The following is a 72,089-nucleotide window of genomic DNA, read 5'->3' as shown; positions in this document are numbered from 1 at the left end:
TAATCGGGTTTCAGCCATTGTAGAATTGAGGTTGCTGTTCGGCCGATTCAGAGTTCCTTTAGTGCAATTTTCGCGTGTTAATTCATTGTTAGTGTTAAGTTTTGAAGGCAGCCGCCAGGGCTATGGCAGCGTCTTCTCCATCATCAGAGGTTTCACAACAGGGGGAGGCGCAATTTATTATTTTGCCTCTGTTATCTACGGAGGTTGCTGTATTCTTTTCATCAATCTGACCAGCTGCGTTTGTGTACACGACGCAGGAGACGTGACGGAGGAACTATACTGTATATAGTCTTGGCTGCTGCATTTAGTCTTGTGTGTGATTTGTATGCTGATCTTAGTTTTCCCCATTACCACCACCCTTATCGTCAATCATCGTCTCCATTGCCATCGTAGTAATTACCGTTACCGTCCTTTACCTTTAATTACCCTTCCTGAGCGGTGTATGCCCTGATCGCGGCAGGTGCAGCAGATTATGCTTTGATAATGCCAACCTATAAACTTTTCTTTATTAAATGCTGTCTCCTCCACGTCACCAATCATGCCGTTGTGAATGTGACTGCTTTAGAAGAAGACTGAAAAGACGTAAAAATAAAAGTTGATTCAAAACTATAATCGTCTCTTGGTCCGTCGCCTATTTTTCAGTGAGTGCCATAGCTTACGTGAGACGTCCCTTCTACGAGAGCCACGCAGTGGGCGCAGTTTTCGTTATCAAGGACCCTTTCTCCGTCTACTCTTTCGTTGAGTACAGCGCGAAACAGACAAGTCACGAACGATGTTGAATGCAATGCGCTGATTGGCTCCAGTTTTCCTGAACGCTTGTACGCTTTGTCGTCGTCGTGCACGCGTGGCAACGCACACGAGTTCAGACGCGATCCGCACAACTTCTCCGGCGTGCGCTCGTGAAGTTTATAAAGCTAGAGTCGCGGCTCAGAAGGGCGTGTTTATGGAACGGAAGCGCTCGTTGTGATGGCGGTAGTCGTCGACGAGCATTGATTGTCGTTCGACCGGCGAGAATTTAACGACCCGTTCGCGCCACCCCATTAAGAAGGGACGTGAGTTCCGCAGGAAACGGAAGCAGCGGGAGCGTGAAAGCGCAGCGGGGCTGGCTTCAACCCTAGCTCGCGAAGGGGGAGGAGTGCTGTGTGCGTGCACAAAGAGAAGCGATCCACCGCGGCGCACTTCACCGCAGTGCGCTGCTGAGTTGGAAGAAAGCAAAAGCTTCGCTCGCTCGATAACGCGCGGCGAGCGCTGCACGAATATAACGGCGCGATTTGTGGTCTCCCCGCACAACCTCGGCTCGGTCCTTTCGTCTTCCTGTCATGAGTGTTTCTTATTTTTCTTATTTACATTTTCTAGAGTGCTTGAAAAGCGACAAGCTGAGTGGTTTAAAACGAAACCGCGGACGTTTCTTTCTTTCTTTCTTTCTTTCTTTCTTTCTTTCTTTCTTTCTTTCTTTCTTTCTTTCTTTCTTTCTTTCTTTCTTTCTTTCTTTCTTTCTTTCTTTCTTTCTTTCTTTCTTTCTTTCTTTATTATTTATTTTTTCTTTCTTTGAGGAGATATGGAAGGTAAGGGCAGTACGCAGTAGACGGGCATGTTCAGTCCGGCAAAACATCTACTCTATGGGCATAGTGTTTGGGCCTAAAACATTTGGCATTAAGGTATTATTATTATTATTATTATTATTATTATTTGATATTGCCGTCGTTGCCGTCATCCCCTCACACGCAGTGATAGGCATGTACTCGCACAAGACGACATCAGGAATCTCGAATGGACAATACTGCGCAACACTTCGCCAGACACACATGAGCAGCTCATGCCAGCAGAATATGCAAGGAAGTAGCTTTTTGTGTAGTGTGCTGCCTCAACATGCAAGAAGAAAAACACTAGAATAACATTAACAGTCGGTTCTCGTCTACCACAGCGGGAATATCCGCCGAAACTTCCTAGAGCTTTTCCTGTCCCTTTCCAGCCTCGTTCAAGCATTCCTGTTTCCTGTATAAGTTTCCCTTTACTTTAGTCTCTGCCTTCGTCTCCGTCCTGTATACCGTCTAGTATGGCTCCTAGTCCTAAAGTTCGTTTCTTCACCTGTCGCATGGTATACGGGTGAAATACCTTGCATCAGTTTGTCCTAAATTTGAGCTGGAGTTTCATCCGCACGATCTTGTGTCTACGAGTAAACCCTCGTGCAAGCAAGTGCAAACGCGAAAACTCGAAAGGGCTAACTCTTTAACGAAAAATAGAAGTACCACATATTTTACGAGAATGGAAGAACAAATCAAGATTCCCAATTTTTTCTCTGCCAGCGCTAGCTGTATGCGTCTCTCCCCTTTAACTCTCGCCAGCCCGTACACAAAGAGCAAACAGGCGCCGTGAAGTTCACGCCTGGACGAGCTAGTCCAAAGGAACACATAACTCGCGCGCTGTGGGGAACGCTGAGAGGAGGGAAGGGATACAAGGTGCACGGGAGGTGGGCGGGTCGCGTTTAGAAGGCAGGTGTGACGTCACAACTCGCCTTCCCTGGCTCGGGCTTTTAATTGATCGCCGAGTGGGCAATGCCCCCCTCCCATCGGCGGCGTCGTGTTTGGAGCAGCCGGCAGACCGTGTCGCGTTCCACCTTTTCGCAGCAGCTGGCGTACTGGCCCATGTTGCAGTCTTTTGTGGGAAGTAGCTCGACGCCAAACGCCTTTCTGGCTCGCCGGTGGGCTTTTAGCTTGCGAGACGCAAACTGGCGCTGTGCACGCGCTGGTTCGCTAGTGTTAGAACTCTTGCGAGACGAACAAATTCTAATGTTATAAACGTAGTGTACACATCAGCTGGAGTAATGTCCTAGTACTCCGGATTTACTAGCATGGGTGTGAGTAAAATCAGTGTAAAAATAAATTTTAACTCTAATGAAATATTTAACACGGTGAGCGCGCGGCACATATCACAAAAAACGCAGACGCATCTACACATCAGGAGGTCAGCACGGCGAGTACAGCTCACTCTACTCTGCCATTGTCATCTCTCATAGTTACTCTATCTCTATCTGTGTCTTTTCTCATTGCCCTTTCCTTCTCCTCTGATGTGGAGTAGCAGCCCAGAGACTTACCGCATTAAAGATTCCTCTCTTTCTCTAGTTAACACTGCAATTGCAGGCCTGCTACCCGGCGTTCTCTAACGTGCACTGATATCGCTCAGTATACGGGCCTCTTGCACGTGTTTGAACCGCGGTCGCGGAGGATGCGTTTTCATAAAGATGAAGTGACAAACATTAACGCAAACAATAACAAGAAACAGAGGGAAAGAAAGGAGTCTTATAGTGCGAATAAAACGTGAAAAAGCCAATTACTCATCTTCTGTCGTTGTTTTTTTCTGTATCAGCAGCAGCGAGACGATGCACCCTAAACAGTGAGGCGTGAGCGAGATAAACCTCATGAGCACGCATATAAGCAAATAGTAGAGCCCAGTTGTTCAGCGTGCCTCCGTTACCCATTGCTGCGTCGTGCCTCGGCCATCCACCACAAGCACTCGCAGCGGGGTCCTTCACTGCCGGCAGACACGCAAGGAAATGCCGGCGAGGTGCGAAGCGCCCTACATCGGCACAAAGCAGCGAGACAAACCGTCTCCGAGGCAGTCTACGGGGTGGGAGCGGTTCCTTGGGAAAACGGACGCGTCGCGGCCGACGCACCCCCGCGGCGAAGATTTCATCAAACCAGTCCTCGCGGACCCACAAGGGGGAAATCGTTTGAATCGTCGCGACTCGCACCTCAATACATTCAGAGCGTGCGATGCAGAGGCATGGCGCCGAAGTTGCCGCTAACGGTTCTGCGTGAAGAGCGAAATAGATTGGCGAGTGGCATTAACCGCAGATATCTATAGCGTTCGAATTTCCGTCAGCCTGTGTAAATTTTGCTACGTTGACACGGAACTGAATGTAAGCCTAAAACCAAATGTTTCTCTTCTAACATGGCACATCTGTTCGTGCGTTCAGGACGGAGAGATTGGTGACCCTTTTTGCGCCATACACCGTAAAAAAAAAAATAATATTGAAACACGCCTCTTGGACTTTGGGATTCTCTGGCAGATCACTTCGATGTTTTTAGATTAAGTGAAAAAAATTTAATATCTATAAAAAGAATTGATCATTTCTTTACTCAAAGCAGTAACATGTAGAATGTATGAAAATTGTACGCATATAAACCATGACGGCAGTTGATCGAAAGGAATTGTATGCTCCTACCTAAACGCTGGTTTTCCACTCACCATTTTTTAAGCAGACTTTGCGGTAGCCTTTAGCTCACAGTGCAGTGACCACGGACTTCTTCGCATTTCTCAATCCCAAGGACCTACGCGAGCCTCTTTGTCAGGCCTGCGGCACCACCGCCCAATTTCTTTCCTGTTATACAAACAGATTACCGACGACAGGACTACAATGCGCCTAAACCGCGTCGCCTGCTATCTCCATCTTGGGACAATGCATGGAGCACGTCAGTCAAGCACGACAATCGTCGTGTCAACCCGCATAGCACCCGTTGCGGGGTGCGGGCGCATATCGAAAGATAAGTGAAAACTGCTCCAAATAGTGGAGCACTTATCCCTGACGGAATCAATGCGGCGCCGCCGAGGTATTTTGGGGCGCGTCGAGAAATCGCGGGGCTTGCATTGTGTGGTCGCCACAACGCCAGATCCAAGACAAGACAAGTCTGGGCTACTGTGGTCGTCATAGAATTCATTTTTCTGTCTTCTGCATTATAGCGACCGAAGTATGGAAAGCCTCAATCCTCAAGCTTCAAAGCCTCAATATTTACACATTCTTCATAGCTTATGAAATATTTTATTTCTTTTTTTGCAAATGTGAAATGACAGAGCGAAGACAGCCATAGAGGGTGTCTTTGTCGCACCGCCGTATATGTATGTGCATTATGAGAATCCTGTTCCATTGCATGGGTTCCTCTGGGACGTATCTCAGCTTCACCACTGCACAAAATTTATAACTACATTAACGCGTTTTGATCAGCTTGACAGCCCGTCAGTCCGTACAAAACTAACACAGCTTTTAACCCTGTGTGCTGAATCACATGCGAAACGCGATAGTTAGTTTAAAATTGAAACGTGCGCCTGGTTTGTTTTCTCCAAACGTTATGGGACAGGTAATGAGATATGATTGCACATATGCACAATTACACGGCTGTCCAAATCAAAACTGGGCCGGGCGGGTCAGAGTTCCTATGGACCTCTTGCATGTTTGTAAATAAACGAGGTAGCGCTGCAGTCGCTAGCGAGCTCGTGGTAGGCAAAAGTTCGGGGAGTGGCGTCGCGGATAGGTGTTGAGTGCGGGTTTTCAAGGCTTGTAGGCGCGTTTCCAGTTTCTGCGAATCATAGCAATGGTCGATACTTCCAACTTAGTAATTTGTCGAAGTACACGAGCTCGCGTTGTCCACGTGCGGCCTATAAAGAGAAATAGTTTGCCACTGTGTATTGTATATATGGTTAGTAGTAAACATGTAGAAAGCATTCCTGCCGTTTATTTATTCGCTAGGCATTGAATAAAACAAGTTTTGACACTCTGCACTAGCCGGAATGATTTTACTTCGGGACAGTAGTGAGGGGAAGTGCTGGCGTTGTTTCGTCGGAGCAGACATGCGCTCATCGTCTGCTGACATACGTACGTGTCGCGCTGTGCGAAAAGTGGGGACAACGTCGTGTCCCTCATCTCCTGTCTGCTTAGCGCTGTTTTTAGCCGCATGACCACGCACCAGCCAGGCCGACTTGTCCTCTTGTTAAGCTGGTCGATTTGGTGAAAATTTTTGATTTCTAGAATTATTTTCTTTCCTAGCCCTGAATTCTAGTTTCGTGACGAAAAATTATAGCAAAATATTGAGTACAAAGTGTGGTCGTCAAAAATTGTGAGGTAATTTCTTTGATTTCAGTGCCGCATTTCTTTGACCAAAGCGAAAGCGAAGATGCCATAAACGAGGGAATAAACTTTAAGGTTCATTTCCTGACCTCTCACATTTTCTGCGACTGGATCACTCACCTTCGTAATTCGCATGAAAATCAAATGATTCCATTTGTCGCAAACTATTCCTGAGACGTTGAGGAGCGTAATAACTCTCTAGATTATTTTCCCTACACGTGCAGTATTGTGTTAGTTACTTTTTGTAAGAAACGTTTTCATGTAACTATGCATGCATAAGTACTGATCATATAGAAAAAGAACTAATCGCGTCATCATAAAGAACAGGGCTTTATGTACATGCTTGCATAAAAAACCTGCGCACTATCTACTCAATTATTTGAGACCTTTGGGGGACTTGACGACGGTGTTAATTATAATTGCCCAGAACTGCACCAGGTATAGCTATAAATAATAGGAATGACAAACTAGCGTAGGAATTTCATATTTGCACCAAGTTTAGTTACATATCGCATGCATGAATAACGAAAACACTTTTCATGCCGCGTCCCCTCTCAATCTCGCCGCGTGTCTGTTAGTAGCACGCCTGCGGCTGCTTCTTTCAAAAAAAGCTTCGCGATCATGTATTACCTCATGAAACATGACACATGCATGATACAATGAAAAAGCATATGGCGTTTAGCACACTTAAGGTACGCTATTCCAAGCACACCAACGCGACCGCGCAAGATTGACACAACTTACCAGATTTCTTTCTACTCGAATGAAATAATTACGTCGTCATATCAAGAAACAGTTTCAGGTAAATATTAAATGTCATAAAACGCGCCATTAAAACATGGTGTGCTATTAACAAAAAAACGCATTCCTTGGGGGCGGTGAACCTGTCGGCGCCCCGTGCACCCCGGCTCAAGATGATAAGTACGTGTGCAGCTGCATATGTCTTTTTTTTTCCTTGAGCAATTATCAGCCTACTATCCTGAAGTTCAGGTGAATGAACGCAGTAACTTGCATGCTATTAAGTGCATTGAGTGGCAGTGCCTATCGACTCCCAGACTTCGCGCTTTACTACCGTGGCCCAATGCCTGTTAGCCAGTTTCCGAATGCGGCATTTATGCGCGAGAAACCTATCGAGGCTAATTTAATATTTTTTATGCTACTACGCGGATCCAGCAGTGACGCAGCTGGTCAATATATGCTGCTTCTGCAGTGCACAGCCTTGAAGCAGCCGCCGGTAACTGCGGCAGCTGCGGTAGGCACGGGCAAGTGGAACCTGTTTTGCCTACCATGCGAAAGTCGCTGCCAACATCAGCGCCACCGCATCTTCGTGACGTCGCGGGGTGAAGAAGGTCAATAGAAATATCTCCTTTCTTTTTTTTTTGTCTGCATGCTTTCACGGCCCTGGGAAGTAAATCTGAGCGCAGCTTGAAAAAAAACAAACAATAACTGCACCGAAGGAAAACACTGTAACCATGCGCCCTCTCCGCACGTCTCTGTTCTTGTCACCTTCTGACCTTCCTGCGCGATAATGCGGTCGACATTCGCATCACTTTTATAATAAGCCGCATGGAAGGGACAACCGCTGGCTTCAAGTGCCAAGCAACACGACCTTTTTGACGCAAACACGGTCGGCGTCTCCGTGGCGTCGCTAAACCAGCAGCAACAACGTGTTTTTTTACAGCTCCTCTTATATATTTTTTCTTGTTTTCTACCCTGCATACCGGGACAATAGTCCTTGGTGACCGCTATTTTGTTTTTTCCACTGTCCGGCGCTCATTCTTCATCTTCTGTTTTATGTTTATGGAATTTTCAATGCTACGGGAAAGCTCCAGCGGCATTGTGAAGGACCTGGGGTGCTATTGCTGCTATAGGCAGAGATTCGCACGCACGACACAAGGCCGGCGCGCCAGCAGCGATGCCGTGCCGATACGTCACACATATGGGAAGACAGCTTACCGCAGCGCAATCTCGAGTTTTTTGAACGAGGCCGGTCACTGCCATCTTGAATGCCTCGATGCGAGTGAGCACCCTAGTATAAGCGAAGATTATATTTCCCCAAAGCATGAGCGTTCGTTTGGCGCCTTGCTGAACTTTGCGCAATGCTGAAGACATGCAGCAGTTTCAGCCGCCTAATAGCCTCTGGAGACTACTTGTGAACAGTTAACTACAGTTGAACCTCGTTATAGCGAAGTTGAAGGTGTTCGGCGGCTACTTCGTTATAGCCGTAGCTTCGTTAAACCCGTGCTGACCGAGCTTCCAAGGTGAATCGACCACTTGTGAGCAGTAAACTAAATATCAACAAAGGTTCAGCGAAGTCTGCAGCAAATACAAAGTTAGGATTACAATCTAGCTTGAATAAACCATTTATCATGCAGGGTACTTGGCTGCCGAGAGGGCCCGTGTTTCACGTAACAGTGAGCAAAATTTTTAAAGGGGCTATGTAGCGTGCGAGGATATATTAAATGTAGTAACTCTGGCTACACTATTGTCCACGTAGAGGTGTACTTGTATTTCAAAATTGGAAATCGGTTTGCCAAGGTGAACTGATGCACATTTGTCCGATGGATGCATGGCAAGGTTCAATATTAGAAATTAGAGTTTGTTTCTGTACGAACCAGCAGTGCACCGTCATTCACGCTACGCCTGTTTAATTCTGCACCTTTTGTCTTCTCTCTTTCTCTCTTCTCTGTCGCTCTCGCTTTTTTCTCCTTTTTTCGGTGGATGGGAGGCGGGAACTCTGAAGGCCACGCGCAAAACAAAATGCTCTCTAAACAGAAAGGAGTAACGAAAAGGAGTAAGCTGTACTCTAGCGCACCTCCTTTTAATAAAAAAGGGGTGCTCTAGATTCCTGTTTGCTCCCATTTAGGCGTATTAATGTTTAAAGTGTGTGTGTGCGGCATATGTGTGCCATGCCATGAATATCCCGCCAGCATGCACGACAAATCACAATATCGGGTGCCTGATGGGTATCGCATATATTTCTTAACGCGGGCTAAAAAATAAAATGCCCATTATATTTCATAAAATAAAACGTCCTCATGTACCAATGTTTCTGGCCACGGTAATGAACACCGGGTGATCGAAGTTAATCCGGAGCCCTTCTATCACGGAGGTCCTCACAGCCCACAGCTTCGCTTCGGCAAGCACATATTCATTGAGCTCCTCGGCCGTATGTAGGCATTTCTAGTTGCGACTTTTTTCTGCCGCGCTGCCTGGGGCTTGTCTTTTTAGTCAGACTCCGTTGCTTGCGGATAAGTGAAGGTACCCGTATTCGTGTCTTTGAAGCCGACTGGTGTAAATACCCGTCTACTTTTTTTTTTAATAAGAGAAATATTTTGCCTGGACCCAACTTTATTTTTAATTTATTCAAACCCGTTGTACCCCTGGTGGTGAGGGCTGGGCAACTTTCTTTTTGGGTATTTTTTTTTGTGCGCGTTCTAGCCCTTGTTTTCTTTGCGCGGTGTGGATACCACCTCGTGCCGACCCCATCGCGACACCACTCAAGGCATGGGCGCCAAAAAAAAAGAAAGCTGAAAAAAAAAGAACAATTCGTAGTCCTAGTTGCCTTGTGTAGCGTGTAGCCGCATGCGAGCCACGCGACTTCCACATTAGCGCCGGACTTAGATTTGTTTGCACGCTCCCCTCGTGTTACCACAAACCCCGAATGCACCACACGCACAAAAAAAGTTCATGCAAAGAGACAAACACACGAACGCACGCAAACGAGCTCGCCACGCGTACAATAGAAGAAAACCAAACGGAGAACGAAAGCCCAAGAGGGCACACATATTACTTCTCCCCCGATGTGCACGTTCTGGACAAACACTTCTCGGGCATCTCGTGCGGAGAGCGGAATGGGGAAAGAGATGCAAGCGAGGGGGAAAAGGGGGTGCATGGGGGGGGGGGGGGGGAGACGCGCATTCTGTGCACGCTTTGGCAAGTAACCGGAGCTCCGTTTACCTCTCCCCTTCTTACCTGTGCACCACAACCCACTTTCATGAGAGAGGGCAGAACAAGGAAAACAGGGCGATGTAGGGAGGGAAGGAGCTGGGGCTACAGGAGGAGAAAGGGTCGCGCGGCGCACCTGAGTTCCTTTGCTCCCTTCTCTGCTCCCTCGAGACAGTTTAGTCCTGACTGCCTCGCTCTGTTCTTTTCTTTTTCTTTTTATTTTTATCTGTAGCTCCCGTTCTCGACGCGCGCGGCTCCGGCGACGACCGGGAGGCGTGCAGTACGTGCGGAGGCGTATTCACGGGTGCGTGCGGGTCGCCGTCGAAAGGTTCAACGCGCATCTTTCGGAAAGGCCAACCCGGAAAAGAAGGGACGCATCGGAGACGGCTGCCGCACGTTCGTCGGGAAGGCCAGAGTACGCACGCGGCGACGACGACTGCGCTTGAAGCGGAGGGGAGCCCGTTCCGAGCGGAAATCATGCCAAGTGTGGACGGGATCTCGCGACGCATGCCGTCGGTGGAAGACTTCCCGTTGCAACTGTGGCGCAGGCGAGCCAGGTGAGTGTTGACTGAACCGCTCCACTTAGGCGCCTTATTTTTTTTTTCTTGATGAGGAAAAAGTGTCCTGCGCTATATATCTGGGCACGCGTTTTGTACTCATTCTTTCCGCAGCTCGTTATTTTGCCCTTCAACCTTCATACGTGTACACTCGGGGTTGTGACGTCATCACTGAAAGCTGAGCAACCGAGGCCCAATGTCGGCCCCTGTGTCGAAGGCGAGGCTAACCAAATGCGAGGAAACAAAGCAATTAAGTACGAAAAGAATTGATGCAGAGTACGGGCTTGAAAGCGTTAACAATTTAAATAGGCGTAGATATAGAGGCGGAGTTTACAAGAGAGAGAAGATGCGCGAGTGATTGGAGGTGTTTAGAGTGCTTTGATGGGTCAGCGCCGCAAGAGGTGTTCGTATAGCGGCGACGCCTGGTGTTCAATAAAACATTGATTCTTGATTCGTGTGTGCTAAATTGCGCGGCGGTACACACGCTTTGCATATTTTCGGAGAAAGGAGTTGAGCAAACTTGGTTGAGTTCATCAGGAACTGTATAGCATTTGGCGGGCGATGGCTTGCGTGTGTTTTTTTTTTTGCTGTTTTTGAGCATGTTAATCACCATCCGCTTACCAGTACGGTGGTTGGTATAATAGTCGTTTACTGACAATCGCCCTTATTACTTCCTGCAACATACAAGATGTGATCGAATTGTCCTTCACAGAGTAGTGGGTGGTGCATGGTGAAAGATTATGCACCTTGTGGCCAATCGAAAGGGCAGAGCTTCCTGCAGTGTAACACTGATTCAATTTATGCAGCGGGCAAACCGTACCATAGAGCCGCCGCCAATGGGTTGCAAGTCATACTGAGTCATACTAAATGCTTTGTATGTCTTTGACGTTCTCTTCTACCTGACTGTCCTTTGCGAGCGCTTAATTAGGGGCTCTACATCCCGTTGCTCTGAGCTTTTTATAGAATCATTTCTATAATAACATTTATTCTTTGCAGAATATCGCTTTTACACACACTGTCGAACGTATTATACCATTTTCGCTTCTTAAGCATGGAAAACACTGAAACAAAAAAGCATAGCACATAATAGGACGTCTCACAGATGGCGGCAGCCTCACTCGGATGCGTGTATCGACCAGATCTTTTGGCTGCTAAGGAGTTGCTTCCATCATTCGGTTCTGTTCCAGGAAGGCAACGCTCTCGATCGACGTCTCTCGCTGCTTAAATAGAGTTACTGGAAAGTTTCCAGTGACTCTAGTTGCTTTTGGTGCGTGGCGCCGCGTTTAGCCACTACCCTTCTTCGTGCTGGGCAGCGCGTTTAGCATCCCTATATAGCTGCTTTCACTGCTTGACTCGCCGCAGCGCTCGCCCTGTCTTCATCGGCCTTAGCGACGCGTTCGGCCGCCTTGGCCGCCTTCTCACCTTTGTGTGCTGCTACATGAAGCTGCCGTATAGGAAACGGGTGGAAAATGACCAAGACGACGATTCAGTCGCCAAGAAGGGCTGCCAGTTACATTTGAACACGTAGCGCAAGACGCGGCAATTGTGCATGACGGAATAGCCTGAGGGCTTGGGAAACGAAGCTATATACTGTGTTTGCGCTGGCGTAGATTCGAGTTTTCCTTGGTTCTAATGGAAACCTTTTTTTTTTCTGCTGTATCCGGTCGAACATTTTCGGCATCTTTAAAGTTTGGCCTGATGTTGGGCTCCACGGTCTCTGACGATGATAGCTCGCCTGAGTTTTGCCGATCGATAATTGAAGGTGAAAGCATTTCGTGCAAAAAAGAAAGTTTCAGGAGCATAAGTATTTCGACAGTGGGACCGTATGTGAGCGCAACAGCAAATGCAACAATGAGCTCAAGAATGCGTTCGCAACACGAGGATCTTGCACAGTGTGCGTGCGTGCACAATGTAATGCACGTGCAGTCTATAGACTATCCATAGACTTCTGTCTATTAAGTCTGTAGACACAAAACCCTAGAGAACAGTCTATAGGTAACACAAATCCTATGACAGTCTGTAGACAATCTGTAGATTTATATGGCCATGTACTTTTAGTAGACTTTTGTCTACAGGCAGTCTGTAGACTATGAGTAGACAAAAAGAAATATCTGTAGGAAGGCAATAGTCTATAAGAAGTCTATAGAATGTCTATAGACCATTTTTGTAAGGGATATACGAGCACTCTGACCAGTGACACGAAGGTGACAGTTCATGCATAGCCCGGTTACGTGTGAAAATATTTCTCCGCCAGTCTGTAGTTCTACCACTGTACTTCTCTGCTCGTGTTGCCATGAATTCTGAGCTTTATTAACGCGATAGCTTTAAGCCTCCCGTTCAGCGGAAAAGGCGGCGTCAACATTGTGGCCAGAAACCCACGTCACGCTTGTGGAAAGAAAAGTCACGTGTAGATTTCTGGAATGAAAATAATTGAAAAGAAGACTTGCAACGTGAATTAAAATTCGGCGGATGTCTCATAAGACTTAATTCTATAGATTGGTTTTGCGTAAGGAAAAAAAATTGTTTAAATTTCTGTCGGCTCGGCATTCGAACCCCCGATCCTTGGGCAGCCAGGCGGGCACGCTACCCACCAGACCGCGCAGGCACGTTTGTACGGCTAAGGTAAACGAGCAGAATTTTATATATATGTGGCGTGGTGTTTCACATAAAGTTGTATTTTATGTGTGTATGCAAATCTGTATGAGTATGATTAGAGAAATTCTAATTACAGAAATATTAATTAAGCGAGGAGGAAAGTGCATGTTAACATTTCATATTCTTTTTCCTTGAAGTTTCATATCCTCTTTGCTTGAAGTTCGGTCGCCGCCTGCATGCGGCGGCCACCTAAAAGCCTCGCGATCTGATGTACTTCGCTGCCCAAACAGAAGTCGCCAGCAGTATGAAGTTTTCTCAGTGCGTAACCTGCGTCCGGGTGGAACGCTCCTTTGTGGGCATGTTGTTGTGTGTGCAGTGAGTACTGACCAACGTGCGTTTACATAGAAGCAACATTATGCGCGTAAACTGCAGTGTGGAAGAGTTCAAAGACGAGAATGTGGAAACTGTGATGTGATAAATGCTTGAATGTGAACAAGAACACTGACTGTGTGTGAGGAAAAACCGCTGAAGGGAGTCACAGCTATCTCTTCATAACCTTAAAGGCGGAGCTTGAGTGTCCCTCTATTTTCTATTTATTTATTTAGTACATTCTATGGTGTCAGTGAGACATAGCAGGTGTGCATGCTTGTACAAACAGTTCCAGCTTGCCTGACATAAAAAGAGTAGTAGCATGTGCTTCTGTGATAGACATGTTCGACAGAAAAGGGGAAAAAAAGAAAACAGAAATGAACAAGCTAGCATTTCAGCACTAAAAAATGATTAATTCACCAACATGTAATCTTGTCTCACATCATGAAATTAATAGTTTCTCAATTTCTTTCACGCTAATCAAAACGGATTCATAAAGAGCCTTTCTTGTGATAATCAATCAGCTTTATTTATTAATGGCCTAAGCGCTAAACTTAATCTCAACATTATAGTGGAAACCCTATTTTTAGACTTCGGGAAAGCCTTTGACAATGTTCCACACAAACGTTTTTTTTTTTTTAACTCTCACATCCTGATCTTAATTCTCTTGCTCTTGCCTGGATTCGTAACTTTCTGACTAACCGGCAACAGTTTGTTTTTGCTAATAAATGTTCATCTTTCCGCTCCTCTGTCATTTCTGGGGTACCCCAAGGCATGGTACTCGGGCCCATTCTTTTTCTTATTTATATAAACGCCAACTGGCATACGCTCTAACACACGCTTGTTCACTGATGATTGTGTTTACTGTCCTGTACTCACTAACATAGGTCACCAGCTCCTTCAATCCGACATAGATTGCATATTATCATGGTGTGATAAATGGCTAATGTCGCTTAAAGTGAAAAAAAACTTCTCTCCTTTGCTTCCACGGGCGTCACTCTGACCCATTTTCAAAGTACTTTATTGCTAACTCAGAAATCACCACTGTAACATCTTACAAATACTTATGTCTTCATTTAACGCATGATCTTAGGTAGTCATACCATGTCACACAAATCTCAAAGGAAGCTGATCGCGTCCTAGGGGCATTTTCGGCGAACGTTACGTCTAGCACCACCATCGTTGAAATCACTAGCCTATCTAACATTTGCACGGCCTAAACTTGAGTATACATGCGCTATCTGGGACCCTAAACAAAATAATCTTTTTAATACGCTAGAAGCAAATGAAAACCGCGCCGCTAGGTTCATCTTCTCTGCTTATTTTTATCATGAAAGTGTCACCAAACTAAAACGCAATGCTCATCTCTCAAGCTTAGCTAGCCGACGTCACATCGCAAGATTATGTCTATATCACGAGTTCTATTATCATGTTCCCCATGAGTCTGTTATCATCCCTATCCTACCGCACCTCAAGCCGCACGAAACATGAAAAGATTACCTATCCTCCGCCTGCCCGCACATCTGCTCATCTGTCCTCATTTTTTGTACGCACCGCGAAAGACTGGAATGACTTACCCGGTCACGTCGTGCCTCATATACTGATCCATCACTATTCAAGTAATCAACTGAAGCAATACTATGCCCTGTTACTCACTCTCTCATTTAATACCTCTTCAATGGGGCCTTTGAGGTAGTAATAAATACCTAAATAAATACCCAACAAATCTGGACAAAAGCATTTTTGAACGAGAAAGAGTTTATGAACAAGTACTTTTCATATATTTTAATATTCCACTATAACAATGAATATATCCGCAGATCTCCTGTCGGCTGGCTGGCATTTTTTTTTGCTATTAACATTTTTTCTATCTTTAAAAGCGTTCCCCATTGGTTTTCTATGTGGCTGTCTTAACTGTTCGATGCAATCGATGGAAAAACTTTAAAAGAAAGATTTTGCTACACATCGAAAGAATGGACCATCACCTTCAATATTTACATACCAGTACCTTAAAATTTTCCAATACCCAAAATTTTTATCCAAGAATGTTGGAAATGATAATAATAACAACAAAAATGCGCTTGAGTAGGCAACCTCGCAAGGTAATTGATACAAACACAAAAGAAAGAAGAGAAAGTCATTGCAGAAAATGCCAGAACAGCTAAGAGATTTCCTAAGCGCAATCTATACATTACCAAATGCACGCTTAACCGTGACAGCGTTTATGGACGCGCTCATCGCTCTCTAAAATATAGGGATGAACGTTTGACGACCATCCTTTTCACGCCGTCGAAAAATAAATTTTTCCGTTTTTTAAATTTTTTATAAAACAGTTTTGTCGGTGCTGTCATAAGAGACTTAAAATTTGGCATTCCCTTCGCTCCAGTACAGTTGCACACATGATGGTTTTCGTCCCGACTGCTTGCACTCCAATTGCTAAGTTGATCGCAGTGTAGAGGAAGCTACGAGTACGAGGCGACTGCTTCCATACGTGTCAGGTTAGCTCGCGAGCGCCTGAGAACTGCACCGTCGCCTCCAGCTCATAGCTTCTACTCCACTGCGAGAAACATGTGAGATGAAGCATATAGTTGCGCCCTTGTATACGCAAACTGCTGGATGGATGGATGTATGGAAGGTAGGAGCGTCCCCTTTGAAACGGGGCAGTGGTAGTTGCCACAATGCTCAGTTTTTCCCTTTATTTTTGTTTAACTCTGCTGTAAGTTCGTAAAATTCGCCATTTTCTTTAAAATCTGTCTTCCTACACTTTAAAACTTATGTCACCTCTTTGCTTTTGAGCCACCAATCCTCCAATCGCTTTTTGCTAATTTCCACCGCAGATTTATTTACATGACTATTGTTATCTCTAAACCATAAGGCCCCAGGAAGTGCTAACCGGCTCAGGAGGCGCCCTCATGCTGAGACTATTTTCGCACGGCCGGTCTTTCTAGACACACGCATCGTCAATTGCGCAGCCTTTTGCTTTCAATCGCCCCTCTCCAAAGCAGCGGACGAGAGAACCAGGAAGCCGAGACGGCCTGCTGTAACTGCTGCATCACTCAACCGACGACCTCCCGCCGAGCCCGATTATCCCGCGCCTCAGATCTCCCTGCAGCCGTTCCACGTGCTTTGCGCTCAGCTCGCAACCGCGGCACGTGCCAGTGCGGTGTCGCAGCAGGCGCCTGAAAAGAACGCGGCCGTTGAGGGCAGCACGAGCGGTTTCCAGCGGAGTCCTTTTTCTTCACCGCGCGTGCGTCAGGCGTCTCGGGTTACGCGTCCCTCATTGCGGCCCAGCCAAGACACGTGTGGCGGTTGCGGTTTCCGGTGCTGCTTTATTGCGCGGTGGGTGGGTGGCTGAGTCGCTTTTTGCATGAGGGCGCTGGAGACGCGGTTGCGTGATTGAATCCCGGCCGCGGCGTACGCTTTTCGATGGTGTACTAGTGAGTCGTTTTATTAAAAACAATAATAAACAAGGAAGGAAAAGATTTTTTTCTAGCCCCGGCATCTGCCACTGATACTGAAGCACCTGAGCGATACCGAAGCACCTGAGCTGGGGCACCCGCCGCGGTGGCTCAGTGGTTAGGGCGCTCGGCTACTGATCCGGAGTTCCCGGGTTCGAACCCGATTGCGGCGACTGCGTTTTTATGGAGGAAAAACGCTAAGGCGCCCGTGTGCTGTTCGATGTCGGTGCACGTTAAAGATTCCCAGGCGGTCGAAATTATTCCGGAGCCCTCTACTACGGCACCTCTTTCTTCCTTTCTTCTTTCGCGCCCTCCTTTACCCCTTCCCTTACGGAGCGGCTCAGGTGTCCAACGATATATGAGACAGATACTGTGCCATTTCCTATCCGCAAAAACCAATTATTATTATTACTGAGCTGGGGCAGTGGAAGTAAATGATAGCAAGCAATATGGAGGAATGAAATGAAAGAGGTGAGGGGACAGGAAGAGAGGATAGGGGGAGAGGTGATGTACACAAAAACTATTCACACACTAATAAATATATACAGGCGAAATGCAGAAATGCGCCCATGTATACAGTACGATGCCGGTGCTCGTTCTAGACTACTGGGTGGTCTAAATTAGTCCGAACCTCTCCACTGCGGAGACCTTTAATTAAAAAAATTGTTCTTGGTGGCTCAGTGGATTGGGCGCTCGACTACTGATACGGAGTTCCCAGGTTCGAACCCGACCGCGGCGGCTGCGTTTTTATGGAGGAAAAACGCCAAGGCCCGTGTGCTGTGCGATGTCAGTGCACGTTAAAGATCCCCAGGTGGTCGAAATTATTCCGGAGCCCTCCACTACGGCACCTCTCTCTTCCTTTCTTATTCACTCCCTCCTTTATTCCTTCCCTTACGGCGCGGTTCAGGTGTCCAACGATATATGAGACAGATACTGCGCCATTTTCCTTTCCCGCAAAAACCAATTATTATTATTATTCTACATATCTCAGTTGAAATTAGAAATTATTTTTTTAGGAAAGGAGATGGTACAGTAACTGTCTCAAATATCTCGGTGCACACCCGAACCGGGCCGCAAGGGAAGGGATAAAGGAGGGGGTGAAAGAAGAAAGGAAGAAAGAGGTGCACTGACATCGCACAGCACACGGGCGCCTTTCTGCGTTTCGCCTCCATCGAAACGCGGCCGCCGCGATCGGATTCGAACCTGGATACACCGGCTCTGTAGGCCTTGAGCAGTGAAATCACATACAAGGACCCATTTTTTTCTGACTAACTTAATTTACTCCCAGAAGTAAACCTTACACTACCGACAGATGTACTGCGAACTGTTTCATACCTCGTTCTCGCACTATGGTCGCCAAATGCTTCGAGCTCCGATTCCTCAAATGTTTAACAGTATACGCGTGCAACCTTTGCGTTGGTTAAATGACAAGATGAGCTTCAGAGATACCATTTCCCTTTCAATTTACCTTTTTATGCTGTTAAATGATGCGCTTACATAATAATTTTATCTAATATTGTAGTTTTATACTGACGAAGTGCTACATTTTGTTTTTATTGTGTTTATATTGTCTTAATTTTGAAATGCACGATCCGGAGTTCCCGGGTTCAAACCCGCCGCGGTGGCTGCGTTTCGATGGAGGCGAAACGCTTAGGCGCCCGTGTGCTGTGCGATGTCAGTGCACATTAAAGATAACAATAATAATAATAATAATAATTGGTTTTTGGGGAAATGAAGTGGCGCAGTATCTGTCTCATGTATCGGCGGACACCTGATTAATGCGTGGAACTGTGAAGAGGCCCGAGCGATACGTTATTGTGAGCGAAGACGCTTGTGTGGCCGATGTGCATTGCGCGCACCCCTGAGCGAACCTTGGTGTGCCTGTGTGCATTCCTCGCACAGACGGGTTTGACGTCCCGTCTGTTCTCCGCCAGGTAGTTACACGCAGTGACCGAACGCTCCATGAGTTCTACTTTGAACGATTAACAACTGGACGCCCCACTCCAGTTGCACTCAACACAGTGTTGTGCACGTGTGTTTTTATTGCTCCATCATGGACTAATCACGCGCACAATCACGGGCACATTTCTTATTGTGTAAATAGTTTGTGTATATTCTTCTCCCCCTATCCTTTCTTCCTGTCCCCTCACCTCTTTCATTTCATTTCTCCATTCTGCCTGCTATTTTTTATTTTCGCTGCCCCAGTTCAGGTGCTTCAGTATCGAAGGCAGATGCCGGGGATAGCAAAAATCTTTACCTTTTTGTTATTTTAATAAAAAACCACTTACTACTACTACACCTGAAGCGCGCCGTAAAGGAAGGGATAAATGAGGGAGTGGAAGAAGAAAAGAAGAAAGAGGTGCCGTAGTGGGCTCCGGAATAATTTCGACCAACTGGGGATCTTTAACGTGCACTGACATCGCACAGCACACGGGCGCCTTAGCGTTTTTCCTCCATAAAAACGCAGCCGCCGCGGTCGGATTCGAACCCAGGAATTCCTGATCAGTAGCCGAGCGTCCTAACCACTGAGCCACCGCGGCGGGTGCCAGGTGGTCGAAATTATTCCGGAGCCCTCCACTATGGCACCTCTTTCTTCCTTTAACCCTTCCTTACGGCGCGGTTCAGGTGTCCGCCGACATGTGAGACAGATATTGCGCCATTTCCTTTCCCAAAAAAACAATTTTCATTTCACAGATTTTTATCTTTTTGATTGCATCACACCGTTGTAACTGCTTGCGCCTTGTACAGCAGGCACCCTCGTCGAGCCTTCACTTGGCTCTTTGAGTGCCTCTCGACATCAGGATGTTCAAATGAAGATCGATTGATTGATTGACACTATCCATTCATGTGGTAAATTTCGTGATTCTTATACATGGCCTCCATGGTTGGGCAACGCAGATAGTTTCATCGAGATTTAGCAAACTCTGACGACATCTCAAAAGTCATGCTTTTAGCATGCGCCCTTCTTATCTACTGGTACTACCGCTTAAAGGAACTGCACCTCGTGTGTTCACACAAGTGTGCATAAACCGGCCGTGCTACTGGGATATAGCGCTATAATATATGCTCTGTCGTCACCTTTAGGAAAAGCTCAGTATCGTGTCCGTATGACACGATGGCCGTATAGCTATTATAATGACTCCATGCTGCGTCCATCTGCAGCGGAAGTGTTTCATATTTTAACAGCTATACCACTAACTCCATGAGTTGCAGTTCGTTGTTACGTTTCGTTGTCCTCTCTCGCATGCCACAAGTAGGGAACCTTCGTACGATTACTCGACTCGTATTCATTCGATACAAAGCCTGCGCGTTGCTCGTGTTCGATTCGGTTTTGAAAATGTGCTATCTGCATACCCCTTCGCATTCTGCATTATATTGCGAATGATTAGGTTAAGAGATTTTAATAATCAGCCGAGTGCTATGTCAACAGGTCACTTTTGCACGTTTACTGATTGAGCAAAGCGCGAAAAAATCTCTCACTTTTTTTTGGCACTGGCGCACCGGTGCCTTTTCTGCGGAAAGGCATGAACGGGCTTAAACGCGTTTCTATGAATAATAATTGACGGTGTTCCGTTCTCTTACTGCAAGCGTAAAAATGCAAGGTCTTTTGTGTAGAGCCTAGTATTCTACACGACATCCATGAAAAAGCGTTGGTTCCTCTAATTACCTTCAGGTCATTTTAAAGCTACACCATTATAGTCCTTTCACGAGCAAAACTGGCGTGTGTGTGTTAGTGTTCGCAGATGGTACAGAAAATCCCAGGGTGGCAAGAAAAATAAGGTGACGTCATCAAGCGGCCGTACGTCGCACACAGCAAGCCGAGCACCGCCACATCAGGCTATACCATACATGTAGTTTTTATATACTCACCACTGGCCGACCTACATGTGGCGCCAGTTCCCCGACATTCGTACCAAAATTGTGACGCAACCGTTTGTCGTACAGCATTCCGGATTTTGTCGTACGATATCTCGTTGCATATCGCTTCCAGGTGCGAGTTGTTGGAAGTTGAAGGCTAGCTTGTGACAGGGATTCGAACCGATGACATATGCACCTCTAATGTACGCCTTTCTAGACTTTCGCATGAAAATTGCGATGCAACCGTTCGCCGTAGTACAGCTATCCGGGCGGTGCCATTACGCGCACGTGTGCGCGGGTATAAATTGAAAATCGGTTTTCGGGGAAAAGAAATGGAGCAGTATCTGTCTCACATCTTGGCGGACACCTGAACCGCGCCGTAAGGGGAGGGATAAAGGAGGGACTGAGAGAAAGGAGAAAGAAGTGGAGGGCTCTGGAATAATTTCGGCCAAACCCTGGTCAATCCCCCACAGTGGGTATGTGCCAAGGTATTTGAGGCAACAACAACAATTTCCACCACCTGGGGATATTTAACGTGCACTGACATCGCACAGCACACGGGCGCCTTTGCGTTTGAAAATGAGCAATAATAATTGCTTTTTTGGGGAAAGGAAATGGCGCAGTATCTGTCTCATATATCGTTGGACACCTGAACCGCGCCGTAAGGGAAGGGATAAAGGAGGGAGTGAAAGAAGAAAGGAAGAAAGAGGTGCCGCAGTGGAGGGCTCCGGAATAATTTCGACCACCTGGGGTTCTTTAACGTGCACTGACATCGTACAGAAATAGTAATAATAATAATAATAATTGGTTTTGGGGAAAGCAAATGGCGCAGTATCTGTCTCATATGTCGTTGGACACCTGAACCACGCCGTAAGGGAAGGGATAAAGGAGGGAGTGAAAGAAGAAAGGAAGAAAGAGGTGCCGCAGTGGAGGGCTCCGGAATAATTTCGACCACCTGAGGATCTTTAACGTGCACTGACATCGCACAGCACACGGCACCATAGCGTTTTGCCTCCATAAAAACGCAGCCGCCGCGGTCGGGTTCGAACCCGGGAACCCCAACAACCAATTTTCAATTTTCAATTCCATGAAAGCAGGGATGAAGGGTGTCAAAGGAGGAGCGCAGAAAGAGGCCCCTTTATGGAAAGCTCCAGATTGATTTCGTAGGTTATTTACAAGGAAAGGAAAGAAAAAGAAATTCGGAAAACTTTCCCAGACTCGGTGCATGGACAGACAAACTTGCGGATCACGGTAACGGATCACGAGATCACATTTGGAGTTTATTTCAACGAGCATATGCGTTGGAATAATCAGATTTATTGCAAATTAAATTATCTCTAGCTGTAACAATAATCAATAGATTGTAACGAATTCATGCTACTAAAGCAAAGCTTATCCTGCATCATGCTCTGTTTGAATCGCATGCCAGATATTGCCGCTTGGTGCGGGGCAGCTGCGCATACACTATAACATCCAGAAACTTCTGACTTCTCAAAAACAGACGCTGATAGCAATAGCAAATGGGTGTTGTTCATATGCTCAGACCCTACACAAATATTGTATTCAAGGCACAGGGTGATGTCTACAGGGTTCTGCACGAGTTTCGTTTTTACAACAATATAAATCAGCTTCGCGGCCGGGTTGCTCATTTAACTAGCATGTCGATAACAAGGTACCATGAATACTTTTACGTGCCGCGACCAAGAACTACTTACGGATTTCAGTTGTGCAAAGTCTAGTGCTGCTGCTGCTGGTGGTGGTGGTGGTGGTGGTGGTGGTGGAAACATTTATTGCCAAATACAAAGCGGGGCAAACCCCCTAACATGCCACGAGGCAACCCTTAGGGGGCTGCCATTACAGGGCAAAGGACAGGCCTTGGAGGGTTATCCTCTTCAGGGCGTCGGTAATTCAGGGCGTCGGTGCTGGTCAGCAGCAGCGGAGCTGGCCAGGAGAGTCTCCCAGAAGACTCCGCCGTGGTTGGGGATGGAGTGTGTGGGAAGGTAGGACATTTGAGGAGTACGTGAAGGAAGTCTCCCGGTTTCCCGCAGTGCTTACAAGAAGAGAGGAATTGATCGGGGTAGCAGGCATGAAGGAGAATAGAGTAGAGAGCAGTTCGGGTCTGGAGTCGGCGCCACTGGGAGGCTTGGGTTAAGGTTAGGGAGGGAGCCGGCGGTGCGTAAACGCGCCGGGTATCTCGGTAGCAGGTAAGGATATCTTTGAACGTAAGCAGACGCTCCTGGGATGGTGGAGGAGGTCCAACTCCGGCCCGGAAAGTGAGACCTCGGGCGAGGGAGGGGACCTCCTCGTTACCCGGGAGGCCTGCGTGTGCGGGGGTCCAGGTAAGGTTTACAGTGTGTGTGGGGTTCCAGAAGCGTAGAAGCCGAGCCGCTGTGCGGGATATCAGGCCTTTGGCGAAATTGGATAGGGCGGATTTTGGGCAGGAGAGAATTTTGGTGGCAGAGGTGGAGATTAGAGCCAGTGCAATGGCCGCTTCCTCTGCAATTTCCGATGAGTCTGTGGTGACGGAGCCTGGTGCGATTAGTGGGGCCTGATTATTAGCGACGGCGAGAACCATGCAGGAGCCCGACGAGTACGCTGCCGCGTCCACGTAGGCTACCTCGGAACTGTTGCCGTAGAGCTTGAGCAGGGCTTTGGCGCGGGCTGCCCTGCGTTCTCCTTCGTGTTGGGGTGCATGTTCTTGGGGATTGGCAGGATGATGAGATGGGAGTGTAGGTCTGGAGGTAGGGGAATAGGGGAACCCCTCGGTAGGATGGGTGATCGGGGCGATGCCTAGCTGGCAGAGCAGAGTGCGGCCTGCCGCGGTACTCGACAGGCGAGTCAGCTGTGCTGTTAGGGTGGCTTCTGCCAGCTCCTCAAACGTGTTGTGGGTACCGAGGTTGAGGAGCCGGGCAGTAGAGGTGCTGGAGGGTAGGCGGAGGGCGACCTTCGTGCAGCTCCTGAGGAGCGCGTTGATGCGGTCCCGCTAGGGGAATGAGTATGCCGTGCGGCTCATGATGTAGTCTTGGGTGAGGCAGAGAGTGTTCCGCTCTCTCAGACCCGCCCGCCGGTTCGCCACGCGCCGAATGAGACGGGTGGCTTGCTGGGCTTGGATCTGGAGAGTTTGGATGGCGTTGCCATGCGCGCCGTGGGAGTGAAGGACGAGGCTTAGAATGCGAATCTTGGAGACCAGGGGAATGGGGTGGTTTCCTAGAGTGAGTGAGATGGGAGGGTTGGCGGAGTCGTGCAGCCCGGAGCGGTAGAAGAAGAGTTCTGATTTAGAAGTCTGTTCTGCCGTCCATAATAATCAAATCTGGATTTACGGATCATTCAATTTGGTCTATTACAGTTAATGACATACGCAATCTGTCCCTTTAGCATATTTCTCTCGTACATCTGTGCTTTGTATTCTGGGAAATGATTCAATGTTAATTTCTTATTAATTGTTCTAGTTAGTTTAATTTGTAAACTGCTCACAAAACTGTGATTGTAATGAGCGATTAGTGTTTATCGCTCATGATGCGAAATGGCTGTGTTTTTTTGTTGCAATGATTTTCCCAATGGTATTCTTCCTGCCGAACTTCTAACCGAGGATACGGTAAGGGGGGGGGGGGGGGGGGTGCCTTTCAACAGGAAGCTGCCACATTGGTGAATATCTCAGTATACGGATTTCAACTACTAATACTACTACTACTAAGCCTGTCTAGTAAAGTGCATAGAAAGAAGCGTTCACGAATTCGGGGCCGTTGAATTTCAGAATGCTACTGGTGTGTCAGTAGAAAGATTTTTAGATATTTTAGTGTTGTATCTCCGGTCCACATTTATTAGTTGGCAGGCATAACCCTACCTTCAAAAGGAGGGTATATATCGGGTCTTGCTTGGCACCAGTACTAAGCAATCTGTTCTTATCTCATCTTGACAGGACTCTTAATGATCGCCTTAAATGTACAAGAGTAAAAAGAGTGTTTCGTTATGTTGATGATTTTCTGGTCGTCATCGACGGTACCATGGACGACCTTCGGAACGCAAGCTCTGAGATAATCTCAGTATTCAAAGAACGTTTGAGCCCGCTTCAGCTGACGTATGAAATGCCAGCTAACAATGAAATTTGTTTTTTGGACATCAAGTTAACATTTGCAGAAGATCGCACATGCTGGAGCTATGCACCTAGGACTAACAAACCATTGCTTCCGTACACTTCAGCTCAATCAAAACTAGTCAAGCGAAGCATAATCAAAACCACCTTCAAGAAAGCGCTGGAGAAGTCATGTCAGCACATGATGAGCAATAGTTTCTGCCAGCAGGTTGAAAGGTTACAAGAAGGAAGATATCCGAGTACACTCCCGGCAGCAGTAGCCGAAAGTTTGATGGGGAAAAAAACAGTCCCCAGGTCAAAGCCTGCCAGAGAAATATAAACGAGTAGCGGTGCTCCCGTATATCCACAAGATTTCGCATAATCTAAAAAAAATCGCGGGCAGCGTGCAGAAGTCAAAGTAGTGTTTTCAGCACCCGATAAACTGGCAAAACTTTGTAGGATGACCGATCCCTTTGCTGTTAAAAAAGAAACGTGCGCAATATATAAAGCACCAAAAGAAACGTGTAGAATGTGCAGAAGGCGTTGTATATTCCCTTCCCTTGTCAAGTAGAAAATATTACATTGGTCAGACCGGTAGGTGTGTTAGTGAAAGACTCCGAGAACATAATAGGAACTTGGAGAACGGCAAAGGAAACCTTGCCGAACACTGTTTGGATTGCAAGCCGGCGGGATGCCATCCAGTTTTCGAGGAATGCCGAATCATAAGTAAAAATAAACAGCAACTAACGCGTGAGATTTTAGAAGCCAGACAGATACGAAAACTGAAAGATAAATGTGTTAGTGCAGCGCCTATCTCGCTCTCAGAACGAAATTGATTTCCTGGATGATTTAAGTAAAAAAAAAAGTAAGTGTGTGTTATGTAGTGACCCACGGCATGGTAGCCTGGTAGTATTTCTGCGATATTCAGCCTGTATAAGAACTACGCATGCAATGACTAAACTTCAGTTGAAAGTTAGCGCTCGTGGTCTCTATTTCTTTGTTCGTCCTGGTTTCTTAGCGCTATAAGTTTCGTTGAACAAATCAAGTGAATGGAAGAAATTAAATATCAAATATAACAAATAAATAAACAGCAACATAACAAATGACTCATGGGAGTTTGCGTCCGACGTCCGGGTCGTGAACGCAGCTGAGGACTCAGAGACAGAGAGAGAGAGAGAGGGTGAATCAATCTTTTCAATCGCATTGTTTCAGCTAAATGGTCACAATCTTTGATGTGTTATTTTTATATTTTGTGGGCTTTATACTCGATACGCGTTTCTCATTTTTCGTCCTTTCTGAGTTCCGATAGCAGTTTTCTGTGCTCGCTATGCTGAAAAATGACGTTTATGAGAGAATACCACGTCACCAACGCACGTCAGCGAATCAGTGGAGTGGTTCATGTAGGGTGGGCATTGGGTCCTTCTGATCTGAACTGAGCTGCCTCCAAGACATTCATAGAATAAACTCCTGTACGCTTCCTTTAAGCGATACGCAGGATGTCCATTTGCTGCATACAATCCGGTGGATCGGAAGCGCAAACGCTCTACGTTCCATGGACAGGTGGGGCGCAGCTCTCGAGGAAAAGCTCTACCTGGTCTCTGCGTGGTCATTGCGATAGTGTCCTTTCGTTCTCCCATTGTCGCGAGCCTCCACCCATTTCTCTCTTGTAGAAGCCTATGGAATGGTAAAATATGCAGTTCAGTTCAGATATGCAGTTCAGCTCCGCGATTACAAGATGGACTAAGAACACGAAAAGATTATCTTTTAGCCCAGTCTTTCTGTGGCAACTGATATGACGATTTCTTCAGCAAGTAAGCGCACACCACAGGACGAGATCGAGCAGAGGTCAATTCGATGTCATCTACACCACCGCTATTTCTGCCGTCAGGACGGCTCGTGTTCTTGCCTACCTTGCATTAGAATAAAGTCGCATCGTATACTCCACACTGTTTGTTGGTTATGCGTATAAGGTGCGTACCAACAACATTTTAGGGCTTTGACTCACAGTTCTGTTAAGCAACTAAAATATTTTAACTGTTCCTTCAGAAGACCTCGTTTCTGTTCTGAAAAAGAATGAATATTTTTACGCATGGGGTGAGCCGTCAGAAGACGATGGAGTGGCTGAGTCCTCCGGAGGACGACTGAGGCGCTTGGTGCGCACAAGCAGATATGCCGTCTCAGGACTGTAGTCATGCAGAACACCTCTCTCTGTAAATGGTTACACGTAATAATAAATTGAATATTTCGAACATTTGCCGGGGACGTCATGATCTGTGTTCACAATGCTTCCCTTACATGCGTAAGGACGCCATGCGATTGGGCTATGTGGGAGCGTTTTTCAGAAATTTCGTTATTGCGCACATTCGTTATAACGAAACTGGACTGATGGCCAGTTCGGAGCTGATCCTCGGCGCCTGGTGAACCATCGAGCGCTGGGTGTAGCGGGCTGAACGACTGGCGCTCATCGCAGCGCTGTTCACGGCTGTGCTGCTACATTATGCTCGCTTCGCTCTCCGCGGCTTCGCGGCCGAGCGCATAGCCAAAGTGACCGACCAATGGGGGGAAGGGTCCAGGAGCGGCGGCCTCTTTCCAAAGGGGGGCCGGCCCTCCCCGGTCCGTCCCCGCTCGCCATTCAATTGTGCGCAATCCCGCGTGCGGAAAGTGGCATGCATATGCGCGGCTCGGCACAGATGCAGGCGCGACGGGGACTCGTGACGCTCCCACGGAAGCCTCTAAGCCGCGCATTTGTAAGCAGCGCGTTCCCTTGTGTCCCGCCTGGCCAGGAATCGCACGTTTTCGGCGGGGATTAGCGCACGCTGACAGATATACGCACTGGCTTTGATCGCAGGGCGCCCTAATCTCTTCCTTTTCCTGTACACGGACAGGCTCTCTCTAGACGTTTAAGCTGTGCGCGCCTTTGTATGTGCGTCAAAGAGCGTCATATGTACTATTTTTTTTAACACCCTACCTGTGACAAACAATTTCTCAGCGCAGCTGTTGTACTTTTTGTATGGATGTAAGCAGCGGGATTTTAGTGTCGTCATTTGTAACGCTCGTGCCTCCTGCTTCTAACTGCCAGTTTCTATACTAACGGAGAAAAGACCGGTCGATATTCGAATTAAAAGCGCCGTCTCGTTTCGGTTTGCTCTGAGCGAAACTGTTTATCCCGACGCGAGGGCAGTATTGATACGAAGAAATAATAGAAAGCTACCGAATATTTACGCGGCCGCGCACAACGCGAAAGACGTGTTGCGTAGCTCCGGAACGACACTTTAAAGCTATGTGCCAATGCTCTGGCGGCGCCTTTGGGATTCCGCGGCTAGGACAAAAGTGGTGTGACAGCCCGATACAAATGGTTTCATCGTCAGCAGCAGCAGCAGCACTGAGAAGAGCAACTGTGGCCAATCGGTGATATCTAACCCACGAACGTCGTTGAAAATGTGGATAAAGTATTTATCTGTTGATGTGCTACAATCGCTGCTGCTGGCCAATGAATGACGACATCTAAGGCAAGAGGGATTGGCTCGCATTGCAGCAGACATGGTACAATGCGGGCCGATCACTGTCGATGTACCTTAAATGTCGCCATTCATTGGTCAACAGCGATAGACTTGGCGAGCACCAAGTTCCTCGGCGACTTATGTGGCGCATTTCCCACCACGCATATAGCGTATAGGTGACCGCCTACAACGCGTGCCGTCGTTGGAGTTTCAAGGTGCAGCTCAAAAGCGTGTGTCACGTCAACCTCGACGGCAACGTTATAAAGGCGGCAACCCGCTGCTGCTGCTGCACACTTTAGTCACCCCTGAAAGGGACCGAGTTGGTCCCGAAACGTTGGGTAACGTTAAAAATATTGGTTGCCGTCAGTTTTCTCTAAACTATCTCAATAACCCAACCAGACGGACTTCCGTCGAAGGTGATTTCATTCAGGACCTTCAATATATATATATATATATATATATATATATATATATATATATATATATATATATATATATATATATATATACACTAGCCTTAGAGCACACATCAACTGACGCAGCTGCACGAACTATCCGTGTTGCCGTCTCAGACCATGAGTACAGTTTTCATTCACGCGCTTGGCAACGCTCGCGAAGGTGCGTGACTGCCCCATCGAGCGACATGATGTGATTATCGAGGTTTCAGGTTATGCACTCAAAGCATGTTCAGTGCATGCCGCCACCACAAACTAGATCTACTTATCCAGCGATCACGTGGTTCTCTCTCTCAAACATTACTCTGTATAACCGTACGATGTTCAGGCGCAGTGGCTGCACATTGCTGGTACGTGACGTCACAGGCGCTTTCGATGAACCGCTCTGTGGCTTTCGCTTTAGAGAAAAATTAAGGTTTCCGTTGCGGTTTGGAGCCATGTGCAAAATTTCAAGAAATAAAATACGAAGACGTCATCAGGAGAAATTAAATTGGCTGTCCGGTGGTTGGGACGTTGCAAAGCGCGCTGACCGGCGCGAACTTTGAATGCCAGCTCCGGCTGACCGACAGGGCGGAGCGAACAGCTAGCACTGCCTCTGTGGCCCTGGACTGGGTAGTGTTCCTACATTATATGCTCCCGCAGGAACACATGTGACTGAGGGCCACATCATCGGGAAGGAACAACGTTTTTTTCCGAATCCTCGTGTACTCTCCGCATCGCCTCAACCGTGCATTGCTTTTTAGATATTCCAAAACCGCCACCTGCATGCACGCACATGCCAGCGTAATAGCTTAAGATGAGTTACGATTCTCAAAAACCCGTTTGGTATAGCTCTCCACGCAGCTTATAGCATTTCAATACCTAAAGCTTATAACATGCGTTTGGCGCCCAACAATGAAAAAGACCAGTCAAGGGGAAATTTGGCCGGTTGGTGCATGGTCAACAAGTAAGTATATATCGAGACCAGCTTTGCATGGAGTAGTTAAGACAGCCGTAGAAAACTAATGGGGTTCGTTTTTACAATAAATAGCAGAAAACTACGAGCATTATGAGAACGGACCTGTGGTTGTATTGATTGCTATTATGCAATGTTATGATGTGCGAAAAAAAAATGCTCTCAACAATTTCCCATCGAAAAAAATATTCTTGTCCAGAATTTCTTGGAAAGAGCGTACACGAGACGCAGTAAGAACACACACACACGAACAAAGCGCTGTGTTGTTCTGAGCTGAAACAGTATATGATGTTCGAAGTAAACGAAGCACTGACACAAACGTCAGGGTCTCTTCTTACTCGATTTATTCCGTCATGTATGCTGTTTCGCCCTTAAAAAGAAACGTTTGTTTTCATTCGCTTTGAAAACCGTTTATTAGTTCCAGTTGCACCAAATTAGTGCAATGACAAATCTCTCTCCTGGAAAATTTTGCATTTTTGCAAGCTGGTGTATTATTCGTTTGTGAGCTGGCACAATTATAAAGTTGCCTGCGGGACATGATTTTTCCTTCGATTGATTTTTAAAATGAAGAAGATTGTTTTTAATTTGAATGAGACAGAAAATGTCTTAAGCGTGTCTCGCCAGCATCCCCACGGCGGTGAAGTGCTGTGCGAGTCAAAACGTAAAAAAATGCAAAAAACAACCGAGTCAAAACGAAGAACTCAAGGTAAGGCTGTATTACGCATGGAAAAATTCAGGGGGGTACTTACTTGACTTAATGTGGGGTGAGGCTAAAGCCTTTAGCGTGGCGTCGCTGATATGTGTGGTGAAGATGTTGATTAAAGACTACAAGGAGCGTTTAGGCGGCATGCTTCCAGATCGGCGTTCAGAAGGCGTCTGGCAAGATTGCCTGGGGAGCGCTCCTCTGGAACCATAGTCATGACGTCACACGGCTTTATCATTTTCTCTGCGATGCCACCATACTTATCTCGACTGATCACGGCTGCGCGCAACTGCTTCCACATTGTTTCAGACTGTTGTAGTTGCTTTGGTGCCTTATCTCGATGACGTCATCAGTTTGACTGACAGCTATAGTGTGACACTTTTCCGCAAACATCCCCGCTGGCGAATCATGAGCCTATAAAGGCTTTCGCTTTAATACTTCTAGCTCCCCTTCTGGGCAAACTCAGGTGATTGTTTGGGGATCACGGCGAACCGGAGGGAGAGGGCATGATCAAAACCTGAAGCGAACTTCGGGAATTTTTCCGTTCACGCGTTAAAGGTACTATAGAGTCCTTAAGGCATGTCTCTTGTTTCCTAAAGTACTGAAGGTCGGAATTTTCTAATAGTAACATGCTGTCATAACTGCGCATGTCTTTCTTCGGGCTCCACGCCATATATACAGGGTACAGGCGGACAACTAGAAGTTTCAGCTGTACATATTTAGCAAATGTTATTTTCAAAATTCACTCTGCGTGTGATACACTACTTTAACTGTTAATCTAGACGCCACAGGTGGCCTCTGAATATTGTTATAGTCATACTATTGAACAAACAGGAAGATCAGTCGTTGGAAAATGTGATTCCACAAGGAAACAGGCTACCATTATAGTTAAGCATTCAATGAAACCACTCAATGCTCGTATTATCCCCTCTCAAATTTCTTCCTGTATAATGGATGCTTCTTTGAACGCGATGAAGCCTCACGACGACCACATGAAGAAGCGTACGCTGCAATCGAACTTTCGTCCTCCGCCGTAAGCCATGAGCTGATCAACGTAAAAATGTATGGCGCGTGCCTCAGAGTATTAGAAACAGAAATAAAGAAAGACGAGCTTCTTTTCAGAAACAACAATGGCGCCGATGACTGTGCATGCATACAATGAGGAAGTGCGATGATGGAGTAATTCTCAGCCATTTCGTATTCATAAGCCACAAAACTACGCATAATACGTGTAACGTATAACATTTGTATGGGTTGTGTTCGTATTACAGTTACGAGATATACGCATAAATATATACGTAAGTCAAAAACTACGAACCAGCATATATAGCGAGTTCCCAGTGACGTGCTGTCCGACTGCATTTATACCTTATTCATAAATACTGCGTGCACTCCGGGAGAAATTTTATGGATGGAAGCACCGAATTAAATAAATATAGAAAACAAAACAAATCGGAGTGCTCACAGCATGCTATGTCAGTACTGAAAGTTTTCTATATCTCGCGCAAATCGCCGCTTTTTATAATGGTACAGAACTGAAAGCGGGAAAAAAAAGTTTGAATATGCGATGTTGCGGCGACATTTCAAGAAAGTATACGGAAAATTTCCTTCAAAAAAGGCGCTCCGACCAATGGCTTCGGCCCAATCTCATGGTGTCGCTGTCAACCGGATTACCGTGCAGCCGCCGTGTTGAGTTGTATTCGACCACGCACTCAAACGCTGCTCACAAAATAATGTTTAATTTAATTGCTTCTGACGTGCAATGATATGATTAGATTGTGGCGCTGCCTGGTGGCATGTCCAGAGAAATAATCCATGTATATAGCAGAAAAATGAACGTTTTATTGTTTCTTCATAAATTTTTACAGTAATTTTGGTAGGTCGAGGCTGAATCCGATTTGTTAGCGCCACCAAGTTCGGTCTTGTTAGAAGTTTTGGTAGTGCATGGTGTGCCTTTGAAGTAATTACACACAGACAAATCAAAGAACTTTTTCTTGCGCCCGTCGTATAGTTTGTTAATGTTAGTTTGCGTGAAAGTATCTCAAATTTTCTTTAGTAAAGAATACGTGTAAAAACTTTGTTGTATGCTGTGTAAACTGTCATCCATATGGCTGTCGTCCTTTTTTTGTTTCACTATCCTGGCATAGAGTACATAGTCTCGGTATGGGGCCATGTAATATATTTTGAATGCTTTCCACTGACTGATCAAGCATGCTGCTCTATGGTTGCAGGCGCTCCTCACTCACATATAGGGTGCTACTGGACTTGGTCAGGTTCATGCGGAAGTTGGCTACGAAGAAGTTTTCGCGTTTATCGCGTAATGTCTGGCATAAATTACAGCGAGCGTAAATAGTCTATCACCTCCGCATGTTTCTACAACTGTTGTGAACTCAACACAAAGAATAATTGTTGCTGCATGCACCCTAAACACGAATACGCCGAACAAACGAAGGGGGGTAAGCTGTCCTCCAGCGCACTCCCTTTCATTAAAGGGAGTGCGCTATAGAGGACTCCTTACTCCCTTTTTTACTTCCGTATAGGCGTATTCGTGTTTAGAGTGATAATACGAGTACAAAGAAAGCACGCATCAACCGCGGGACACGGACACACAGCAGAAAAAGACAGAGTACCGGCGCCAAATTACAGCTGGTATATGCTTCGCACAAGCCTAACTTTACACTATATACGGCCTTGGTGGCCAATAATCTTCGGGCCCTATAGGCATTTTTATGACCGCCATTTCAAGTTCTAAATCTGTGTATAGGGAGAGGAGAGCCCTGATGCTCGCATTTCAAGCTTTAGGGGACCCGTAATTGTTTCGTTATATATGGCTTAAAGCAAACCTCGTGGCCTGAATACTTCCGACCAAAGCTGTATGGTTTGGTTTACGGGGGTTTAACGTCCCAAAGCGACTCGGGATATGAGGTACGCCGTAGTGAAGGGCTCCGGAAATTTCGACCGCCTGGGGTTCTTTAGCGTGCACTGACATCGCACAGTAGACGGGCCTCTAGAATTTCGCCTCCATCGAAATACGACCGCCGCGGCCGGGATCGAACCCGCGTCTTTCGGGTCAGCAGCCTATATGCATCCACAGTCTTATCGAAGCGATGCGAGGAGCTTCTGTTACGGTTCTATTCACGCATCCATAGCTGTGGATGTACTCGTATAAAGTCACACGTGTACAAAGAATAAACCATTTGTAAGTTGGCGCTGTAGTCCTCTGTTTCTCTTCGCCGTTAATTATATGCCCTATATCCCCTTTAATGCGGAAACATTGTACAGCTCATCGGCAACGAAATACAATGTTCACAAGCAGCAGTGCATGGTTCAAAATTCACAGATGACGTCACTGCGGCCGGTATCGAAGAAAAACAAAGTTTCTTCCGAAGGAGCCAGGAAATAAACAAAGACTTTCAGTTTGTGAGGAGAACACGCAACCCATGGGCCACAAGACCTTGCTTTTTTTTTCCTAACATGGTGTTTACTACACAAGGTGATGCACGTAAACAGAAAGGTGCTACAAAACCGCGTTGCTTCTTGGCCATCAAACGTGAAGCTAATATATGCGTTGCGTTACGGCTATATGCTAACGAGTAGAAGTGCAATTAGAAAGGGAAAAATGAATTGGAATAAAAATAACAACGAAAAAATAATAAACCAATGTTTTCGCATTCAATGCACGTAAATATTCTTAAGTGCCCTCCGTAATTTTTCACCGTACACGTCTCGATATATGGTCGAGTGAGCTATAGCTCAAACTGAAGTTTCACTGCTCGCTCACAACGTCCCGTTCAGCGCGAAACTCCGTGAAACGACGTGCACTCAAAGACGCGTCTGCAGGAAGCATCCTATGCTAGCACGCGCTCCCGTCTTTTAGTGGTCTCCCACCACGGGACACATCCTCCGTGTGAGTACACGAAAGGCTTCAACGCGCGTACCTGCAAGCACAAAACCGCGCGATCCTTCCGCTCGTTGTTCGCCAGCGTGAAGTGAGCATTTCTAATTTCCTCAACGTATACACACACACTCACCGCGGCGAGATGCGCATTTTCGAGACGCGCATGGAACGCAGATGCACTCGAAGGACACAAAGGAGGCTGGTCTCGCACGAAAGAGGAAGTGGAGAGGAAGGTCGAAATAGGGAGAAACTCGGGAGCGTCGGTCCCTACAGGGAAACAAAAGGGAGAGAAAAAGAAAATAAAAGACAGCGACCGCGGGAACGACATCTGCCGCTCTCCCTCTCCACACCGCGAACAGCGAGCTCCAAAAGGGCTCTTTGAGGTCGCGCAAGTTTGCCATTTTAACGAGTACGTGCGTCCCTATTCTCCTTCCCCAAACCCTCGCTGAAGCTTTTCATCGCTTTCAAAGCGGCAGTTTTCCTCGGCAGGAGACAGAACCGCAGTTATATGTGGCAGCAGCATTAGCAACGGCGTAGAGCGCTTTTTGGCTGTTCGTTGTGTACAAGGTGTTCAGTGTGCGAGAAGCGCCGAGACGGAGCATCGCTCGAGGCCGCGAAAAAGGAAGCGGAGGGGAGAGAGTGTCGCGACGATCACAAAACGCGAGTGCATGCTTGAAAGACAGCGCAGAATAAAGTACACGCATATCCGACGTATACTGCAGGTCCCAACGCGCGCACAAGAGCTGCGAGCACGGCCACACACTCACACCACATCGCGTACACAGGCCAATGCTCACGCATCTGCCTTTACCCTCGGCGACAACTCTTCTCCCGCACATGTGAACCGCGTGAACCGCATCCCGAGTATACGCTTCGACGCTCGCACGGTTTATTATGTGCATCCCGCGGCGCTGACAGCGCCAGTGGCAGCGGTGTCTGCATGCATGCACATCCTCTATACGAGTACACGAACCACCTTTTTTTTTTCCTTCCGGATCACAGTCGAAGATCTCTGCTCCCAATTCCCCGACGTCTCTTTCTCTTTTTTTTTCTCCTCGCGCCGTCTCTCCCGCCGTTCAGCTCATTCACATCTATAGCCTCGGGCCTGTTTGTATATGCACGTATATGTTAGTCTGCCCGCCTGCACATTTGCGTATTAATGTTCTTTTTTCCTTACAAGTTTAGATGTTTCTCTAGTCATAGAGTGGTTTGTGGTTTATTCTTCTCTTTAGACCGTCTTTCACAGTTCGCGGTCTGGAAATACGCCCGCGCGATGGCGCGACAGAGAGAGCGCCCTTCAAAAGCCGCGCACAGCCGCCGCAAACCCCGCAGCGTGCATACGTGCGCACTGGCGGTATAGAGATGCTCTGCGACGCACGGCTTCGAATGAGCTGCCTGAAAAGTAAAAAAAAATAATAATAAAAGAGAATAATTTAGAAAGAAGAAGCTGGCGGGCTGAAAATTACGAATCTGGCAGGAACAGCGGCAGCTGCTGCTGCTTTTGCCGCTTCCAAGTTGTGCTGGGGATAGCAAAACACAATAGGGAAAACGTTTTCTGCCTTGTTGAGGGCAGCGCGGCGTTGGCTGCGCTGCGGGAAAGGACTTTAGAAAACGGGGAAGGGCTGGGGGAAAGGAAAGGGAGATACGAGGGCTTGGGAGTTGGTGAGGGCGGCGTCCGGGCGCTGGTCTCATGGTGGTGCACACAAAGCCGACATCACAACGTCGTCCCGAATGAAGCAAGGAGAAAATGGCGCACAGGGGCCTACCGGGAGATGAAAATAAAGGGAGCAAAGGTATCCCGTAGAGAGCGACATCGGGGCTGCGGCAGATCGACTGGGGGAAGCAGGGGCTGAAGGGAGGCCGAGCTGTGGCTGAGATGATGCGCGCGAACGTTGCAAAGGGAAAGCAAAGCCGGTTGATGCTGAGAAGCAGCGTTAGGGGGAGTGGTTACGGGAAGAACAGGGAGAGATAGAAAGAATGAAAAAAAAGGAAAGTATCGGCAAGAACTTCATAGGGATCGAGCACCCTCTTTTCATATGTCGCTTGCCATGGGAGCTTTCACTCCCGCCGCCTCGTCTCAGGCGAGCGCCGGGAGAGGGCGGTAAAGCGTTAAAGCAAGAAACAGAGTGGAGGAGAGAGAGAGAGAACGTGGCGCGAAATGGGGTAGGAGGGGGCGAGGAATAACCCGCAGCATGACGCGCCGCTGGGAGAGCGGCCGATCCCGGAACGGGAGCGGAAATAAACAAAGGGAAGCGGCGGGGAAATGAGGCTCCGCCCCTTTCGCTGCCGTGCAGCACCTGCCATTGGCTGGCCGGGAGGGCTTTGTCGGCGACCGGAAATGGCTCGCCATTGGTTGCTCGTCTGACGGCGCGCCAATGGAAAGGCGGTACGGCCGGCGAAGCGAGCGTTGGAGCGGGGCGGCGGAAAGGCTGGCGGCGCCTGCGGTGGCGTGGTTTGGCGGGGCGCCGACGGGCGTTCGTCGAAATGGTCACCGCGGGTCGCGCGCGACCAAGTGGCGCGTTGGAGGCGGCGGCGCTTTTGCAGTTCACCTTTTGGACGCGTCACGAGGGCCAATTTTGGGTCCGGGTCCGAGGAGGAAAGGAGCGAGGCCCCCACAATAGGGAACCGAAGCCAGCCTCACAGCCGAGCCCCGATCAGGCTAGCGTCGATGTACTTGTCGCGTAACCTCTGAAAACACACTTCACATTGGAACGACGTCTTAGTGCCGGCCGTTTGCGTTGCGTAAGAAACGCCAGACGCTATTGTTTGCTCCTTTCTCTCACTGACTTTTTATTGACTTTTTGAGAGCGACAGATGTCTATAGTTGAGAAATTGAGGCGTATTCAACGAAATGCGCTCACACGCACGCAAAATCAATAGGCTGGCGTGATCAGGCTGTGTTCACGGTTAGTTAACCCGTCTTCACCGCAATGAACCGAAGGACAAGCTCACGCTGGGCTGCTGAGACGCATTCGTCAGACTCCTCTAAGGTGAGTGGACGCCGATCGTTTGCACTGTTTTTAATACAATCCATTTTTATCTTACGTAGAACTTCCCGTACATGGGCACCACCCGTATAATGAACGCCAGCTGCACTGAAAATAGGGTGAGCAGAAAATCTTAGATATACTGAAACGAGAGCGCAGAATAATGACCTCATGACGTCGTTGAGTAATGAGCGACGTTCTCTGGCATGCGCATACAGCGCTACCACTGGAATCAGCAGCGCATTAGAGAAACTGTAGCTGACCGAATATACAAAGCCGAACAGGTTAGCGTAGAGCTGACGCTTAAACACCCGAGTGGCACCGCCCTGATCCACCTGTCCCTCGCGCCCAGCAGCTTCGGATTCGCGGGCGCGCACTTGCCGTTCCTGGTGCCATTGCTTCATCTTGTCGGATTCGCGAGCTAGGACGTCAGGATCCTCCCGCGCCGTTGACGCTTTCATTCCACTGCAGGACTCCGCAACTGCGGACCTTCGGCCGTCGCTTGCGCTGCGCTCGCATTGACGTTCTCGAAGTTCGCCCCAGTGTATACCACTTCAGGCGACCCGCCGTCCCTGCAGCGGCAGCGGGAGACTAGAGTGACGTCACGCTCACGAGGCACGTAACTTTCGTGCGCGCCGCAAAACGAAAGTAGGTTTGTTTCGCGATTAACTTCGATGTTTCTGTTCTGCTATAGGGCGGGAAGTAGTAGTAGTAGTAGTAGAAAACATTTATTCCAAAAGGGTAGGATAGAGAGGCGAAAATACAGATTTTGGGTGGAGTCCTTATTTCAGGAAGGTGTATTCTGAGAGAATGGAAACGTGTGCTTAGCGGAGGTGGCAGAAAGTCAGATGGGAAGATATCTGGTGAGGGAGTTTTGATGGGTTAACCGGCCGCAGGCCTGTCATTATAATGACAGGCCTGAGGAAAAATGCAGGTCTAGGAAATGCAGTGGACGCAATCTTACTGATGATAAGAGTTGCTGACTCCCATCGCTTTCGTAATCTCCATGGTTTGGTCAGAGCTCTCATCAATGGTTTGGCTTGGTTTATAGGGGTTTAACGTCCCAAAGCGACTCAGGCTATGAGAGATGCAGTAGTGAAGGGCTCCGGAAATTTCGACCACCTGGGTTTCTTCAACGTGCACTGACATCGCACAGTACACGGGCCTCTAGAATTTCGCCTCCATCGAAATTCGACCGCCGCGACCGGGATCGAACCCGCGTCTTTCGGGCCAGTAGCCGAGCGCCATAACCACTGAGTCACCGCGGCGGAGGTAAACTGCGCATGGTGGGTTGGGAAGCGCGGGCTTTCATAAAAAAGGAGACGCGAAGCTTCCCTCAGTGTGAAAAAGGAATAGCAGGAAGCCTGAAGAATGGAACCTTCTCTGTGGGAATGAAATGGCCGGACATGGTTGTGGCTGTGTCGGAAGCGTCGAGATGGTTTGATTTTTTTTTCATCTTTAACGTGCGTTCATACCAGTGGGAACAACTCTAATTTACATAGCACCAAGAATTTCATCATCCGCTTTTACTCACGGGCGAATGCCAGAAAAACTATCTCCACTTATGCGTGTGTGCTTGTGACAGGACCACCGCGATTTTCGCGGGAAAAGTGAACGTCATAGAAATTTTACCAGATTGTAATATTGCACTAAAGAAACAAATTCTGCAATTGCCAGCTCTGACATGTGCGACAGAAATTTGCAAATAGTGCCATCAAAGTGCCGAGTTAAGTATACGAATACATCGCTTTTACGAATTAAAAAGGAGGTGCAGAAAAAAACAAACTCATATGCTCGGCATTTCTACAAATGCACACTGCTTGAGACGCGGCGGCGATATAAATTGCAGGGAAATGCTATTCAGAAAGAGCTCCCAACTACAGCTGAATGATGCAGATAAATACACGCCACGCTTGGTAGTCACTTCATCAACGCACCTGTCTCGTACTGCAAAGTGAATGATCATTTAAGAAAAAAAAGCTAAAAAAGAAATAATGTGTATCTTCGACGGGCGGCGAATAGGCCTTAAGCATTCATGATATAATTCAGGTGTACACAACAAAAATATGTTTTCAGACTGATCCGGAGTTCCCGGGTTCGAACCCGACCGCGGCGGCTGCGTTTTTATGGAGAAAAAACGCTAAGGCGCCCGTGTGCTGTGCGATGTCAGTGCACGTTAAAGATCCCCAGGTGGTCGAAATTATTCCGGAGCCCTCCACTACGGCACCTATTCTTCCTTTCTTTCACTCCCTCCTTTATCCCTTCCCTTACGGCGCGGTTCAGGTGTCCAACGATATATGAGACAGATACTGCGCCATTTCCTTTCCCCCCCCCAAAAAAACCAATTATTATTATTATTAGGCTGAAAGGTTTAGTGAGCTGCAGTACACTTTCCTTTTTCATGACAGGCATGGGGGGGCACCGTGAGTCATTGCAATCGATATTATTACTTTCTATAAATTCCGGGTCAAACCACCGGTTTGCTTGGGCTTACAGAAAACATTTTAAATTGAGAATTTTCGCATTGATCAGCGTTGTAACGCAGCCATGTATTAATGGCATCGTTTCAATGGTCGCAGAGAAAGAAAAAAGTGAAAACTATATGACAACAGCTACATGTTGGGCTGACTGACGTCAGGTATTGTATGTTAAAAATGAACGCGGATACAGGGTGCGTATATATAGGGAGAGAGCGGAATTATACATGAGCGCTCACTGATACCTGGCAGCTAATAATGAACTGCACTTCGCCACTCCATGCTGCTCATATATATGCGCTGTGAGATTTTTTTTTTTTTCACGGTGCCTCACAACCGATTTAAATTGATTCTTTTTGTGTGATACATCGACCCATCGGCTCTCGAGTTTCGTATAGTCCGCATGTGGGCATAACGACCTGATTATTGAACAGTGCGTATTACTGGGATCCTGTGCGAAAAACAAACAAAGGCATTCAGGGGATATTTTTCGGGGGCGTTAAGCCGTAAACTTATTTTATATGAAATTCAAAAGATATTTGATCGAGGCTTGCTTTGTTATGTAGCTGCACAAAACTATGCCCGCTTAGGACCGCGTTCAAAATACCTCAGTAGCATCATGAGTATATTACGTTGCGACATAAAAAACTTTAATGACGTGGGGGTGTTGTTTATAATCGTCATTCAGCAGGCGACACAGGTATGGACAAAGTAAGGAACAAGTGGACAAACGCTGACAGTGGGCGTTTTAAAAAAATTTCTTGATTATAATGGATGCCAGAATTATTCGCCAAAATCACACAATTCATACCTTAAACATGGAATACAAAAAAATCCACGACACATGTACAAAACAGAGCATACGCCACCATTTATCTGAAGAAGTCCGCCCACAAGCCTGTGTTGTTCTGGTGAGGGATCATACTAAACTGACGCGTACAAGATTTGATTAAATCGGCTGTATACTATCGGCGTCGAGTCAGAAGCCAATGGCAGTGGATGGGAAGGTATCATCTCAGGAAAAGTTAATGCTTGTGTAGATAATTATTCCTTCTATATAAATCGCGATGAGCGTTCTTCGAAAGTGTCAATAAAAAACCGCGCTGTGTACCCGCTGCGGTGGCTCAGTGGTTAGGGCGCTCGACTACTGATCCGGAGTTCTGGGTTCGAACCCGACCGTGCCTCCTGCGTTTTTATGGAGGCAAAACGCTAAGGCGCCCGTGTGCTGTGCGATGTCAGTGCACGTTAAAGATCCCCAGGTGGTCGAAATTATGCCGGAGCCCTCCACTACGGCACCTCTTTTTCCTTTCTTCTTTCACTCCCTCCTTTATCCCTTCCCTTACGGCGCGGTTCAGGTGTCCAACGATATATGAGACAGATACTGCGCCATTTCCTCCCCCCCCCCCCCCAGAAAAAACAATTGTATCTGCAGCAGCTGATATATTTTTGCGCCTTTGTTATCGCGTTTCAGTTGTATTGTTCACGTTTAAGTTAAAAAAAAATGAAGGACATACTTTTCTCAAAGCATTAAGGGCAACGTGGCTAACAAAGTATTCTTTATTTAATCCTGATGAGAAAGCGCGCGATTATAAGTTAAAAGCGCTGCACACAAGGTACAGAACTCAGTGGCTCGTTATGGCATGGATATGAAGGAAGTCAACAGTCGCCGAAACCAAGGAGCATACGGGAATGTTTCGATCTGTTTTTTTTTTTTAATTTGGGGTGTCGATAAATGAGAAATAATAGTATATTATTTTATTGCTGAAAGATAATTAATTGCAAAACAGAATAAAAAACAACCACGTGCCACCTGTGGGATCCGAACCCCCGACCTCCAAATTTCGCGTGGTGCTCAAGCAACTGTAGACGGCGGTGGTTGTCTGGTTTCATAATTTAGGGGGTATTTAGGTTGCGCATAACCTCACCTTGAGACTTTTCACCAGAGCCACCCTCGACCCTAGCTGCGGACGTAGTATCCTTCATTGCCGCGAGTAACACAGCATGGCACGCTCCCATCACATGGGAAACAAACGACACGTGGGGTGGACACCACCTCAACACACCAATACAGCATGTCCAGCCGTTCGGGCGCCGCCTCATCGATCCAGTACGTGCATAATCCATTCTCAGCATTCACCTGTGGCACACATGGATATGTCAGTGGCGGTTTCAAATTCCTGTACCCACTAACGCTAACGATAGCTGCGAACGCCTGTTTTAAATGTTTCGGTATGTCTTTCTTGAACATGCTGTGCGAGCAGCCTTGAAGCTAGAAAATTAGTTTATTTTCTTTTCAGTTACGATTTTCAGTTACTATCTATAGCTGACCCAGAATGACCTTCCAGAAAAACCTCTATTTTTTTTTAGCTTTGGTTTGTTGCGTATATCACTTGAGGAATCCATATAAAATTGCACTACGGTCTGGAGTAGTTACTTGAAGTAATTTTGTTGTTTATGACAAATTTTATCGAAACGGCCTTATATTATTCTCTGCAGACACTCCGTACCAGTCCGCAGGTCCTTCCGATGTTAAATCTTTATGCATTACATGCTGCTACGAGCTTCGGTACTTAAACTTCAGTGAAAAAGGGAGCGGAATAACGCGGGGAAGCTATTCGTATTATATACGTATAGTCAAGATTAATGTAAGAATAAAATTTTGATTGCCTGAATGTGCGCTGTCTGACGGTCAATTTGTTGTAGATAGACACAATACCGCGTTCAGGAGAACTTGATGGCTCGCAAGTGAATAGCGATGTCTAGGGAAGGTAAGGAATAAATAGCAAGGCAGCAATGAAACCACAATTACTGTAGAGAGAGAAAAAAATACTGTTGCTAAAGAAACTGCTAGTTATAATTACAAACTGGGAACATAGCTTCATAGGTAGCTGAAGATCAAAAAGAAATTCTTTTGAACAATTTTCTTTTCGAGGCCCTGGCGATGATGCCATATTGTACTTGCTGTTGCTGCATGCAAAACAGCGAAACTGTTACATTTCATTCAGTGTAAGGCCCTCTAATTCAGTACCTGAGGCCTCAGACAACCAAGACGTGTTGGTGTTTAGAAACGACCAGAGTGCAATCAATTTTCAAGAAAATGGGATGATGTAGAATGAGATTATATAATCGGTGGAGGAGTGCGGGGAGAGTTCTTCAGCTATGAATGAGAAGAAATTAGCGTAACTGATTCTAAAAGAGGATTTATTAGACAGATGGGAATTGTCACTTTCCCGATAAAAATGGGTTGCTATACTAAATGCCTACTACATACCAGAAAGCCGGGTATGTAAGAGCTGGGTTGCTTCGTCGCTCATAACATGTACAAATTTACTCTTGATGCTGGTGAATTTTTATGGCGCAAGGGCATCTACGGCCAAAGAGCACCATGGTACAAGGTATTTTCCATTTTTCAAGAAGGGGTCAAAGACCCATTTCCCAACCATTTCACCATAAAGAAGCCAAGCACCAGACCAGGGGAAAGCTTGTACCTATTGTATCACCGGTGGGTACCCGGCGGCACTGGGGATCGAACCCTGCACCTCCCGCATGCGAGGTGGATGCTCAACCACTCAGCCACCGCTGAGGTCTACAACAAATTTACTCTCAGGGTTACGAAGTTCATGGAGTCGAGGGTTGGACGAAAACCCGTCTGGTCGGGGGTGTACATGAAGAAGAAGGCAGAACACCGACCAAAATAAAATATGAACACTTAGATGACGTTTGGGCTCCCGCACGGGAGCCTTGTTCACAAACAGGTACAGACGTGAAACGCTGGCTATTTAAGCTTGAAAATGACCTGTTTGTGAACAAGGCTCCTGTGCGGGAGCCGAAACGTCATTTAAGTGTTCATTTTTTATTTTGGTTGCTGTTCTGCCTTCTTCTTCAGGTTACGAAGTTTGAGTGAAGCGTTTTTGTACGCGTGGTACTATTCAAAGTACGTACGTGTAAAAGGCTGCATATATAGTTTCCTCACACCTTGCAAGGTTAGGAAAATGCTGAATTGACGAGATCTCCTTATTATTCATTCCCGAGCTGCACTAATCATTGCCCTGTGGTAGAGATAATATTGGTAATATTGACACAGATAGCCGAAAGGTATACATAGGCGAGTGCTTTCCTCTTCGCATTTCTTCTCTAGGTTTGTCTTTGCTTCACGGTATTGTCAGCGAAGTGCTTACGCGACATGCCATCTTGCGGCTTCTCTTTTTTTACCTCGCTTATTGGTTATAAAGTCGTGATCAGGTTGTTTAGTCGAAAAGAAGGTCGATCTACGGTGACACATTAGTTTCTGGGAAGTGAAAAGGGTTACTCTCACCCTATAGACAAGACACAATACGAGGCGATACCGAAAAAAAAAAAACACGAGGAAGGGAACTGAATTAAAATATTCCCCAAGGGACAGCAATGTCAAATGTTGTATAGCCTTCTTGGCGTATGTCGTAGTCTCAGTCAATGAACACACGACTGATATGTGAAAACAGCTTACAGCATAGCATGTATTTTCGCGCACGCGCAAAGACAAAAAGAAAGGAAATGAAAAACGTAGGAACAGATGTGTGAAAGCAAAGGAAAACGTGAGATGGTCTTTAATTAAACGTGTAATTGTATGTTTCGGAGCCTGAATGGGTAGAGACAAAGGTCAAAAGTGGGATGACTGCAGGATATAATACACCAGTTGCAATGAGCTTCGCGAATAATTCTACGTCGGACGCGCCTTATCATGCGCATATGGAACGCACTCGCATTCGTGTATATACCCACTCTACACAAATTTCTTTTTTCTCGTAATTTATACAAACTATAAACTTTCAGCGCTTCAGTTCTGCAATGGCTTGCAAATTATGTACTCTCAGGCTACTAACATTCCACTCCTCCAGCCGCTACCATGAGCCATAACCCGCCCACTTTGCAGGATTACTCAGCTGACAAAGGAAAGTGAACGCTAATGTGTTTAGGTCACTAACATCAGAGAATATCGTATTAGCGCAAAGGCCTCAAAGCAACCATCAGGATGCGAGCCCTTTGAGATGAAAGGACCGAATTTATTGCTAATGTTGTTCCACAACTTATTTCGCGACCAAACTGCCATAAACAGCACCAAGCATGTCTCTCCGCCGCATAAAATTAGGAAATGTAAATGCAAAAGTAATCTTATTGCGATATTTTTCGTGAACAAGCTTTGTACAGAACAGTTGGCCCGCTGATATTGTAACTGTACGTAAATAATAAAGAAACCATTTCAGCAATGCACTGAATGCTTTGTTTTCGCATGCATTGTTTTTTTGTGTCGTAATTTTTCGCAATATAAGCTCTTAAATTTTTGTTTATATGTGGTACGCGGATCACTGTTTACACTGCTGTTTGTAAACTACATTTTACACGTATAGGCCCCCTTTCATGTTCACGTTAGGATTTGTGGGTACTAAACAAATAAATAAATACTGAATATACACGCCATGCTGCCAGCCTTCAAAACGAATCACGTGAGCCCGTATTTCCTTTCACAATCGCCCTATTCGCGCGAAAGTACCCGCATACTCGACTCCGTCGCGCGCATAGACACGCACGAAGGCTGGTACAGACCCGCAAGGCCACACGTAGCGTCTGCCACCCACCGGAACGATCGCAATCTTAACTGCCCCATAACTGCCGCCCATTGTGCTCGCAGGGGCAAACTCGTCCCCGACCACAAACCCCGTCGCTGCTGTCGTCGAGCTTTTCTTTGGACGAATCAATCCACGCGCCCGGACCAGCAGCCCGTGTGCCAGTCGTGCTCGAAGAGTTCATTCAGCGAGCATGCGATATCGGAGAACGGGATCTCCTCTTCGCGTCGCTGCGGTTGTCGCAGCACCGTCCGTTCCTCCGAACATGCACGCACAAACGGTCCACCGTTCTGTCAACTGCGTACCCTACGAACAGTCGTCGCACGCCGCCCCCTCACCAAAACTCTGCCGAAAGTAAAAGAGAGTGAGAGAGGAGAGAAGGAGAGAGGGGGCTACGGTGCAGTGTCTGGGTTTTCGAAAGAAACCAACAAGTCCTTCAGTCAGAGGCTCAAAGGAAGCCGCCCTGGGCAACCGTTAATTCTGCTCCCTATAGCGGCGTGGGGCAGAAGAAAAACACCGCCGCGGCTTTCCTACAGACCACTCTGGGAAGGAGGAGGAGGGGGGGGGGGAGAAGCGTAAACCAAACGAACTGGGCTTCTTTTATAAAGCGTTGACAGCTCATCCTCTGCGCTTGTCTGCTTGTTTGCTTGCCGTAGGCCTGCAGTATACTGGATGAGTGTGGTGCCTGTAGTTGAATGGATATATATAAACACAAGTATACGTGTTCAACTGCGCGAGGCATCAGGGACAATTTCGTCGGTGTCCTTCAAATGTTGCGGTAAGACGCGGGATTTGAGCGTTGCGGGGTGGTGGGGACAAGAAGTCGGGGTAGCTCCTTCAGTAGGCAGATGCGGTTCTTTGCGCGGTGTCCAGTTACCCCCTGCGCAACCGACTCCTCTTCCACTTTATTCAGTTTATTTTTTATATTTTTTTTCTTACGGGCGAGTTCAGCAAGCTACAGTGATGCGACGTTGTTTTGGACAGAACAAAACCGCAACAAAATACGTCGTGACCTATGTCTAAGCGAATGGCCTTGGTTGCGTTCGAACTGGTCCGATTCTTGACTCGCTTGTCTCAGCTTTCTTTCGTGCTTTGTAAACAGGGAGCACCTGCGAGCATTGGGTTGGGGTTGTGCGGCTCGTGTCGTGAGCAGCTCTCGCGACCTCCTTTGGTATCTGTCATTTTTCTCGTTTTACGGGTTTCGGTCACTGTTGCATATGCGTCAACGGAAGTGGGAGTTAAAAAAAAAAAGGAGGGCAATGTGTCTCGAGTTATAGCTCAAGAGAGACGCATGTTGCACGGCGCGTAGTGTTACGCGCGTGTGTTTCGCGCCTTTGTCTGTGTGCACGTGTACGTTCAAGAAATGTATCCTGTCTTTTATGTACTCTTCAGGTATAGACTTTCCTCTCCTGTGGGATTTAGACGTGACCTCTAATCTTGCGGGACTTCCCCTTTTGTTGGTTACATTTCTTATTTTTCGTTCCCTTTCCTTCCGAAGAAATGAGGTCGTTGGTTGGAGTCGAGTAACAACAGGTGTTTATGCTGTCGAAGAAGGTATTAGGCGCACACTGTCGTAGACTCAGGTTGCTCTGAAACGTGACCTCTGACCTTCAAAGGAAACTAATTTTGTTTGCGTTTCTCCCTTGAGCAGAGCAGGTGCGCCCTGTATATCCGTCTTTGTGTTTATGCATGGACAGGAAAATTAATTCATATTTTTTCGTCACCTTTTTTTTTAAATTCACACTCCAGTGCCCCATCATGAGGATATTTTTTTTTGTAATTAAACTCCTTTTGCGTGTACCAGATGATCAAAATGAGTGTATAGCATGAGTGTATAGTATATTCCATGCTGCAGCCACCTGGCTTTTGCAACCAACACGTTGCACTCGTTGTCATGAGTAGCGCACTGAGCGTCTAATCGCTAAAAACTTCGTGTAGCTTAGTTTGCTTTGCTTTGACGATCACTTAGTGTTGCTACTGGTCTTGGTGCAAATATCTATATCGAACTCGCGAGATCACACCAGAGTTTTCTTTTGTAACACGTTACGATGACAGGTTATCTTACAACGAACTCATTCGTTCTAAGACTCTCTTTCACGTCAAGGGTATTTTATTTACTTTTTAACTCTGTCGAAAATTTAGCCTCACTAGTTTTTCTTATAAAGGTTTTTTTTAATAAGACGAAGAGTTAAAAAAAACTTCCTATACTTCTCGCTTCAGATGAGATAATGATTAATAGTTAACTAATAAAAACACACAAGCGAGAAACATACCGGTCGCAGAAAATACGCATACGCAGGCCATCTAAACAAATTCGTCTTGCAGGCAAATTTTCCATCGTAGATATCTCTCTCTAGATCCTCTTCCTTCATGTTGAACCTGTTCAGTAATCGCATAATGATGGTGGGATTCTAGACATCATTTTGTTAGATATTTTTCTTTGATGTACTTCCACAGAGTTACGTAATCCGTAAATCAATTAAATGATAATTCCGTTTTCGCAGACTCTTTAAAACGCTAATCAAGTTCTTGGCACATTCCTTTGAACGTATGGACATGGAATAAATGATGTTACAAATCAAAAGCCAGGTAGTTTATATTGCGCAATAAGAAATAAGATTGGTTATGTCTGGCCCTCTGTCATGTTACAAGATTTGTAACTACTGAATAAAATGAATGAATGAATGAATGAATGAATGAATGAATGAATGAATGAATGAATGAAATCAAATACTGCACGTGCGGATACAATGCAACTGTTCTCAGTGGGCTTTTTTTGTTGGTTTTGAAGACGTACTAGTATCAACGTAAAAAAAAAGTTAAATACAAACTTTCCAGAAACTAACTTTTCTCAAGCAACATATTTCGTGCACGGTGGTGGCACTGCAGAAAACAAACCCAACGCTTTATTTGGGAAAAGATACAGCCGAAGTCACCCACTGTATTGATTATGCGCTCGAAGTTTAAAGTCCATGGGGCAAACGGGTAGAAAGCTGAGCTAGAACACTGTCCAGATTCTGTATGCTTAATCGTACTCATTATTAATCCTTTATTTACTGCTTCAACAGACAGAGAACTTTAAGCAAAACAGACAATTCTAAGTAGGTGGATGCAATTATTAAATCCCAGGTTGCCCTAACTTGAGATGTAGGCTGTAAGTTAAAACGAACAAAAAGGGGCAAAGGTTAGTTCTTTGATAACTAACCTCGTTATCGCAGCCATAAATGCCTCAAAAGCCAACCAATGCTATTTGAAATGGGAGATCGGGAAGTGACTTCCCCACGAACTAACGTTAGGCACGACGACAGTGTTGTGCAGTCAATCATATTTTGTTTTTTTATTTCTTGGTTTAGAGTATATGTATACCTTGAGGGCCATTCGTTCCTGTGACCTGTTCAGCATCGCAACGAACTCGCAAACGTACGCCGCGACTCCAGAACACACCTTGGCGCAGCAAGGAACTTCCAGCTGAACAGGAATACAATCTGAGGCGAGGATCAACGCTGTAAAAGACTACACGTCATCTCATCTAATATATACTAACATGAAAACAAAATATATCGTCGTTATGGACTGACGATGGCGCCAAAGCTTAGGCGAAAAAAAAAATATCAGCTATTTCTTTGGCGTCAAGCGATACCGCGACACGCAGCTACATAAATATTATCTTCAAATATTCCAACTGCAAGGCGACAATGAATCGTACGTGCGGATGGAAGAATTTCTTTCTCGTCGCAAAAGAACGGCTGGTCCTGCGAGTCACGATATTCGTCAGTGATATTCGATCGCCATCCGACGTATACGACCTGTGCGCGTAGCGGTATAAGCTGTGTCTGCAGTCAAGAACTTTGATTTCAGTGAGCAAAGCTGTTGTTGGCAGGGACGGGACAAAAGACAATGCAGTCATTCGCATGTCCGTATAGACACTACAGAGCCATCTGGCTGTGGGAGAGAGAAACGCCAGGAAGAAGGTGCTGCAGGCTATTGCACTTACGACCAGACGACATGAGCTCTTTTCTCGCTTTATAAATGGTGCAGGCATATTCTTTTGCTTCTTAAAGAAATGGAGACGAAACGCAAAAGCAAACAAATGCGTTGGCGCTTCAGTGTGCAGACTGAGCCACCTGAAACCAGAAACTGCTCAAGTCTTCTTCGCGATATCCACAGCAGGAGAAAGAATGGATAGTGAAGCTGCGGATTGTTCTGCGCGTATTCACTGCAAAGTTCACCACCGAGAATTTATTCTGGAGTACCACAGCTAAGCACAACAGAGCTACTCGGCTTGCTCAGACAAAATGCGAATATTTATGCTATACCAAGTGTTTTTACTGCCGGTAATTGCCCGCAAACCGGGTAAATCTGAAATAGTGAAGTCTCTCCGCAGCGTTTACTTCAGAGTCAGGCGGTTTCTATGCCAATTAGTGACATGGCGGCAGCATTATGAGGGCCGATAGCACCGCACAATGCAATCTTGTGCGGCATGGTATTTACCTTTCCCTTGCCGAAGCCTATTGACGGTGAAGGACTGCATGCGCGTGTAACTGTTCTTCATTTTACTTCTACATGCTGACAACATCAAATTGATAACCGTTTGACTAAATCTGTACCCTCTAACACAGCTAAACCTCCCGCGACCATGTTATGTCCATTGCGGCTGGTCCAGCGGACCAGCGCTTCTGTATCGGGCGAGAGAATTAACGATGCAGCATGCAAACCGCGCTAAATCCCTGCATGTTGCGCTGATGTTTTCGAAGCATGACATGATGAAAAAGTTTTTTTTTCTGCCTGCAGGCGTGGACAGCACTGAGAAGAGCACTGTGTGCGGGTAACAACGGGAAGTGCAGATCACACCATTCTTTCTTTGCTAAGTGCTTACTGCGAAGAGATTAAACTTTTTCCTTTCCGTGTTCAGAAAACTTCTGCGGCCACCTGAACACGAGAGGCGTTTTCGTAATTAGTATGGTCTATTATCGCGCACCAGACCACGCACCGACGGACGGCGACGAATTGCTATCCGTCCAATTCCGAGTGCCGACAGGCACCCGTGTTCGATCCCGCGATCCAGCAGCGTGCATGGACCATGCCGTCCATGCAGCGCGAGAGCTCAGAGCGGATGAGGCTGTATCCTGCGTTACAGCAAAACACAGCAAGCTGAATGCATCAATAGAACTGCCGTGCACGTAACCGATCGAGCGTATTTTGAAAGATTTCGCGCCGCAGTAAATGATGTGACAGACGCCGCGGTGGCTGAGTGGTTACGGCGCTCAGCTGCCGGCCCGAAAGACGCAGGTTCGATCCCGGCCGCGGCGGTCGAATTTCGATGGAGGCGAAATTTTAGAGGCCCGTGTACTGTGCGATGTCAGTGCAGTATAAAGAACCAAGGTGGTCGAAATTTCCGGAGCCCTTCACTACGGCGTCCCTCATAGTCTGAGTCGCTCTGGGACGTTAAACCGGCATAAACCAAACCAAATGATGTGACAGACGCTCAGTCAGCAACTCTTCGCTTTAAAATCTTCCTATAGGTGAGTAAGTTAGAAAAAAAGTAGGGCAAATTGTTTTCCGCGCAAGTTCAGCGCCAAGACCATGAACTTATATAGGCCAGACAGCGTTACCTAGTTCCAGACAGCTATCTTAAATTACAGCCAGCCGTATTGCGAATATGCTGTCACGTCAAACCGTAGCTAGAGCTCGCAAGTCTACCGCAGTAGTTATCATGCCACTGGTTGTGTGCGATGTGAATATTTCCGGAATTACGACTGCGCAGTCATAAAGCATTCTCGGCGTCTTGCAATCTTCTTGGTGCTCAGTGTACGTATTGAGTCTGGTGTAAATATTGTGGGTAGGATGAATTATCAGAGCGCGCAGTGCGTCATTTGTACGCGTCGAAGCACTTTTTTTATTTCTTTTATTCAGTTATAAATTATATTCGTCGTATATGCTACTCCGATACATCGAGGTGTCGAAGCACTAAGTCTTTTTGATAGCAGCAACTTCTGGGGCATTTTAAGCCAATCAGTATCTTTTTCTCTCCGCGCGGGACGACCCGGCTGCGGCGGTCTAATATCGACGGAGGCGAAGTACTACAGGCCCGTGTACTGTGCGATGTCAGTGCACGTTAAAGAACCCCAGGTGGTCGAAATTTCCGGAGCCCTTCACTACGGCGTCCTTCATAGCCTGAGTCGCTTTAGGACGTTAAGCCCCCATAAACCATATAAACGTTTTCTATCCCTCTGTAACAAGGCTGTACTGTTTTGTATGATTTGAAACATCAATAAAAATATTAAATTTGTCGCATGTTGCCACACTCTACAGCAGGCTTCCCTGAATGAAGCCTCTTCATGTGTCAGCTTGAGATTCACGCAGCTTATGAGACAGTGAGTGTTGCTGCTGCAATGCTCTAATTCTTTGAGAACATTTGTGAGCATCATCACTTGACGTCATGTGCTTGCTAGTTATTAGTACTGCGAGTGTGTTTAGTCTTTCGTTCATTTTTCGTAACGAGTCCGCTAAGTGTGTCTGGCAACCTTTATCCTAATCGTCACTTCCTTTAGGTTTGACTCCAAATACGTTTTTTAAATGGTTCATTCGTTAGTGCGGACCCTTTATTTATCAGTTATTTAGAGCTACAGTCCTGTTGCGGAGATGATTTGGCTGATTGCAATAACGAGGATGTACGTGATGATGATGGGTTCAATACTGGGTGCTGACCGAGCAGGTACATAGGTGCACACAGAAGTTTTCGGAATGCGAAAACCACAAAAAAACTGCGTTTTCTGGAGTACGCGAGGCATGACATCGAGGGGTGCACAGTGCTGGTCGTACCGGGAACTGCAGAGCACATCCTTCACTTTGTGGGTGCATGCTTACGCGCTGCCAAAAAAAGAAAAGTGCGTTTCGTGGTTACCACGTTTCAAAAACTACCGTGGGAACCTGAACATCACCGACTTTCCCCTCTTTTACCAACTGGCTCTCTTTGGCAGAGTACTAAATAACCACTGAGTGGCGCTAATACCGGAGGATATGTAAGACGGGCGCATTTCCTGCAGGTGCACAGATACTTGGCTTATCCAATGAAGAATAAAGCTCAGTTCTCACTGCAACATCACAAGTGAATCTTACGTGATCTGAAATCTAGAGCGACAACAAGCCCCTGCTTGCTAAACCATAGGCAACAGCGCAAATATAGGCAGCAGACGACATCGCCTACATTCGTGCAGCACGCCATCGTGGGTCGCAACAAGGCGCGTTCGAGTGGCCGCCTCGTCGTCCTATACTTTGTCAACCGCGCCCGCGAGACAAGGGTGAGAGGGGCGCGGGGACATTCCGCGCGCACAGACACGCATACACGCACACTCTTGGGCTCTCTCATTCTACAGCAGCAGCAGCAGCAGCAGCAGGAAGAACACACTGCGGATGACACTTCTCCGATCAACGGCCTCTAGCTCCACTGCCGACGAACGGGCTGCGCAGTGGGGGAGGCCGCCATCCAGCGTCGGTGCACACACGTGTTCTCCTTGTACTCGAGAAAGAGAGAGAGAGAGAGAAGAGAGCACGACGAGCCAACTGCTCTGTTTATTTCCTTGTTCGTCCTTTCTATCCTATCCCACACATAATGTATGAGAAGGCGTGCTTTCAGGCGACACGCCGCGACGCGGCCACGAGGGCTCTCCAAGCGGCCGGCAGCGCGCGCCTTCTATGTGTTTGGCGAATGAGGAGGAGAAGGAAGAGGGAGGGGGGCGGGGGGTCGTGTGGACTCGGAACGAGAAATCAAAGCAGTGCAAAGCCGAGACATGCTATGACCAGGCCGCCTTCCGGTCACCTCAAAATACACGCGCTCCCCGGACTTGTGAAAGACATCGCGAAAATCGCGTTTTATAGAGCCGCCCCCGCCCACACCACTCCTGTACACACCCCGGCCGGGCTGTTGGAGCGCGAGCCCGCGGCACGCATTGAAGATGACTGGGTCCTTAAATAGGGGGCACCTTGGCGGCGTTCGTGCCTCTCGAAGTGAATGTGTGTATGCGCGAATGTGAGGCTGTATGCGGAGGGGAGGGGGGTGGGGGGGGGGGAGAAGGGGGTGTACAATGTCGGCCCGTAGATTTCAGACTCCATCATGAGCGGCTTGCGATTCATGGTTGAAAGAGAGAGAGAGAAAGAGAACCAAGTGTACTCTATGCGACGATGATGGGGAGAGAGGCTTTTCCGCATCACCTTTGGTTCTACGGGTGAAGTGTTCTGTACAGGGGGAGCGCACGAGGGTCGTGGCACCCGGCGGCGGGTTCTCGTGGGCTTTCCGACTCCTTCTATAGAGAGCGCACCTGCGGCCGGCACAAAGCAGGCACCGACAAGATGCGGTTCGCCTCCTCGATAAGTGGAAAGGAGAAAGGAGCGGCCGAGAAGCAGGGAGAGGAGACTGAGGCCGAAGTCGCGAAGGCGGCCTGGGGAGTCTCCCAGTGCTTCGCGGCTTTGCAAGAACTCGTACACGTGGGTGCACTGTATGGCGACCGCAGAATAGCCCTAAGAGCTGCTAAAGCGTCTGTGGAAAGGATCTTGCGCGACGTATTTCTCTGTTATTTTCTCCGTGTCTCTCTGAGGACCAGCTGTGCGTGGATGTGTTCAGGCTGCTTTTGGCAGAGTGCATGGAGGACAGTTCCGTCTCAAAGCTAGGAATTCGGTACAGTCACTGCGGAGCACTGACTGGCATGTGCGACTCGTCTAAATCAACTGTCTTGTCCGGACAAGTTACACCAGCAGGTCGTGTTGTACTTCGCCCTATTTTTCGAACGACGACACATTGATCAGCATTTATTTCATTTCCAGTCGATTGAAAAAAAAAAATCAGTGTCTACTGGAGGTACGTCTTGTCTAAAAGCTTAAACGACGTTTAATATTATTTAGTATTGCCAAATTCTAACATACGATAAGGAAGCTGCAAACACCTCCGGTGTATGAACCTTGGGTGCTTACACAATTCATCGCGTTTTTACTAGTTCTCAAAGCAGTTAACGCTATCAGCCTCCGCTCGCCGTTTATAATCTAAAAAAAATTGTCTGCCTAAGCAGAGTGCAAGAATCAAGGAAACCAATTACTGAGCTTTTCAATGCAAATGCCAACTCTTAATTTTCTAGTTTCGTGCACAAAATTTGTCGTCTTAAGCTTGTTACGTTCACTGGAAAGGTTGCTTTGCCTGCATGCTTCTCGAAAGCGCATGTATTCTGGCATGATGTAGACAAATTCTGTCGAGCCACAGCGCCAACGGTAACCGTTTTTTCTAAATTCTGAAAGATGATATAGCTGTTACTAACGAGCGGCTACAAATCTCTGACTTCAACTAGGCGCCTGACTCTAATAGTTAAAAAGTTAATTATTAAAGGTTAGTTAACCAGCTTACTATTTAAAACGATTCACCGGTTTTCTGGTGTCCGCCAACACTGATCATACTACGTTTATAAAGCCATATTTTTTTTCTCAAAACACCTATTTTAAGAATTACTGAAAGCCTTTCCTGAAACATCAGGTATATGGGAATTAACCCACTACGCTATCGAGTCATACCCTTAAGGCGGAGCTTAGGAGTTTTTTAATAATAATTATTGTTTTTTTGGGGGGAAATGAAATGGCGCAGTATCTGTCTCATATATTGTTGGACACATGAGCCGCGCCGTAAGGAAACGGATAAAGGAGGGAGTGAAAGAAGAAAGGAAGAAGGTGTCTTTTTCCAGTTTTTGTTTTGGAGTAACGACAGGAGTCATCGAAACGGTTGTGGTCAGAGCAGAGGCCGGCGGACCTGGGTGATGCCATGCTTCGCAGACACCCTGCTAAAGACTCAAATTAATAGGCAGGTGATTTACAGTGAGGGAGTTGTCAGTCACAGGATTCCAACCATTATAAGCCAGTTTAAGGCATCCCCGATGTAGGGATAGTGCGACCCAGTATTCCTTAGAAATACGTGACTGCGTATACTGATAGTGGACAACGCTTTGTGATGAAAACATAAATTGATGGCGAATTACACCCGTGCTGGTGCGAATGATCAGCGCTCGTTGCTCCATGCTTCGCTTCCGCAATAGGAGATATTGAAAATTCCGCAAGTGCGCTTTTCCACATAACTATGTTACCAAAGACATGACCGACTTCTCTATATATAAAAAAAACAGTGTGAGTTACAGGACAGGCTTTAAGGGTGTCTATAAGATGTACGAAACGTATTTTGAAAGAATCAAACAAAAAACTAGTCCTTCTTGCTTTGTTTCACCTGGAAACGCATAATCTCGCCATCTTGTGTTGGGCAACATTGTTATGCGAAAAAGCGCACTTGCAGAATTTTTACTACCCCTATTGTTGCATTTGCTTGGAAGCCTACTGCCCCGCACGAGTGGATGTTTGTGTTTCTGTTTTGGGAGGAATAAATAGATAATATATATTGCCGCGACTGGGATGCTATCTCCGCAGCCGACCACGCCTGGTGTTAAACTGCAATCGCGCTGTGCATTGCACATCCTCGCCTTCATCAACTTCCATCTGCGGCGCGAACAGATCAGACCAGCTTAACCTCGATTAGAGCTTAACGAGAGCCTAATATCGTCGCCAGACGTCCCTACGACCCAGCAAAGCAAAACCATGAGCCAATCAAGCTGAACACAGGCTTTCGCATTCTACTCTGTTTAACTACGTTAAAACCGTACCAACATATATATATATATATATATATATATATATATATATATATATATATATATATATATATATATATATATATATATATATATATATATATATATATATATATATATATATATATATATATATATATATATATATATATATTCCAACGCTTGTGTTTAGACTTCATCGCCTGTGCCTTGCTGAATTATAACTTATCGAAAGCAATGTTTCAACGGCTTTGCTTACTGGTAAACTGCTTTGGGTGGATAAGCTCCGCGCCCACTAAGCACAGCGCACATGCTACAAATATAATCCTCTTCCCGCGGTCACGCTTACATAGGACGTGACGAAAATATCCCTTGATCCCCTCTTTATCCGCGCCAAAATCGGCCTTCTATTTAAAGAGGGACGACGATCCAAATCCGGATCAGCAGCAGGGGTGAGCTGGATCAAATCCCCGCGCCTATTCACAATGGGTGCTGTATGAGAGAGGCAAGCCGCGCGTGCCTGGCGTTGCATTCCTGCAGGACGACATGCACGCGGCAGACCAAAGACATCTCGGGTGCAGTGCTGGAGGAACGACTAAAGAGAGCCCGCTTCGCAACCCGCGGGGTTCCACCGGTCCCGCCGAAGCACGCACTCGAGACCGAGGTGTGCGTTTAGACGCCTCACAATGACAAGCCGTGCGTGCATACAGGATTCTAAACCTCTTCGTACACTGTGCATACATACAGACACGTTCAAGTCGCGTATTTAGCGAGAGGAATCCGATCATAGACCGCAGGAGCAAGCTTCCCCAACATAAAAAGAATACCATCAGGTATAAGGAAGAAGACGCTAAATAAAGTGAAAGGATAAGTGACAACAAAGAAGATATACTAACGCTTACTGGAGAGGGCAATGTTTGAGAATACCATGCTAGGCAACGGCGAAGGAAGTTCCTCCACACACATAGAGTGAGGGTAGCGGTGCACCCCTGGACTAACAACGGAGCTGCGCCAAATCCTCTTCAGAGCGGCCTGGCGGCATACGTTATTCTACAAAGCAGGGGGAGCCACGTACGGGCATCGGAAGGCAAGAGCGGCTCCTTAGGCCTAGGGGGAGCAGGAGTGGAGGGAGACGGTGCTTTCGCCGCAAAGCAGACACACTCCCTTTTTCTTTCTTATTCTCGTGGCCAGTGATGTCCGCAAGAAAAGGAAGGAGGTGTTGTCATGTGTTCGTAGATTATCGAACGTCACCGAAGGATTAGTGCCAACAGAGGGAGCCGGAGCGGGTCCAACAAAACGATTCGGCGCGGGCAGTGAAGAGATAAAAGCGCGCGCGCTTTGCGTCTTGGCTTGCAGCGGCACAACCAGATATAAATACACTCGCGCCGGTATACACTCACTTACTAGTCAATACACAGCCTTTCACGGGACATACGCTTTCTTCTTGATTTTTTTTCTTTCTTAGGCTTCATGCTGCGTCTAATAATACGCACGTATGCGAAGAATCTCGGCGCAGGCAAAGAGAGCGCGCAGCACACAAGAATGGGTGCTTCCGAAAGGAGGCCAGACCGTTTTTGTCAGCTGGGCGCAAAGGGGATGCTAAACGGGAGGACAGGCCATAGTAGGGAAATGGGGAAAGTGGTAGCAGAAGGGAGGAAAAGGAGGCGCATGCGCTGACAGGCTGTACATAACCCCAAAAAATAAAGAAGTAAGGAAGGAAAGAGAACTCATTCAAAGTTTAGCATAAGGGAAAGAAGTAGGGAGGGAGGGTTAAATAAGGAAGGTAAAGGGATGTAATGGACGGAAGGAGGGGGCTGCGAACGGAAAGCACCACAAACCGGTGGAGAAGAAGAACTGTATCACACTGGCGGCAGCGCGCTCCTCAGCGGAATATCCCCCGCGACCTCCTCTCCTTTGGCAGCGCACAGAAGGCCGGTGGCCCGCTATGTACACAAGCACAAAGCCGATAATCCACACTGGATCGGCCGCCCCGGTCACCACACAATCGGATCAGGAACCAATTGTCGGTAAAAATGGACCCGGGCACTGGAAGAGAGCGGGGCAAGTTAGGGAGGCGAAGGGTGGGGGGAAGGTTAGCCTGCTCGGGCCTTTATTATTTGCGGTCGCACTCCCACTGCGGACGGCGGTCCCGGCAAAAGCAGGCACGCCGCCCGGCCTCCACAGCTCGGCGGCGCGTTGTGCGGGTCTTTATTAGCCGTGCATGAGGCATTGCGGCGTCGTCGGCAGCAGCAGCGGACGCTGGCTTCCTTTTTCTGGACTGAGGGGAACGCCGCTCTGAAGGTGGTGCGTGCGGGCGTGTGCGTGCTCCCGAAGCTCGATCTCCTCGCTGCATTGCAGACGCGAGCGGCGCTCGGATTTGCTTTGCAAATGAGCTTTGAGCGTGTGCTAGGCTGCCGCGTGTACTTATTTCGCTAACAAGCAAGAGCAAACGCTACCCCCCCCCCCCTTCCCCTTCGCGCGTTCAGCTCGTTCTACTTATGCCCCGTCATGAAGCGATGCCATCAATTTTATTTATTTTCGTTTTTTTTCTTCACATCGCTCGACTTTCTCCGTGTGCGTGCATTTCGCTTTATGTACTGGTTGTTCGCTGTATGCGCGAGCTGTAAACATGCGAGACATTACGACTTTGATCGGGAGGAGGAGTCTCCGTTCGTATTTCCTTTGTTTTTCTATTTTAGTTTTTGTTCTGTAACATAGGCAAGCACTATTAGCTCGCTGGCGCTGCACGACTTGGCTCGAAACAATGTATGCGAGAGTGACGCCTGTACAGAAAGTGAAAAAAAAAATTGCTGCTGGTTTAGCGTTGCTTGGCTTGTTATAGCCAAGTTGCTCATCCCAAGTAACCTCAAGGTCACGAAGAGAGGCTGCGGACAGACAAACATCGGTGAATTCTGATATTGGTGGTGTTAGTGCTAACGCAGTTTCGAAAAGCTGGGTCCAAATTATTCCGGAGCCCTCCACTACGGTACCCCTTACCCCTTTCTTCCTTTCGTCTTTCACTCCCTCCCTTATCCCTTCCCTTACGGCGCGGTTCAGGTGTCCAACGATATATGAGACAGATACTGAGCCATTTCCTTTCCCCCCAAAACCAATTATTATTATTATTATTATTATTATTATTATTATTATTATTATTATTATTATTATTATTATTATTATTATTATTATTATTATTATTATTATTATTATTATTATTATTATTATTAAAGCTGGGGCTGTTCGCTGAAAAGTGAAACCGGTTCCAAAAGTCCTGTACGCTCTTTCTTGGTCGCTCCAGGCGAGTGTGAGCCTATGTGTGTCGTCATCGTGGCACCTTAGGCCTGAGGAACCTCTGGTGACTCTTCCAGCGAGCGGCATTGCTTTAATGAAAATCCTCGACGAACCTCCCCGCATCTCTTTTTTTTCTTTCTTTCTTTTCCCCCGAAAGGCGACGGGGCGCGCGACAGGGGACGCTGTAACATCCCTCCACTTGCACGCTTGTACGCAGCGTTACATCGGCATTGAATGTTTGCCAGCGGGGGCCGGCCGGACGATACCCACTCGGGGACCGGTGCTGTCAACCAGCGCACCGAGAGAACCGTAGCAAATAGACCGATTGCCGAACGGGCAACAGCGGAGGGACGCGAGGGGCAACAGATGGAATGGAGTGGGGAGCGCGGGGGAAAAGCTAATCTCCAATGCAAATGGGGAGGCTATCGGACGTCTCTCTCTCTCCCCATGGCACTGCCCGTCCACGCAATGCCGTAGTTGAATGCAGCATGTGCGGGTGCGTAACTTTGCCTCTCGGCATTAGTCTCGACTGGTGCCCTTAGTTGAGTCGGCAGGTCCGGAGCTTGCGATCAGTGGAAGAAGACTGCCTCCACCTTGCGGGCGGGTCTGCTGGCCTTCCTGTTGCTACTTCCTTTTAATGCGAAAGCATTAGAGGGCTCATCGACACGAAAACTAGGCATTGTCCTAATAGTGGTAGCGTTACAAAACTCGCGATTGGTCGAAACGGTGTAACGTCATCAAAGGAGGAAAAATACGAAATGTTAACCAGCAGTAGTCAGTACTAGTATTTACAGCTGCACCAACTACAAACGAATAGAATGAGAGTATAATTAGAATGGAATAAGAATACAATTGAAGTGTTTACGCATTACTCGATCGCACATAAGTTCCTTAATTTCCTCCGGTAATTTTTTGATTGAAGTTCGCTTTTAATTTGCATAAATTTTAAGTGCTTTTCAAAAGTACTCGGGTGTGGTAGTCTGACAGCTTCTTTCCGTTCATGTCCCTTCAATGCGATTCAGTTTATTTCTTCCTGAAGTATACGCAGTTCTGGAATGGTTACCTGGGCAAAACCCTGTTTAACTGCAGCACGACTTGGCCGTAAACAACGAATTTCAGCCCCGTTTTTAATTTTCTTTGTAGGCAATGTGGTTCGAAATGTGGAACTTCAAATTAACGCACTTGAAAGCTCGTTGAGATGGCTTTCCCGCGTTGCATATTTATAAAATGGCGTCGCTACGCGTAATATCACCACTGAAATCACGTTACCTGCTTCTATGTCACAAAATACACAATCGGCGTCTCTATCTGTCACATTAAAAATGCGCGCGACACAATTTTTTTAGAGGTGCAACACGGGAAAGCCAGCTCAACGAGCGTTGAAATTTTTTTTTTTTTGCCGTTCGACATTTCGAATTGCATTGCAGTTTTTTTTTTAAATTCAAAGCTGGGATCACCTTTAAAGTCAATTACCTTAAATTCACAAAATAATATTGCTGCTTAGAATAAAAAAAATCAAAAGTTCGTTTGTTAATTTTAGTTAATGATTTAATATTGGAGATATATCACGCACATAATATCCGCCTTGCTTTACAGTCCACCTGCCCATACCGCACCAAGGTATCTCTCACAGTATATAAAATAAAAATCTGTAATGGTTAAAAAAAATCACTTGGTGTAACGCCAACCAAACCAAACGTTCACCTTACCAATTTACACGGATATGCGTTTGCGAGGCTTTCGTAATGCACCTTAGAACATAAAACGCGGCTTGCAGCACGAACACTTTTTCCTGGCCTTACGGGGCTGGGATCTCGGGGCTCTCGCACATGTGGAGAGGGCTCCTTGTCACCGGGGGTGTCTGTTGCTAAACCGTCGTTGTCGCTTCAGATGTCGCGGTTGTTGCGACGCGCGTCTCGTCTTACAATCTTTTCTCTCGCATCGCTTTCAACTCTCCTACTGTCTGCACGTGGCAGCGATTGTGTCTCAGCTCGAGCCAGTGGGCAGGCCCGTGCACTTTGCTTTTCATTCTTCCTTGAGTCGCAACAACGAACATTTTAGTACCTTCCGTTACTCAGTTTTTGTTATAGCAAAGCGTAAAGCCATGCGCAACACCTCCATAAGCTGTCCTGTCATATCAAAACGCCAGGATTTTGCTAGTTATGCAGTCCTTCTATGTGACTTAATTCCCGTTCACATTTTTCCCGAGAAATGACCAGTAATTGTATGGGAGCATGCGCGTCAGTCAAAAGATTTTAATATGGCGAACGCTGAGTCTGTACTGAACATTTCAGGAACGGAACACCTATGCCGCGCGAATTGATCGCAGTCCGCCATTTGACCCGGGAAGCAAGTCTCGGCACCCGCTAAATATTACACCCAAATGACTAGCACATTTCCCGTCGATTTCCGAACTGGTAAAGTGTGTCGGTTCTCTTCTGTTTGCACGCTCGATTAGTGTCTTGAACAGCGATATCGTGTTGGTGAATCAGCTTCCTCATTCATATATGCGACAGAGGTGTCAATCTATTCATTTTTTGTGCGCATTTTTGCAGATGGCCAGATGCAAGGCGTAACAGCTGGCACCATACAGCCATGGAGGAACCTTTGCCAACGAGCCACGTGGCCTCCGACTCGGACCTGGACGTCGAAGAGGACGATGACGAGGACGCCGGCAGCACCATGGCCGAGCCGTCGGCCAAGAAAGCCGGCAGCGCCTTGGGCTTCTCCATTGCCCGCATCATGGCTCCGGACAAAGCCCACAGAAACAGCACATCATCCGCAGCGTGCTCACTTACTGCAATGCTCAACGACTGGCGCCGCAAACTGCAGGCATCTGGAGCGTCCTGGATAAGGCCAACGGTACCGTACGGAGCGCACAACCCCGCTGTCGACCGGCAAGATTCGTCCTTGGCTCTCGGGATTGCCACCACAGCTCTGAGCCAGCTGGCCAGGCTTCATCAGGGCAGCGGGCTCGTCTACCCTTGGCTGCAGCAGGCCTCTGATGGCCTGTCCTCTCTACCTTCATCCGGCCTCGCAACCACCGCGACGCCTGGAGAGCAGCATACTGCGAGGTTGGTACGTCCCCAACCGCGCTTGGCCACTGCGGCGTGCGATGCCCTGAAGCAGACCAGGCTGCAAGCATCGGACAAGGCCGGTGGTGGAGTAGGTGGCGCCAGCAGCGGAAGCGGCAAGCAGAAGACGTTCACGTGTCCCGAGTGCGGCAAGGTGTTCAACGCCCACTACAACCTGACGCGGCACATGCCCGTGCACACGGGCGCCCGGCCGTTCGTGTGCAAGGTGTGCGGCAAGGGCTTCCGGCAGGCGAGCACCCTTTGCCGCCACAAGATCATCCACACGCAGGAGAAGCCGCACAAATGCGCCACGTGCGGCAAGGCGTTCAACCGCAGCTCGACGCTGAACACGCACGTGCGCATACACGCGGGCTTCAAGCCGTGGGTGTGCGAGTACTGCGGCAAGGGCTTCCACCAGAAGGGCAACTACAAGAACCACCGGCTTACGCACACGGGCGAGAAGGCGTACAAGTGCAGCGTGTGCAACAAGGCCTTCCACCAGGTGTACAACCTCACCTTCCACATGCACACGCACAACGACAAGAAGCCCTACACGTGCAAGGTGTGCGGCAAGGGGTTCTGCAGGAACTTTGACCTCAAGAAGCACTCGCGCAAGCTTCACGAGAGCGTCGTCGCGTCCTGCACGACTCCGTCGCGCCGCCCGTCGCCCGCAGAGGCGGCGGCGGCCAGGCTGCAACAGCTGCACCAGGCTGCGGCGGCGCCGTTCGTGGCTGCCGCCTCTGGGATCCTCGTCGACCGTGCCATGATGCCCACGTTGCTCTGACCGGCAACCCTATGGTCTTAGGCCTCTGGCGAGCCGTTGTGTCCGGACCAGTGTTGCAGTGCTGCTTATTCCGGCCGTGCCAGCTCACGTCACGTGAATAGGTGAAGGACTCAGTTTCGATGCCATCCGCATTTGCAGCTCCCGCACTGACGAAAATGAGCTTGGACAAATCAACTCTGCCCTACCTAGGTTTTGTGTTTCACTTCATAATAAAAGGATCCTAGCGCCAAGTCGTACAACACACAAGAAGACAGCTCTGTCTTCTTTTTGTTTCTGTGTGTTATATCTTAGCGCTAGAATCCTTTTATTATGTCCGCCATCCAACTAGCCCAGCAGGCAACTCTTTTAATGTTCAACTTCACAGTGTCGCATCTTCAAGATTTCCTAGAGGAGTTCCGCTACTGTGAAGCCTGTTTCTTCAGCAGAGAGTCGTGTTGCGTTCGTAGCGAAATTACGTTTTCGGACAGATGTCACCGAATGATTCGAGCGTGTAGCCTGTTCCTGGCTCTTGTGGGGTGAGTTTTACCAAGTGAGGACAATTTCTTAGGTGACTTTTCTGGTGCTGTTGTAGGTTCATTGTCAGTGCTGGAAAAATACGATAACGCAATGACACAAAGGTCGAACAGTTACAGAACAGACAGAACATTTGGATCCAGTAGCAATACTTAGTAAAACAAGGAGATGCCTACAACACAGGAGTTGCAGTAGTGACGCCCATAGCGAGAAATAAGCGGGTGCCGGCCGAACCAGCTGATGTTACTGTTGAATGTGCCGCTATCTTTCCTTAATTTTTTTTTTATACCCACAGGCGGCGGCTAATACCCTTCAATCCAACGGCACGCTGTACTCAGTGTTCTCCAGCTTACTTCGACAAAATTCATCTTCAAGGTCATTATGAAGGCCTTTTTTCATCGTTTACTTTGACTCAGAGTCTCATTTGATTAAGATACGAATATGCGCACGTCTTATCGGTGCTGGGGGTCTACTGCTCGCCACAGAAGACTATTATTTTTTAATTCTTTGCGAATAGTGCTTTTTGACCCAGCACTTTTGTCATTGTCGTGCCGAAGATAGGTAGCAACAAAGATCTGCAGTGGCTCGTCAGCGCTGTGTACGATGAAGCGATGAAGTAGGCGAAGGCGCGCACAGCGTCTTTTTTTTGTGACATTGTGACAGATTGCACAAAGTATTATTTACAAATATCGATACACACTGGACTCTCTAAAAAAGTCCAGTAACGTCCGGTAGTGCGGCCCAAAAATCCATTCTTCCACATCCGGTGGGTGTGGACCGCCCCCAGGCGCAGCATGAAGCTTTCGGGGTCGCCACATCTTCTTCCTCAAATCAATTCTGCGTGGCCCGAGACGGTGTTTCGTCAGTAGCATTTCTGACGTAGCGATAAAGCGATAAGTTCCCAAACATTATTGTAAAAGCTCTCGTACGCTCGTTGAATAGCCGAGGCCCGTGTACTGTGCGATGTCAGTGCACGTTAAAGAACCCCAGGTGGTGGAAATTTCCGGAGCCCTTCAATACAGCGTCCCTCATAGCCTGGGTCGCTTTTCAACGTTAAACCCCCGTAAATCATAAAACCAAGCTGAATTGTAGACTGTAGACGATGACGACATTCACAACATGGCTTAAGTGACCAAATACAAGGGTAAAAAATTACGTTCAGCAAGTGGGGAGCGGATATCAATGTGCCGGTGATGTTTGTGACGTCACAAACCTAGTGCTGTTACACCACAAAGCCGCTAAAGTGGCGAACTTGATTTCAGCCGGATTAAAACACGACACAGCTGCTGAATGTGGCGAAATTAATCAGGACTGGTATACAAAGACCTGCGATCAAGGTTTCATTAAAATGCGGCAACCTCACAAAAAGCTTGCCCTTTAGGCTCGGCTCGTTCGAATGAGGTGAGCCTCGTGTAGAACAGAGTTTAGACGAGGATATGGCGTAGGTGACCACAGAGCAATCGGAAGGCCGTAGTTTTAAGGCTAGTGCTTTTCACCGTGCGCGCTACAACAGCAACGCTCCGAATGAGCACAGCTACAAAATGCTCTTTATGTGCCTGTGGTAAAGAGTAAGAAGTCTATAGTGCTGGCGTTGGCACCGCATGTCTCCTCGTTGCATCTGCAGGCTTGTGTCGTAGAATCTAAATGCAATAGCACGTCTGCAATAACAGCAGTCGCTTACATATTGTACATAGTCCTGTATAGAAGAAATGAATTGTGAGAGCAGCGTAGAATATGCATGTTATTTATTGAAATAAAAACATACCGATGATGAACGCAAATTTCGGCTCCTTTCATTCACAACGCGAAGTCAGTCAATTAAGACTGACTTGTTGGGGAGTATTCAGGGTGGACTGCAATAGAAACACAATCTTCTGAATAATTTGTGGTCACATAATTCGGAGAATATGCCACTGGAATGATACAAGGTAAGAAAAAAAAGTTCGTTTCTATGTTGATGTCGCATTAGGTCAGTTTTATTTTTTTTTCAGCGTGACATCAAAAGCAGCAAGAACGTTTTTTTTTTGGTTGGTGACCTTATGCTACAGCTGCGCAAAACTCAGAAAGGAATTTGGGAAGTCCAAATGCCCTTTTCGAGGGGCAAGGAAGCGTGCTGTCTTTTAGCATGAGCGTATGCTTGCCTTCTTATTTCCGCTATATCAGGCATATATAAATACAATAATACCCGCCAATTTAAATCTGGCCGCTGGCGGACGCAAGTGACGCCTTGCGGTGGTCTTTGCCTGTTGACGCCAGCGTCGCCGCCACAGAGGGGTCACCCACCCTGCTGGACTGGGAGAAGCCACTTTCAGTCACAACTATTTTGCAGACCACCGCCATCGACATAAAGCATATAAGTTCTGCCTGAAGCAAGACTTCGTTACTGGCAGCAATACTGAATGTCTCAAGGCCCCATCGAGCCGAAGATGCTTCCTTGGAGGAATGATAAGATAACGCACTGACAGAAAAACGAGTCCCTGCCCGAACATGGAGGACATGTCTCCACGCCGGACGGCAGCGCTATCAAGGTATCCTATGGATTTTGTGCAACTCTGTGAGAACCCCCGTGAGAACAGTACATTTCTTGAATTTTGAGATTAAAAAATGGGGAGCAATGTTATTTCCTGCATTATTGATGTACCCAAACAAAAATGTGACATTTTGGAAACGGTTCGGCGTTATCGCCGACGAACGGGTGTGACAAGGCACGCAGCCGAAAAAATAGTAAAAGGGAAGCTAGTAGCTTTGCCACAGGCCCTCTGTGTTTTTGCTGTGCTCCGTAAAAAAAATTCGTGAGCGTTTCCTTCAAACTCTGGCAGGGTAGGCGAATCTTGATGAAGAGGCCTTTATTACGGGCTCCCTCGTTGAACAATAAGGTAAGCCTATGAATTTGTATTTTGATTATTTTATTTGTTTTTAGAATAGAATAAGACTATTCGAAGTGCGTACCATCCAGGAAGGAGGCCAAAAGACACAGTGCCCGACAAGGGCCTTCCTCCCCGTCGTAGTCATGATGCATTCGGCAGGTTGCAGAAAGAAAAATTACAAGCAGCGTAACATATGCGTCAACACTTGTTGGTATAATAACATAAAATATGAATTCATGATCACAAAAAGAATGCGTTAAAAGAACGCAAAAATACCTGTTATACGAATGTCTTGCATGCAGAAAAAAAGAAAACGTATGCGAAAACACTGCATACCGCAGGTAACAAGACTAACATAGATAAGTATAATCAAGGAAAAGGAGCAGCGCAAAAGCATGCAACCACACAAGAAGAAAGGACAAGACACAAGCGGTGCCGACCACCGCCTGCCGACCACCGACCACTGCCGACCACAGCGCTTGTCTTGTCCTTTCTTCTTGTGTGGTTGCATGCTTATGCGCTGCTCATTTTCCTTGGTTCAAAATGCACCAACTTAGCTCAAAAAGAAGTTTTACTTCGATAAATATAAGAAATAAAAACGAAGAACTTCATAGCAGAGGTTAGGAAACAATATTTGAAACTTTGCAAAAATAAAAGACGCTGTAGATGCACAAGGCGGCCATAAACGAAACATACACTGCCTTACTGACATAGTACATGTTCACTTCCTAAATTATTTACGTCAGACAACACGGAATACCAAAGGAAAAGCCCAGTCATGCAGTGAACACTTGTGAGACTTTCCTCTTGTACATTTATCGAGTTTTACACATATAGATGAGATGTTGAATGTCATTACTGTCATTAAAAAAAGGAAACCATCTGGTGCGTAAGGGTTTTTAAGCCATAATTTGGCCTTAATTTTAGTACTTTCATTGCAATGTGTCCAAGGTTGTATGAATTTTGTGGAGTCTTTATACGAACGGGATAAAATCGGTCCAGCACTGTCCTTTGCTTTCTGAGTAACCAATGTTAGCAGTTGCTCTAATGGCTTTCTTTTTCAGCGAAAAAAAAAAGATTTAAATTCGTGACTGTTGTAACGCTTCATATCAGCAAAGAGTAATGAAGGTGAGATTGTGTTAGAGCGAAGTAGAATTGTGCGGTTCGTAAGTAGAATTGGTAACGGACTGGATTCCAAGGGAAGGCAAGCGTAGCAGGGTTGGCACAAAGTTAGGTGGGCGGAGGAGATTAAGGATTTTGCAGGGATACAGTGACCGCAGCTGGCAAAGGAGAGGGTTAATTGGAGAGACATGTGAGAGGCCTTTGCCTTGCAGTGGGCGCAGTCAGAATGACGATGATGATGATGATGATGACGATGAGTTGTTCGGGAAGGGGAGGACAGGCTGCCCTTCACCCTTTTCCCTCCTCTCCGCTGCAGCATAAGTACAAGATGTAACATCAGCGTCAGATAAAACGCAAATAAGTTAAGCGAAACATGAACATAAAAATATTCGCTTCTAAAAAAAAATGAAGCCCGTGTCTGTCAACACTTCTATATAGAGGTATCCGGGCTATTGACGTGTAACTCAAGAGTAATAGTATTCAGTTTCCTTGCGATAAACTCTTCTCGTTTTGCTGTTTCCGTTGCAAGTGCATTGTTTCCGTTTCCTTTGACGCTGACAGTCTGTAACAGAGCACGGACGTGTGGGTTCAGAGCCCTCTGCGAAAAACCTGGAGGAAATGGGCGCAGCTGGTGGCGCGAGCATGGAGAATGCAAATTGGTTTATAGGCCCGGTGGCGGGGACAAGTTTTTACTTTCTTTTTTTTTATGTGAGTACGGACATGCACATTCTGACCACCACATGAAAGCAAAGATCTCGGCGCTGCACTCCCTTTCTGCGCACAATTCGCTGCTTCCCTTTCACTCGGTGAGTTTTTGTCAATTTACCTGCATGTGCACAAGCAAGCGCTCATGAACTGGCGAGCTTTTCTTGTGTTCTCTCACCGTCAGATTCTCTTTCGTGCAATGAAATTATTCCGGAGCCCTCCACTACGGCACCTCTTTCTTCCTTTCTTCTTTCACTCCCTCCTTTGTCCCTTCCCTTACGGTGCGGTTCAGGTGTCCAACGATATATGAGACAGATACTGTGCCATTTCATTTCCCCCAATACCAATTATTATTATTATTATTATTATTATTATTATTATTATTATTATTATTATTATTATTATTATTATTATTATTATTATTATTATTATTATTATTATTATTATCTTTGGTTCACGTGTCATGGCACACTCGTGTATCATGGTGCCGCGCTCTGCCGCCTCCATCAAATACCTATGTTCTATCTCGCAGTCTTATTCTATCAGCTTGTTCCTCTTTCCTCCCCCACCTTCAGCGTAGGGCAGCCAACCGATGCCCCAGTCAAGAAAATTGAAAATTGGTTTTTGAAATACCCGCCGCGGTGGCTCAGCAACCCCTCCAGTGCATGTAACTAGTCGAATTAGCCAAATTTTGTCGAGTCACAAGGTGGAGGGCAATCACGTTTACAAACCGCAATTCTCTAATTGCAAACAGGAACCGAACTCTATTAGTTAAAAAGTTAATTACTAGAAACTAGTTAACCAGCTTACTAGCCAAGACAAGTCACCGGTTTTCTGGTGTCCGCCAGCACTGGTAATACTCCTGCGCAAAAGCCATATTTTTACCTCAAGAAGCCTATTTTTGAAAATCCCTTAGTTTTTCCTGAAACACCTGTTAGATTGTCTATAGACTGTAGGATTTGTATGGGCTACAGACTGTATAATCTATAGATTTGTCGATAGAAACTCTATAAATTTTATTGACAAAAGCCCGTGGAAAGTTATTACACTGCATAAAGAAATTTTTGTAAGGGGATACGCCGTCGACAGCCTGAACCTAGAAGTCCCTGCACCCCGCATGAGCATTTAATGTTGGAACGTTGCCAAGCCAGATGACGCTGCCGGAAGGCAAAGGCGCACGTTTTAGAACTATCGAAACATTGAAAGGCTAAAGTCCTGATAAAACATGCCACGTGCCTCTATATGGCGTTTCTGTTGGAGGAGTGTCGCAGCTGCTCCATTCTGTAGCTCACTGTTGTTTTATCGCATCCCTTGTGATGTCAGGTGCTTCTTCCGGCGCGAGCCGTCAACAAGTTTTTTACCCAACGACATGCGCGCGCACCTGTACTCCTTTTTCATCAACACAGAAACACACGTTGGGAAAAAAAAATATGCCGAACAACGTTTGCCGTCCGTTCATTTGAAGACCACTCCGCGCTTTTGTTAATATGTGCGCAACAAATTACCATTGTTTTATGCCCATGACTGCTAAATTAAGCCTCCAACATTTTGAGGAACCTTTTCCTCTCGGGGAACCTCCTTGAAGTTCATATCCCCGCGCTATCATGTAGGTATACTGCGCAAGTACAAACAAGGATGCGAGCCGCCGCGGTGGCTGAGTGGTTATGGCGCTCGGCTGGCGGCCCGGAAGATGTAGGTTCGATCCCGGCCACGGCGGTCGAATTTCTATGGAGGCGAAATTCTAGAGGCCCGTGTGCTGTGCGATGTCAGTGCACGTAAAAGAACCCCAGGTGTTCGAAATCTCCGGAGCCCTTCACTATGGCGTCCCTCATAGCCTGAGTCGCTTTGGGACGTTAAGCATCCATAAACCAAACCAAACAAGGACGTGAAGGGCACACAGAAAGCCCGGACTCGCGATTTAATTTTTTTTTCGAAATAAATTTTTTTACACCCTCAAATTTCCATGTTATGAACTATGTGCCGTCCAGTAACCTGCTTTCTTTCTGATATAATGATGAGGGTAGCTGATTAGGCAAGTTGGTTGTTCATTGTGAAGACTGCAGCGCTGGGGAACACGGACGACACGGAGACACCACATGCGCTAACTTTCAACGGAATGTTTATTCAATGCATGCACATCTTTTTATACAGAGTGCACGCATCAAGATCACCCGCAGCCTATCACACTGCAATTCATTTGCGCCCCATATTCTAACTTTTCTTCGCGTCATCAAGAAAAAACAACTCCTTCTTTGATAGCAATAATGAAGGCAAGCTCAAACATTTACTTTCTAGTTTTTTTATCTGCCTTGCCTCCACGATCTGTCTTGTCTCATGATCTCTCTATTCTGATGCAGGTTGATTGATGGGTCTCCCAGACAATCATCCCCTTTCTTGTGGAAAACGTCTAGGCAAGCTCACGTGCTACCTGGTGATGGCTTCTCAAAACTTTTTTTTTTTTTCAGCTAAAACCAACACAGCTTGTTGCGTGTGGCCTATGGGCATACGCCTCAATGCGTGAAGGCAATGACCAACTCGTCCAGCAAAGTGTTGTTTTAAATCATATCGCGCTAGTTTTACTCACGTAGCACTTCGGTGCGCAGAAGTTTTGCCATCCGCAGCTTCTAGCGGTAGGCTGCCTTCTTTTTTGCAGCTCTGCGAATGGTTTCGTTTATCCTTTCCATAATTATACCACTCTCTCTCTCTCTGCAAATGCTTAATGGCCGTGGCCTCGCAAACTTGCTGATTACTATTAACAGTGTGACCACAGCATGGTCATCTCTTTCTGGGCAGGGCGCGCATTCCGATCAAGGCGAAATGCAAAATCACCCCGTATGCAGTGCGATGTCAGCATACCTTAAACGACCTCAGGGGAGCGAAATTCATCCGAAGCCTTCCGCTACGACACTACAGCATCTCTTTCAACTCCCTTCTGTCTGCACGCGACAGTGATATAGCGGCCCGGCCGGAGCCAGTCGACACGTCCATGCACTTAATTCTTGTTTTCATATAGTAACAGCAGCAGCAGAGTACAGCGAGAAACGTGTCTTATATAGCTGACGCGCTATACAGCACCTCACCGTGTTCCTATACACGAAAACCACTGAACATTCAACACGGTGACGTGAACAACATGGGCAAGTCTGCCGCATATGGCTTTTCATTAGAACAAGCCATGTTCAGCCATTTGCGTAAACGTTTGTGACTTTTTAGTGCGAAAGCACTACTTACAATACTTCACTAGCATACCTGAAAAAGCCGATGGATCTCTGAATCCTCAACCTTTGCGCCTTCAACTTTGACATGAAATGACCAGGAGACGGTGTAACCAGGGAAAGGTCACGTGGTACTAAAGTTTAAAAGATAATTGTCTTAGAGGACAATGTAAGGCTATGTAGCGAATGCAATTGAGTTAGGGCAATGTTTAGGAAATAGTGAAGCTAATTCGAAACCAAGTGCTTTCGCACGTAATACTCGGTTTAACGACGTTAAAACTCTGTCATTGTTTTTCAAGCTTTCAGGCCACCTTTTTCAGGCCACCACTCTTGGACGCAGACCTCGTCAATACGAGACTTACCGTGCTCGACCAAGCAAGCAAGCGGGCGCCATGTTGGATGTGTTCTGCAAGTGCCTCTTCACGGGTCTGGTGACATGGCTTCTGTCTTGCCTTTTGCGCTACCTGTGGGACTTGGCGCTGGGGAATAAGCGGCGATGCCTTCCTCCTGGACCCCGCGGCATGCAATT

At 47.0% G+C, this 72,089-nt stretch overlaps 1 protein-coding gene across 1 annotated transcript; it reads left to right on the top strand.

Moving 5' to 3' along the window:
* The first annotated feature begins 36,676 nt into the window (after nucleotides 1-36,676).
* Nucleotides 36,677-65,424, top strand: LOC144097036 (uncharacterized). Its single transcript, XM_077629826.1, has 2 exons — nucleotides 36,677-37,260; nucleotides 61,836-65,424. The coding sequence occupies exon 2, from the start codon at nucleotides 61,876-61,878 to the stop codon at nucleotides 63,136-63,138; it is 1,263 nt and encodes a 420-aa protein (XP_077485952.1). The 5' UTR covers nucleotides 36,677-37,260; nucleotides 61,836-61,875; the 3' UTR covers nucleotides 63,139-65,424.
* The last annotated feature ends 6,665 nt before the right edge of the window (nucleotides 65,425-72,089 follow it).

This window comes from Amblyomma americanum, chromosome 7 (assembly GCF_052857255.1).
Source record: "Amblyomma americanum isolate KBUSLIRL-KWMA chromosome 7, ASM5285725v1, whole genome shotgun sequence".
Lineage (NCBI taxonomy): Eukaryota > Metazoa > Arthropoda > Arachnida > Ixodida > Ixodidae > Amblyomma > Amblyomma americanum.
This window is presented reverse-complemented; position numbering and strand designations above follow the sequence as displayed.

What these genes read in the sequence shown, in the direction of transcription:
- LOC144097036 (XM_077629826.1), top strand. Translation starts at nt 61,876, where the DNA reads ATGGAGGAACCTTTGCCAACGAGCCACGTGGCCTCCGACTCGGACCTG.